This window comes from Achroia grisella, unplaced genomic scaffold, assembly GCF_030625045.1.
Source record: "Achroia grisella isolate CSIRO2021 unplaced genomic scaffold, CSIRO_AGI_Agris_v1 utg8885, whole genome shotgun sequence".
In the NCBI taxonomy this organism is placed as follows: Eukaryota; Metazoa; Arthropoda; class Insecta; order Lepidoptera; family Pyralidae; genus Achroia; species Achroia grisella.
Window position 1 is genome coordinate 1 of NW_026713055.1, and position 65546 is coordinate 65546.

Consider the following 65546-nt stretch of genomic DNA (forward strand, 5'->3'; position numbering starts at 1 on the left):
TACACTAGTGTACATCATATCTGTGAGTTGACCTATGGCTCTATTTACTATATTTAATACATATATATACATATATATATATATCATAAACAATAATTGTGACAGTTGTGCTCTGTATTTGACACCCACATAGCGTGTTTTTAGTTATAATATTTCGAAGAAAGTGACCAAATATTTGCTAGGTGTGTTTTTTTATATACTGTTTTAAACTTGACGCGGTCATTATTTATACGTCTAATTAGTAAAAATCACGGGATCTTACCACGTTTTATATTTATTTGCCGAGTTCCCGATATTTCGGTAGTGTTTCTACAGCCATGATCACGGGTAAACTGAAGAGCAGCGGGTAGATGGAAAATGAAATCTTTTTATGGGCAGACATATGCGTCTACCTTCACACGTCTTCGTTTGTTGCTACTACTGGAACTCGCTCGATATTCATCTCGGCAAACTGTACTCACAGTATCTTTACGTATATTTAATACACTTATCGGTCGCGTTTTTTGTTTTTGTCTAATTAAACCAATCACTGGATTCCAGGCATTAGGTCTCACAGTATGAAAGTATGGGAGAAAGTGATAGAGAAGCGATTGCGTGATGAGACTAGTATCACCCAAAACCAGTTTGGATTTATGCCAGGCCGAAGTACCACAGATGCCATATTTGCACTGCGCCAGCTGTGTGAAAAATACAGACGTGCTCACAAGAACTTGCACATGGTGTTTGTGGACCTGGAAAAGGCGTACGATAAAGTACCCAGACCGGTTTGTGGTGGGCCCTGAAAGATAGACGAGTGCCAGTGAAGTATGTGGAGTTGATTCGTGCTATGTACAGTCAACCTCGTACATACGTTCGGTCGGCCGCGGGAAATACCAGCGAGTTCAGTGTGGCTGTAGGCTTGCATCAGGGGTCGGCTTTAAGCCCGTACCTCTTTTTGTTGATAATGGATGCCTTGACGTCGGAGATACAAGAAGAGGCACCCTGGTGCATGCGATTTGCAGATGACATTGTGCTCGTTGGTGAGGAGGAGCTGAGATACAGAGTAGATTGGCGATATGGCAGCAAAAGCTGGAAAGTGGTGGCTTAAAGATAAGTAATTCCAAAACGGAATACATGTTTTGCGACTTTGGCGGTCTTTCTGGCTCTGCAGCCATATCACTAAATGGAGTTCCATTACCGATCTGCTCCGATTTCCGGTATTTAGGTTCACTCCTCCAAAGCAATGGCGAATTAGACCGAACCATAAAGCACAGGATTAACTCAGGTTGGATGAAGTGGCGGCAGGTTACGGCGACGACGTGCGACTCACGAGTTCCCCTTAAACTTAAGGGCGAAATTTACAAGACCATGATCCGGCCTGCTATTTTGTATGGATCAGAGTGCTGGCCCATAAAGGCGACGGATGAGAGACGACTGCATGCAACTGAAATGCGAATGTTGAGATGGATGTGTGGTGTGACGAGGATAGACAAGATAAAGAATGAATACATCAGAGGAAGTATGAAAGTGGCACCGGTGTCAGAGAAGTTAAAGAGTAATCGTTTATCGTGGTATGGGCATGTAATGCGTAGGAATGAAGATCATATCCTAAGGACGGTGTTACATATGAATGTGGATGGTTATAAGGGTAGAGGAAGACCGAAAAAGAGATGGATGGACTGTGTGAAAGATGATATGGTGAGAAAGGGAGTAAATAACGGAATGACTGCGAACAGAGATGAATGGAAGAGAAAAACATATTACGCCGACCCCAAATAAATGGGATAAGGAAGAAGCAGATGACTGGATTCCAGGCATTAGAGAGCCTATAGCTGTCTTCTCGATTGAAATTTTTTGTTTTTTTATTAATATCTTGAGGTCGAAGACCAGCTCGAGACTCTAGAGGTTATATTATTATTTATTTCAGGCCACTAGGCCCATGTTATACATACCTTATAGACTAACATACATATGAAATAATATTTTAAAACTAATCTTAGATATAAAATTCTCGTGTCACAGTTTTCGTTCCCATACTCCTCCGAAACGGCTTGACCGATTCTCATGAAATTTTGTGAGCGTATTGAGTAGGTCTGAGGATCGGCCAACATCTATTTTTCATCCCCCTAAATGTTAGAGAGGTAGTCCACCCCTAAATTTTTTATTTTTATTTTAAGGCAAAACGTTTTCCGGGACAGCTAATATAATATATATTAGTAATCTATACATATAAATAAAATTGGAGTGTCTGTTTGTAATATTGATATAACCGTTTTATACTACATGCATATGAATATAAATACGGTACATACACCAAAATAACATTTTTTACAATTTTTATCTGTCTGTCTGTTTGTTCCGGCTAATATCTGAAATAGCTGGACCGATTTTGACGATTTTTTTTGGCAGGTATCCGATGTATTAAGGAGTAACTTAGGCTATTTTTATTTTAGAAAAATAAAGTTAAATTCCACGCGGACGAAGTCGCGGAAACAGCTTGTTTTTAATAAAAACTGTTTATTTGATAGAAAAAACATATTTTTTGTGGTACTTGAAGGTGTTAAAGCCTGTTGTTTGTAATATTGAAATAACCGGTTTTTACTACGTGCATATGAATATAAATACCAAAATGACATTTTTGTACAATTTTTGCCTGTCTGTCTGTTTGTTCCGGCTAATCTCTGAAATGGCTGGACCGATTTTTACTTTTATTTTAGAAAAATAAAGTTATATTCTACGCGGACGAAGTCGCGGGAAGAGCTAGTGATAAATGAAAATAATAGAGCGATGCTTGAAGACGTTTATTATAGCAGAGCACAGTGACAGAAGTAATATAAAACAATTGTATATAAAGAACTCTCATATTTTAAACATGGATAAACGTATATAAAATCTGCCAGTGACTCTCATTGTAGGTCTAACAATATATTAATACTAGATTTTTTTTTTTATGATAATGGAATGGTGCACCCGCCTGCGCTAACGGTTTACGCTGGCGGGGCACCAGTGGAGGATGATAAGATGAGCATGAGGTCAGGTCAGTTAGCCCATCGTGACAAATTCACCAAGAATTTGTCACGTCATCTGTTATAATATCAATTTAGATAATAAACAAAGGTTGTTTATAGCAATGGGCATTAAATAATACAATAATACTAAGAGATATATACCAGTTGAGTTTCTTGCCAGTTATTCTTAATTAAAGCTAGCTAGCTGGACTGTAGGCATTGTGGCAAAACGTAATAATTACAACGTAAGTGGCCGGAAGTACCTATAATATATGAATAAAAAAGAAACTTTACGAATTAATTAAAACATATCATGTAATAAGCAATACACTTATACAGCCTTGTATTAATTATAAATAAAATTAAATAACTTTTATTATAATTATTTTAAAATATAAACGTGTTAGCAATAAGCTCTAAGGTTTTATTAAATTAATTTAATAAATAATTCAATTTCATTGTAAATAATTTCATAAAAAAAGGACTTATATTGATTCAATTATATGAACAACTTTTACCAGTCAACCAAAAACCTTACATTTCTTTAACAAAGAACCCTAAAAACTCAATTAAATAATACCAGTCCACTTATAAAGATCCAATTAAGTAATAAAAACAATATTGACCCTACATGACCATATTCGACAACCATGTCCGAGTTACGATTGCGTCCATCTTGAATCTTGGCTAGTGCTTCCCGCGCTGTCATTGACTGCGCATGCGTATTACAGTGATTGTGTTGATAAATAAAATAATAACATTACATTAATGTAAGTAATATTTGTTATTAGTTTTTCTATAAAATGTTGATTTATTGAATTGATATTGAAATATTGGGGTTAGTATTAGAGAAATTGTGTTAAGATATATTAAAAACTAGTTTAGAATTGCCGTTCATTTTAGATAAATGACTAGTTTTCTTGTTACCTACATAAGTCTTGATCTCGTTACGGTTTAAAGATTTTGATTTTTGTGATAACTTTCAAAGTATTATATGTTGCTTTATCTTAACATATATATATTATTAGGTGTGATTCGCAACTTGGTCGGCTTGAAATTTACCTCTTTTTTATTAGAATAAATAAACTAAAATTAACCCAATCTTCTAACATTAGCTAACTGCGAATGTAAGTCCCGACAAAATTATTCCAGTCGTCTCAGAGATCAGCAAGATTAACAGACATACGAACAAAAATATTAAATTATTTATTTGATATTAATACTATAGCATGAGATTTTTCCAGAACCCAAGAAGGGTTAATAGTGTCTAACATATTGTTATAAAAATTTTCTTATAACTTTTACGGCTTACCCGTTAACAGGTTCCGGCATGACGTCGACTCCAAGGATGTCCCACCTGTATAAAATAAATAGAATAGAAATCCTTCATTCAAATAAACTTATTTTAAGCACTTTTGAATAATCATGACAATGTTTTTAATCTACCGCGCATTCGGAAAACTGTCTCATCACAAGAAACTTGCGTGTTACTCTTTCAAATAATCCTTGTAACTTTACATTTTTAAGTCGAAACGTGTAAATTCAAATTAACAACTAGCATTAATTTATTAGGGACAAATATGCATACACAATAAGACGAAATCAGTCGTAATGATTAGAGCAGACCAGTCCCTACAAGCAGCACTCGCTCACGAGTATGACGTATGAGTCAACCATCACTGCGCTCGACCATATTTTAGTATAAAATAAATAAAATTGAAGAGTTTGTTTGTAATTTCAAATTAACAACTCTCAACTAAATGCATATAAAAGTATATACAGTACGTACAACAAACAAAACAAAATATCTACCTATTTGCTCTTGCTAATCTCTAAGGGTCGGCAACGCGCACGTGACACCCCTGGTGTTTCAGGCGCCCATAGGCTACGGTAACCAATTACCATCAGATGGGCCGTATGTATGTTTAGTACACCACAGCGACTAAAATAGGTAAGACCGATGGTCATTCCAGAGGAATAAAGTGCCATTACCCTGTAATTTCACTGCCATATGTCATACTTCAACCGAAAAACATCTTACAAAGGAAAATAGGTAAAAATGTGTATATATATTTTTTATATTAAGTATTTTTAAGGCCTTGGAAACACCCTTCCAGCCAAATAATTACATACATGATACACATATAGCTTATCTAATAATTACTACTGTTAGAGCGTCCTTATGGTATTTAGGATGAAGTCATATATAATCTGATAAGTTTCAGGTTTTTGTAGTAGATGACAATTTTTTTTTCGGATCACTCTAATGCTGTTGGCCGCAGCTGGCCTTCACAGCTTCACCGGGCGATAGGGAGCGAGTGCAGATGGCAGTCCAAACCAGTGGAAGGACTTATAGAGTGGCTGAAGGCCAACTCCCGCCTGACGGATACGACTTTAGTCTGAGGGCACCGCTAGGAGTTCGAACCTCGGCTCAGGTCGTCGTAACTTCGATCCCCGTTTGAATTGGACGGGGGATCGATGTGAAGTGTAGATGACAAGAGCCGGTTTACTTCATCTATATTATACTAGCTGTGCTGTTCGCGACTTAGGGGCTGTTCAAGTATTACGTAAGCAGATTTAAAACAATTATTTACCCCTCATCCCCCGTTGTCAGCAATAGTAAGCAAAGCTCTTACCCCTCCCCCCATGCTTACGTAAACATTTCTCAATTAATGTATTGTTTTTTTAACAAAGACAATGTGAGGGTTGCCATTCGTGTAAAAAAGTAAATTACGACCGATGACGTAATCATCATACAGACTCCCCCACCCCCCTGTCATCCAAAATAAGCAAAGAAAAGACCCCCCGCCCCCCTATAGTGCTTACGTAATACTTGAACGGCCCCTTAGTTCGCGAGGAATATTATTTAGGATTAGGTACCTTCCTAATATTATTTATTATTTGTTGTACATTTGGAATGTACAACAAATAATAATGACGTAATAACATGTAACTAAATTCGAAAGAATCCACTAATGACGACTTAAATAAACAAAACAATGACCCAAATAAAGAAAACATACTATATTAAAATACTATATAATGTTTTCGTACGCAGTAAATTAGAAAGTAACGCAATTATATGGAACCCACATGAGTCAAAATATATACTCATGGTGGAGAAGCTCCAAAAAAAGTTTATACGATATGTATATCAAAGGCAGTACGGTTATAGAGTCACATACCCTAATATATATCCTACTATGTTTTTGTTGGGGATGGTGGGATATGACACACTCGAAGTAAGACGGAAGATTGCATTAATGGAATATGTACTCAAAGTCATGAGAGGTGAAAATGTAACCAAGCTGTATTGACATCGGAGTCCATAAGAGCGCCCAATAATTACGTACAAGCACGAAGACGAAAATTGTTTGATGTTCCATAGAGAAGAACAGAGCTGGCCAAACAGGCTCCTATTTCTCTGGCATTGAGTCTAGTCAACGATGTAGTTAGTGGCTTTCCAGATGTAGACATATTTACTTGTAATTTGCTGGAGTTTCGTATGATGGCAGTAGATTATTTATGTAGTATGTAAAATCTTAATTTTAATTAGGTATTATTTTTCTTTTGTTTCCTTGTGTGTATGTATGTATGTAATTAGTATTTATAATTGTGTGTATTTGTATACAATCTTCCTAAGCGTGCATATTGGGAGACTGTAAAGCTTACTTAGTATGACGTAAATAAATAAATAAATAAATATCGTCTACCATCTCTATGAGACGGTAACGCATTTTCGTGACCGAAGTATCGTAATACCCAACGTTATATAGAAGTGTCACTTCAAAAATCAAAATGTGTATTTCAGACTACGCAATTCTAGTCTTGGAAAATTAATGAAGCATGATTGAGATCATTGTCTGGATACGATAACAATCTATATATGAACAGGACAAACAAACAAAGAGAATATAAATCCAATTAGAGCATTAGCTATGTGTACAAGGTCACTGAGATTTAGTCATCATTACTCATTGCCTACGAGTTAAGTCATTGAACGTTTAAATTTTACCTTCCTTATAAAAACACTTTTATATACTACTAGCTGTACCCGCGAAATCGTCCGCGTAAAATGACTGAGCAAATAATGACAAAATATTTAATAATCTGACCCAATGAATGCCAAATAAAAAAGTTTCAAGCTTCTAACTTTAAAAATGACTATACTTACATACAATCCTTCATCACCCCTTTCAACCCCTTTCAACCCCTTACAACCCCTTACAACCCCCTTACAACCCTTTTTCGTATTAAAAAGTAGCCTATGTGTCCTATCTCAGGGTCTAGACTATCTGTGTACCGAGTGATTCGACCGGCAGACCAGGCAGTCAACTCAACTTGTGTTTTTCATTACAGAATGAGGGTGTTACACATTGTAGCGCTTGCAGCGCTGACTGTAGCGGTCAACTACCGCACCACTGTGAAGCAGCAGACAGAGATCACACCACAGATTACATCTCTCACCGACAAGGTAATTCACTAGTTTTCATCATCATCTGCTTCTTCCTTATCCCATTTATTTTGTAGTCGGCGTAATATTTTTATATTTCGGACTACTCTAATGCTGTTGTCTGCAGCTGGCCTTTACTTGCTTGCCTGGATTTGCTTGCTTGCTCGATATGTTTGCTTTGACGACCTCGGTGGTCTAGCGGTCTAGCACACCTTTACGTCCGATGGTCGCGGGTTCGATTCCTCGCACGGCATATATTTGTATTCATGAGTATGATTGTTTGTATCGGTCTGGGTGTTTTCTATGTATAATATGTATGTATTTATGGAAAAAAATCTATAATATATATATATGTATCAGTTATCTAGTATCCATAACACAAGATTTAGCTAGCTTGACTTAGGTCTAGATGTCGCTGTGTGAATTGTCCTGAGATAATTTTTAATATTATAAGCTCTTGTCTTGAAGGTTTCAATATCGTGTCTCAGTTCAGGTTTATAATATTAGTAAGATATATATATATATATTGATTATAGCATATTATGTTTTCAGGATGCCAGAAGAAAAGCATCTGTACATCCTCTGTTTGCTAACGCTGGACGCCAGGCTGGAGTTGAGGTCTGGAGAATAAAGGTATGTAGACTGGTAGAAATTATAATTAATTTTGTTTACTCACAGTCAAATTATCATCCAAATTTGAATTTAAAAATGAATCTGTATTATTGTAAACATGTACAACATTTATTTGGAAAGAATACGAGCTGAGTTTCTTGTCAGTTCTCATCTCGATATCATTCCGAACTGACGGTAGATTTGTCATATCATAAGAGTCTGTAATAGACCTACATGAATATAGATATTTTGAATTTGAATTTACTTACTAACTGACATCGTCCGTGTGGAATTATGTTAGATTCCACTTCTTTTTTTACAATTTACTTTTTGTATTACATAAATAAAAATTCAAATATAAAGTGACCTAAGTTAATCCTTATCTACATATAGTAGTGAATGTACAGGGAATTAATAAGTAAAGCAAAATGTTATTTTGGTGTATGTACCGTATTTATATTCATATGCATGTAGTAAAAAACGGTTATTTCAATATTACAAACAGACACTCCAATTTTATTTATATGTATGTATAGATATAGAGAATTAGTGTAGACCTTACCTTTTTACTAAACTGGACAATAGGGAAAAACTTGAATTACAAAAAACTTGACATTCATAAGCGGCTAAAATGTCCTACATGTATTAATGATTTCTGTTTTGATTTGTTTTGTTTATCTAGGAGTATAAAATATATTTTACAAGGTAATCTCTAGGAGAAGAATGCCCAGAATTTGATAACCTTATGTTGTGTAGATAACGACAGATAAGTTATGATCTCGCGTAAACCAAACCTAACAAATCATTTTATTTTACACTAGCTGTACTCGCGACGTCGTCCGCGTGGAAGTTAATGTTATTTTTCTAAAATAAATATAGCCTAAGTTACTCCTTATGACATCAGCTACCTGCCAAAAAAAGTCCCATCAAATACGGTCCAGCTATTTCAGAGATTAGCCGGAACAAACAGACAGACAGACAGACAAAATTGTAAAGAATTGTAAAAAATGATGTTTTAGTATGTGTACCGTATTTATATTTATGTGCATGAAAAATGGTAATGAAAAAATGGTTATTTCAATATTACAAACAAACACTCCAATTTTATTTATATGTATAGATATAAATTGACAGAAATTGTATACATTATCTATATATAGTCGCAGATTCGATTCCTCGCACGGCACAAACATTTGTTTACACGAGTACGATTGTTTGAATTGGTATGGGTGTTTTCTATTTATATTATGTATTTATTTACAAAAGGTATTTATACTAGTTGTCTAGTACTCATAACACAAGCTCTGCTTACCGTGGGACTAGATGGCGCTGTGTTAATTGTCCAGGGATATCCTTATTATAACGGTGGCTCTATACATCCTAATTTGAATTTAAAAATGATTCTGTATTATTGTAAACATTCACAAGCTCATTTGAAAAAAATACAAGCTGAGTTTCTTGTCAGTTCTCATCTCGGAATCATTCCGAACTGACGGTACATTTGACATATCATAAGAGTCTGTAATAGACCTACATGAATAAAGATATTTTCATTCTATTTGACGGTCGAGATACTATGAACTAAAATGTAATAAATTTTATCAATTTTTTATTTCTTTGTACGAGGCTAAATATTTTTAAGTTGGCAACCCTGATAGATAAATTGTTGTTCCAGGATTTCAATCCGGAAGTGGTATCACAGAGAGACTACGGCAAGTTCTACAAGGGAGACTCTTACATCATACTCAAGGTATAATATAACTTTTTAAACGAGCATTTAAAATTTAAAATCCTATGACGCAGTTTATTAAGTACTAGTTGACCCGCGCAACTTCGTCTGCATTTCATTTGCAATATTAGTGTGGTGGTGGTGGGGACCTTTTGCAATATTTTTCATTACAGCTCCGCTCCTATTGGTCGTAGCATAATGTTATATAACTTAAAGCCTTTCTCGACAAATCGACTATTCAACATAAATAAAATTTTTCAATTCGAACCAGTGGTTACTGAGATTAGCGCGTACAAACAAACAAATAAACTCTTCAGCTTTATAATATTAGTATAGATTCAGGACGTCCCAGGATACTACAAAAAATAGGACATGTCCTGGGAAAGCGGCAGGAAAGCACCACTCTACATCTGTTTTTTTTTGTAATGAATGATAATGTACTGGTGCACCCGCCTGCGCTAACGGTTTACGCTGGCGGGGCACCAGTGGAGGATGATAAGATGAGCATGAGCTCGGGTCAGTTAGCACATCGTGATAAATTCACCAGGAATTTATTACGATGGTTTCCAGAGCCGCGTGGAGGTTAACCTAACATTGTATATTGCTGGCAATTGTGTTTCTATCCTCATCATTAACAATCCCTTTAGAATTAAATGAAGGCAAACCACAATGCCATGACTACCTCAAATATTATTATTTAATTCTTATTATATAAAAAAAACTTCTATTCAAAAGAGCATCACACAAGTTTCTTGCTCATTCTTCTTGTAATGAGTCTGTATTCCAAATGAGTGGTAGAATAAAAAATCTTGACTATTCAAAGTGCTTATATTAAGTTTATTTGAATAAAGATTATTTCTATTTCAAGAAATAGTCCTACCATTTTGTGTGCTATCCGGTTAGTACGTCATAGTGTCGCCGGCCATTGAAGGTTATTATATCCGGATTTATGTTATACGAGTTTTTGCCCGCGGTTTCGCTTGCGTTTATTTATCCCCTTAGGGGTGGAATTTATCAAAATCCTTTCTTAGGGGATGCCTACGTCATAGTAGCTTTATGCAAGCAAAGTCTCAGCCCGATCGATTTAAAATTGACAAAGTTTCATACAAAATATTAATTTATTTATTCCCCATATTTAATCCCCTTGGGGGTAAAATTAATCTAAATCCTTTCTTAGCGGCTGCCTGCGTCATAACATCTACCTGCATGTCAAATTTCAGCCCGATCCGTCCAGTGGTTTGGGCTGTGCGTTGATAGATCACTATGTCAGTCACCTGTGAGTTGTATATTTTTTTATATATAATATAATTAATTAAATATGGTTTTCTTCACCAGACAACAGCGGATAAGAAGAATAAGCTGTCCTGGGACATATACTACTGGATAGGCAGTGAGTCCACGCAAGACGAGTCGGGGGCCGCGGCTATATACAGCGTCGGCCTCGATGACAAGTTCAACGGTGCTGCTGTACAGCACAGGGAGACACAAGGATATGAAAGCCAGCAATTCACGGCCTTATTCCCATCTGGTAAGTGTCTATTTTGCTTGTAATATATATATATATTGGGGATTTATTTAAAAGTAAATGTAACTGGCAGCCTTCAAATATGTGTGTTGCCATGTCGAACAAAAAAAAAGATAGTTGAAAAAAAAATTCAAAACAACAGAAACATTAGCACATTTTATTTTTGTTTCATTTCATATAAATATAATTTTAAATTTTAAATGTATCAACCATCCCTCAAATCCTCGATCAGGTTTAAAAAGTGAGTTTATAGAAAATATGCAATGTACAACCTTATTCTGATCTGATAAGTGTCTATTTTGCTTGCAATGTTACTAATATTATAAACGCGAAAGTTTCTCTATTTAGATGGATGTCTGTTTGTTATTATTTCACGCAAAAACTACTCGACTGATTTTGATGTAACTTTACAGTAATATAGTTTATGCATCAGAATAAAACATAGGCAATAAATATTATGTAAATTGGGCGAAATAAAATGATAAGTGCCAAGTAAGTGTGATGCAGACAAAGCTGCGCGAATCAGCTAGTAAATAATATGTATATGTATATAATTAGTGTATTTATTGTATTACAAAATAGGTCAATTCAATTAATGTATGTATGTACCCGTAATTATGTGTATTTTTTTATTACCTATAATGTTATCTAATATATATAACTCAAAGGTGACTGACATAGTGATCTATCAACGCACAGCCCAAACCACTGGACGGATCGGGCTGAAATTTGGCATGCAGGTAGATGTTATGACGTAGGCACCCGCTAAGAAAGGATTTTGATTAATTCTACCCCAAGGGAATAAAATAGGGGATGAAAGTTTGTATGAAACTTTGTCAATTTTAAACCGATCGGGCTGAGACTTTGCACGCATAAAGCTACTATGACGTAGGCATCCCCTAAGAAAGGATTTTGATAAATTCCACCCCTCATAAATTAACGCGAGCGAAGCCGCGGACAAAAGCTAGTTTTATTATAATTCTTTTAGCAGCATTCAAGTATCTCTGCAGCTCAAAGGTGTACTTTGATGTGTGACTGGGAGAGAATGCTGTAGCATTTGGTCCACCTTTTGTACCAATTCTAGTGGTCACAATAAAGCAAAATAAAATATATCTAGGTACACCTTGCGTTTTTCTTTTTTCGGATTACTCTAATGCTGTCGGCCGCAGCTGGCCTTTACAGCTTCACCGGACGATAGGGACGAGTGCAGATGGCACTCCAAACCACAGGAAGGACTAGTATTTACAATTCTTGCTTCTCAATACATTTATGAAAATAGCATCTATACCAGAAGGAATATAGACAATTTCAAAAGAGTTAGTGATTGCACCAATAAAAGCTTACGTAACAATAACAAACTGATTTTACCTAAATGTCGTTTGGCTAAAGTTAGTAATTCGTTTTATGGCAATTGCGTAAGGTTTTACAATAAAATACCAGAGTCTGTTATAAATCTACCAGAAAAAAGATTTAAATGTCAAATAAAACAGTTCCTTTGCAAAAAAGCTTACTTTAAAATTGAAGAATTCGTTAACGATAATAATGTTTTTATAGAAAAACTTTAAATCCATAGCACTGACAATATTATCTGATTACACTAATAATGAGTGCGTAGCGACTTCTATGTTGATTATCGCATGCCTCTTACTTGTTATACTGTAATTATTTATATAAAAAAAACATCTATTAAAAAGAGCAACACACAAATTTCTTGCTCATTCTTCTTGTGATGAATCTGCATTCTGAATGAGTGGTAGAATAAAAATATGACTATCAAAATATGACTATAAAAGTGCTTGTAATGAGTTTATTTCTATTATTTCTATTTCTATTTCTATTATTCCTATTTCTATTAAGATGATGAAACCTAACATGGTAGTACCATGTGACTACTTAGTTTAGTTTTATTAAGACCGAAGGAAGGTTTAAAAGCTGCGTAATTAAAAACTGTGTTAATTGCTACAATTGCGTACATCATCCTATTACTGAAGTATTGTATTGTGATATTCAATTGTTAATTGCTACAACTTCTGCTCTGAGTCGCAATAAAAACAATTGACCACAACTGCCTGTAATTGTTCACTTTAATTAAACTAAAAACATTAAATTAATAGAATAGAATAGAATAGAATAGAACATCATTTATTCAAATAAACTTACATTGAAGCACTTTTGAATAGTCATTACATTTTTTTTAATCTACCGCTCGTTCGGAAAGCTGTCTCATCACAAGAAGAACGAGCAAGAAACTTGCGTGTTGCTCTTTAAATAATTTTATTATTACTTTACATTTTTAAGTTTAAGTGTGTGAATACAAACCACCAATTAGCACTAATTCTATTAAATACTCAAATAGAAAAAATATTGAATATATAACCAACTGGTTAAACAATTAATAAGAGGAAATCAGTCATAGTGATTAGAGCAGACCAGTCCCTACAAGCAGCACCCGTTCACGAGTATGACGGATGAGCCAGCCATCACTGCGCTCGACCATATTTTAGGGAGCCCAATGACCCGCCCACCACGCCGCCACAAGTCTGGACATTTTAGTGAGCATGACTACTCAAAACACTAGACTACGTCAAAGCTACTTACAATTGCTATCTGATAGTTATAGTTTTCACATTTTACATAAGAATGCATGCGGCAATCAATACAAAAACCGCTACGCTTTCATATTTCTAAAATCAATCAATTAAATCAAGAAAGCAATGAGAAAATTAAATTAAAATCTCCTTGAACTTGTATGTAATAGAGAATAGATTGCACGTCTCTGCAAAAAAACATATTATCAATATTATAAACTCGAGTTTGAGAGTACTGAGTATGGATGGATGTTTGTTAGTCTTTTACGCAAAAACTACTAAACGGATTTCAATGAAACCTTACAGTAATATAGCTTATACATCAAAGTAATATATAGGCTATAAATTTCACGCGCATGAAACCGCGGGCAAAGCTAGTAGTTCATGAAACAAAATTGTAAAAAAAAACGACTTATAAGACAATCAAAACAACTGTGCACATAAAATTACTTTAAGTTTTATGAATTTACTAACTGTGCACGCGATTTCACTCGCGAAATTTATAGCCTATGTGTTATTCTGATATATAAGCTATATTACTGGAAAGTAATCAAAATCCGTCCAGTAGTTTTTGCGTGAACGAGTAACAAACATTGATGGATCCATACTCACAAACTTTCACGTTTATAATATTAACTTGCTTTTGCCCGCGGCTTCGCTCGCGTTTATTTATCCCCTTAGGTGTGGAATTTATTAAAATCCTTTCTTAGGGGATGCGTCTACGTCATATTAGATTTACACATGCAAAGTATCAGCCCGACCGGTTTAAAATTGACAAAGTTTCATACAAACTTTCATCCTCTATTTTATCCCCTTGGGGGTAGAATTAATCAAAATCCTTTCTTAGCGGATGCCTACGTCATAACATCTACCTGCATGCCAAATTTCAGCCTGATCCGTCCAGTGGTTTGGGCTGTGCGTTGAGTATATCTAAATATATATAACTCAATGGTGACTGTTGAGTTATATATATTTAGATAACAAGCTTTTTTACATTAAGGCCTCCGGTGATAATGAGCATTGTAGCTTCGGCTGCAGCAATACACCGAGTTCTTTTAGCTATTAGCTAATAAAAAAAAAAAACTTGACGTTCACAAGCGGCTAAAATATCCTACATTAATAAATAATCTTTGAAATATTTAAAAGATGGCCTTTTTTCTTCCAATGGTCGCGGGTTCGATTCTTCGCACGCGAACATTTGCCTTCATGAATGTATTGAGTCCACATTACTAACAATTCACTTCCCCCTTTTCATCCAGGTGTACAATACCAGAATGGCGGATACCCTACAGCATTCCGTCACGTGACCACCAATGCTGGAGCCGAGAAGCGCCTCATCCAAGTCAAGGGCAGGAGAAACGTACGGGTTCGCCAAGTGAGTGTATTAGCTGATCAGATTATTACATAGCCCAAAAATCCAGAACTTTCCAGGCCCAAAACATATAATAATGGGATTGTCCATTTGACCCCACCGATCGATCCCCCGTCCAATTCAACCGGGGATCGAAATTACGACGGCCTGAGCCGAGGTTCGAACCCTAGTGGTGCCCTCAGACTAAAGTCGTATCTGTCGGGCAGGAGTTGGCCTTCAGCCGCTCCATAAGTCCTTATAACGTCTGGTGAAGCTGTAAAGGCCAGCTACGGCCAACAGCATTAGAGTAGTCCAAAAAAAAAAAAGTAAGACTTGAAAGGGGGGGCGAAAATAGTTTGGTAAAAATCACGAAAATATCACAAGGAGAAGGGGGAGTGTGGAGATATCACGTGTATCTACTTTTATGGCAATCAAAAACAACCTGCAACCCAGTGTAGACATTTTTATCATGGTCCTTAATCTATATATATATAAAAATGAATGCTGTTCGTTACTCTCACTGAACGGAACGGCTGAACCGCACGCATGTCCAATACACTGAACATTATATTTATTATATACACCTTCAGGTGGACCCGAGCATCTCGTCAATGAACAAAGGCGACTGCTTCATCCTGGATGTGGATCATGACGTTTATATATATGTGGGCCCCAACTCCAGGAATGTGGAGAAGCTGAAGGCGGTCTCTGTTGCTAACCAGATCAGAGATCAAGACCATGTGGGTCGAGCTCGGGTTGAAACCATAGGTATGTATTTTTGTTTTAGTGTACTCCGATCGATCCCCCGTCTAATTCAAATGGGATCGAAATTATGACGGCCTGAGCCGAGGTTCGAACCCCTAACGGTGCCCTCAGACCGAAGTCTTATCCGTCAGGCGGGAGTTGTCCTTCAGCCGCTCCAGACGTCCTTCCTTTGGTTTGGAGTGCCATCTGCACTCGCCCCCTATCGTCAGTTGAAGCTGTAAAGGCCAGCTGCGGCCAACAGCAGAGTAGTCCGAAAATAAAATGTAGTTTTAACATACCAGCTGACCCGCTATACTAAAGTACGTGTAGTTTTTGCGTGAAAGAATATTCCATCCAAAAATTGGATGTCTTTTTGATGTATCGTATGATACGATACATCAAAAAGACATCCATCCATCCATACTCACAAACTTTCGCGTTTATTATATTAGTAAGATGTATCATAACAATAATAATCTCAGGACAATTCACACAGCGCCATCTAGATCCAAGTTAAGCTAGCTAAAGCTCGTGTTATGGGCATTAGACAACTGATATAAACACATAGATTTGTTTCATAAATACATACATATTATACATAGAAAACATCCTGACCGACACAAATAATCATACTCATGAATACAAATGTTTGTGTCAAGGAATCGACCCCGCGACCATCGGAATTGAGGTGGTATGTTACACCACTAGACCACCGAGGCTATCAAATAATAAACGAAAGTTTATCTATAACTAAGATCCCCTTTTCAGACCAATACTCCAGCGACGTGGATGTTCAGAAGTTCTTCACTGCTCTTGGCTCCGGTGCTAAGGACAGCGTGCCTGACGCCACCGCCGGTGGTGATGACCAGGTAATCATCACCTAGTTGGATTGTTCTTGATTTATTTTATTGGGGGAGTTTGGGCTATCGTCAGGTGCTAAGACCTGTAGCACTGCGACTTATGTAGATCTATTGTGCTCGCCCTTTCTCAGAATTCGCTACCTAGACCCGTCAGGGACAAGAATTGAAGGATATTCTTAGCTGCGATGGTTTTTATTTCCTCAGGATAGAGTGTAAATTTTCCAAAGGAGATATTTCGTTTATGCATGAGAGGGCTACAACCACATACGATGTGTAGTGGCGTTTCCTCTTCTGCTCGGAAAAATCTACAGATGTTTAGCTAAGGCCTAATTTCGCCATGTGGTTATTCAAAAAACAACATTGGCGGTGATCTACCAAGATATTTTAGATCAAAACTAACAATATATTGATGGAAGATAGTCGAAATATTATTCAATAATGTTGAATATTTTTTGGTTTTTTAATAATCGAGTTAAATATTATGTTTATGGGGCCGAAAACCTGGCCGTTTTTTTTTCGGACTTTCTAATGCTGTTGGTCGCAGCTAGCCTTTACAACTTCACCGGACGATAGCGGGCGAGTGCAGATGGCACTCCAAACCACAGGAAGGACTTATGGAGTGGCTGAAGGACAACTCCCGCTTGACGGATACGACTTTATTGTGATATCGCTAGGGGTTCGAACCTCGGCTCAGACCGACGTAATTTCTATCCCCGTTTGTATTGAACGGGGGATCGGAGATCTACATCTGTAACATTTCTACTTCCAGAGCTCCTTTAGTCATCGCTAGGGGTTCGAACCTCGGCTCAGGCCATCATAATTTCGATCCCCGTTTGAATTGGAAGGGGGATCAATCATAGATCTACATCTGTATTATTTTTACTTCCAGAGCTTCGAGAGGAACGAAGAACAGAATGTAATTTTAACTGAAGTGTCCGACAGCAGCGGGAAATTGGTAGCGACACCCGTGTCGAGACCATTCCGACAGGAACAACTCAAAAAGCAGGTAACTGTAACTGTAAAATTGACACACCTGTACATATAAATATATATAGGCTGTATCAATCAGCTGGTATATATACATATCTATAGGGAGTACCAATCAGCTGATATATATACATATCTGTAGGGTGTACCAATCAGCTGGTATATATACATGTCTATAGGGTGTACCAATCAGCTGGTATATATACATGTCTATAGGGTGTACCAATCAGCTGATTTATATACATATCTATAGGGCGTACCAATCAGCTGATATATATATACATATCTATAGGGAGTACCAATCAGCTGATATATATACATATCTATAGGGTGTACCAATCAGCTGGTTGTTAGCACATAAATCCTCTTTTGGAATAAAAGCCATAAAATAATTGTAATTAAATCTAAATAAAAACTTCTTTTCTTTCTGTCAACACGGTCTATCATTTATTATTAATATTATTGATTTTAAATGCATTATAAATAGATCACAGTTAGAAACACAAATAAAATTGGTGCCAAAATCCATATAATAAAATGATTAATCTATCAGTGCAAGGATCAACAGTTGACCTCAAGAGACTTCGTTTGTTGTAAGGCAACCATTACCCGGTTGGAAACGTTTCTCTCATCAGGGGTTGACACAGAATCAAATAATGACATCTCCGTATGGGTATTTTAGAGGATGCTTATAAAAAATATACCGCTATTAATACGGACATCATGTAACACGATCCTGATGATGATGAGGATGAAGTTCGTATGGAGGAACGGTATTTTGAATTATGTGCTGCATTAAATCATCACACCAAATCTATTCCATCAACAATTTCATCATCAATATCAAAGTTGCCGCCTATAGAAATTAAAGTTTTTGATGGTAAAGAACTTTCCGAGTATATACCTTTCATCGAGATCTTCACTGCTGTCATCCACAAAGACCATAATCTCCGTGACATACAAAAGTTAATATATCTGAAGAAATATCTACGCATCGAGCCACTCTCTACAATTGAAATTACCTCTTTGCAACGATTCATACCAAAATGCGCTGCTCCTTTTGAAGAATATGTATAATAATCCGTTCTTATTAGTAAGTAATCATATAAATAGTTTGTTACATATAAATCCATTTCATAGAGGTACCGCATGTAATTACAGAAATATAATTGTTAAGGTTAAACAAAAGTAGATAGATAGATAGATAGAATATACTTTATTTGCAACGTACAGTAAAGAAGAAGCACAAACAATATAACAAAAGACACATGTATCGTTACAAAAGTAGCAGGTTTAAAAAATTTAAACGAGCCCACAGAATACTGGGACTTATTACTAGTTAATATTATTTGTAGAAAAATTGATCCGTTTACAGTCAAATTCTATCACTGCGACAGAGACCACACTGTCGAAACCCACAATATCGGATATTTTGTTGTTTTTAGATAAAAGAGCCATGGCTCTCGAATCATGTGGATTAGAACCACCTGAAAATAAATATGTAAATAATTATGTACAGTCATCAGAAAAAAAAAAATTAACATTATTTGCAAGTTATGTTCTCAAAGTCATACGCTTTATAACTGTCCTAAGTTCATAAACGTGTTGATTTTGTAAATAATAATAATATTTGTAAAATATGTTTATTTTCACATGGTGGTAAGTGTAAATAATATATTCTTTATTGCACTTTTAAATACAGTGGTAAACTTAAACATATACAAAGTGAGCAAACGTGGACTTATCTCTAAGAGAGATCTCTACCAGTCAACCCAACAATGTGGCAACAATAGCTAGTGGTGAGTAGGTAACACCTGTGCAATTAACACTATTATGTTGAAATGTCCAAAAGTTGAGAAAAATAAAACATTTAAAATTCAATAAATATGAGAATGCAATAGTCAAGGTTTATTGGAGGCGAAAAAAGAAAGTTTTAACGAATCCTTCCCCGAGCATATACATATGTAGTGAGACTGTTTTCAAAGAGTCAGTTAGTTCGATAAAAAAGTGTTTTGATATAAAATTGTCATTAATAACAAACATTGATAGTATTAATTCTGCAGATTCGTTTGTTTTAGCTTTGCAACGTTTGTGTCACTTAGAAAAGATATTCAGTAGTAATACATTATATTATAACCTGTTTTGTGATTTAATAAATAAATATTTAAATTTAGATTCCGAAAAAGTTGTGAACCATTGTACGAATAAATAAACTACCCTATCATGGAGTTTTACGTTTAAATATGATTACAAATAAACTACTTGCTGCATTTTATGGAAGTAGAAGAAAAAACTATTCTTCTCACAGCATTAATTATATCCAATGGTTCACCACTAGCTCTCACTAGCTGTTGGGTAAGATAATCAGAAATGTATACATCAAAAGTTGTACTTTTACCGACCAGGATTTAAGTTGTTATTAATATTAAGATTTATTATTCATATTAAGCTAATTATTGTATTTTAATAATTATAATGTTCTTGTATATTTTGCCCTCGCCAATATGTTAGCACATGAAACCTCTTTTTGTATAAAAGCCATAAAATAATTGTAATTAAAAATAAAATAAAAACTTCTTTTCTTCCTGTCAACACGGTCTATCATTTATTATTAATTTTACTGATTTTAATGCATTATAAATACAGTTAGAAACACTAACACTGGTATATATACATATCTATAGGGTGTACCAATCAGCTGGTATATATATGCATATCTATAGGGTGTACCAATCAGCTGGTATATATGCATATCTATAGGTGTACCAATCAGCTGGTATATATGCATATCTATAGGGTGTACCAATCAGCTGATATATATACATATCTATAGGGTGTATCAATCAGCTGGTATATATACATATCTATAGGGTGTATCAATTTCTTAGTGAATTCGTCCGAGCGGAATGTAACTTTTTTTAATAAAAGCTTAGCAATAAGGCCGCCTTTTGAACTTGTATATTTTATACCCTTCGGTGGAGTGATAGACTTGTCTTTGCGGGTGAAAATCACAAAGTTATTATTATATTATTTCTTTCTAAGGACGTGTACATATTGGACACCATCAGCGGGGGCGTGTACGTGTGGGTCGGGAAACAATCCTCAGAGAGGGTAAGTTATATTTACTTACTCTATAATTTTTTAGATACGATTTATTTTTAATAATAATACTTATAATAACCGCCTATACTAATGATCTACTACATTACATTAGTAATACTATAAGTTAAAATATTAGGACGATCTGCAATATTCTTTTTTTTTTTGGTTCGTTTATCGTTTATCGGAAAGGCAAAGGGAACTGTGCCCATACAGCCATGTATGCAGATTTTGATATTCCTAATTTTCTTAGTTTATTTTATTTTTTGAATTTTTGATAATACCATGTTGATGTTTTTAAATACTTAGTATATTGTATATGCCTTGATTTGTTCATTAATGTAGTTGTACAGTGCAAAAAATGTTCTTGAGTCTCCTAATAATTCCTGAAGTGATCGCGGGACATGTCCCACAAGCAATTTCCCGGACAGAACTCGCTTCAAAAAAAATCCTAAGACATCGGAACATACACTCCCCAAGCCCCAAAACTTTCCTACACAACGAGCGACTACCCATACCCATCCGGACGACTCACCACAGTAAAGACCACACCCCGCGCTCCCGCCACATTTTTACTTCACTACACTTTTTTTTTTTTCACTACACAAGTGTCAACATACAGACAACGGCTAAGTCACAAAGTCTAAACATACTGACAACGGCTGTATGTTTAGACTATTTGCCTTTTCTATATAAATAAAAATAAAAAATAAAAAAAATGTGGCGGGAGCGCGGGGTGTCTTTACTGTGGTGGGTACTCTCACAATCGTTTTGGTATTTTAGTTCTATTTACGTTTTTCAGATATGTTCTACTATAACATAATTTCTCTTTTCCCTACCAATATTCAATTTTCGCGCCAAAATTGACATTTCTTTTTTTTTTTTTTGCAGGAAAAAACTGAAGCTTTGACAAAGGCCCAACAGGTTATAACATCAAAGAGCTATCCGTCTTGGGTATGTTTCCATATATAATTATTTTTGTTTTTTACTGCTTATCCGATCGCTGGTTCGATTCCTCGCACGAGACAAACATTTGTATTCATGAGTATGATTATTTGTATCGGTCTGGGTGTTTTCTATATATAATATATATGTATTTACGAAAAAAATATATCTATGTATTTGTATCAGCTGTCTAGTACCCATAACACAAGCTCTGCTTAACGTGGAACTAGATGGCATTGTGTAAATTGTCCAGGGTTATTTATTTATTTATTTCTGTTGTCTAGTAACCATAACACAAGCTCTGCTTACCGTGGGACTAGATGGCGCTGTGTTAATTGTCCAGGGGTATTAATTTATTTATATCAGTTGTCTAGTACCCATAACACAAGCTCTGCTTACCGTGGGACTAGATGGCGCTGTGTTAATTGTCCAGGGTTATTTATTTATTTATATCAGTTGTCTAGTACCCATAACACAAGCTCTGCTTACCGTGGGACTAGATCATCATCTGCTTCTTCCTTATCCCATTTATTTGGGGTCGGCGTAATATGTTTTTCGCTTCCATTCATCCCTGTTCGCAGTCATCGCGTTATTTACTTCCTTTCTTACCATATCATCTTTCACACAGTCCATCCATCTCTTTTTTGGCCTTCCTCTGCCCTTATAACCATCCACATTCATTTGTAACATCTTTCTTAAAATATTATCTTCGTTCCTACGCATTACATGTCCATACCATGATAGACGATTACTCTTCAACCTCTCTGACACCGGTGCCACTTTCATACTTCCTCTAATGTATTCATTCTTTATCTTATCCATTCTTGTCACACCACACATCCACCTCAACATTCTCATTTCAGTTGCATGCAGTCGTCTTTCATCCGTCGCCTTTACGGGCCAGCACTCTGATCCATACAAGACAGCAGGCCGGATCATGGTCTTGTAAATTTTCCCCTTAAGCTTAAGGGGAACACGCGAGTCACACGTCGTTGCCGTAACCTGCCGCCACTTCATCCATCCTGCGTTAATTCTATGCTTTATGGCCCTGTCTAATTCACCATTGCTTTGGAGGAGAGAACCTAGATACCGGAAATCGGAGCAAATCGGTAATGGAGCACCATTTAGTGATATGGCTGCAGAGCCGGAAAGACCGCCAAAATCACAAAACATGTATTCCGTTTTGGAAACACTAATTTTTAAGCCCCCACTTTCCAGCTTTTGCTGCCACATCGCCAATCTACTCTGTATCCCAGCCCCCTCCTCACCAACGAGCACAATGTCATCTGCAAATAGTATGCACCAGGGTGCCTCTTCTTGTATCTCCGACGTCAAGGCATCCATTATCAACAAAAAGAGGTACGGGCTTAAAGCCGATCCCTGATGCAAGCCTACAGCCACACTGAACTCGCTGGTGTTTCCAGCGGCCGACCGCACATATGTACGAGGTTGACTGTACATAGCACGAATTAACTCCACATACTTCACTGGCACTCCTCTATCTTTCAAGGCCCACCACAAAACCGGTCGGGGTACTTTATCGTACGCCTTTTCCAGGTCGACAAACACCATGTGCAAGTTCTTGTGAGCACGTCTGTATTTTTCACACAGCTGACGCAGTGAAAATATGGCATCTGTGGTACTTCGGCCTGGCATAAATCCAAACTGGTTTTGGGTGATATCCGTCTCTTCAATCGCAATCGCTTCTCTATCACTTTCTCCCATACTTTCATACTGTGCGACATTAGCTTTATTCCCCGATAATTATTGCAATCCTGTACATCACCCTTATTCTTAAAAATGGGCACTAGTGAGCTATTGCACCATTCCTCAGGGATCGCCACTTCTTGCAATAATTTATTAAAGAATAAAGCCAGCCACCTGCAGCCATCATCTCCTAATAATTTCCATACTTCTACTGGTATACCATCTGGCCCGACTGCTTTCCCATTCTTCATACTTTTCACTGCTTTTCTTACTTCATCCATACTAATCTCATTCACTACACCAATGTTTACTGAGACATCTTTGAGAGCATCATCCCACACATTTTCTTCATTCATAAGTTTATTGAAATATCCCTTCCAACGTGCTTTTATGTCATCATCTTTCAACAAAATTTGTCCTGTATCATCTTTTATACATTTTACATGCTTCATATCTTTCGCTCTTTCTTCTCTCATTTTGGTTATCCGGTATAGTTCTTTTTGGCCACTAGGGTCATCAAGTGACCTATATATTTTATCTAGGGCTCTTGTTCTGGCTATTGCAACTACTTTTTTTGCTTCCTTTTTAAATTTTTTATACATTATCATTCTCTGTAGGTACCTTTTGCCCATCTTTGTAAGGATTCTTCTTTTCTTTTAATATTTTTTGTACTTCTTCACTCCACCACCATGTATCCTTATCTATTATACACTTTCCCTTACTTTCTCCAAAGACCTGCTTTGCTACCATTCTTATACAATGTGCTATTTCATCCCAACATTCATTTACTGTTTTTCCTTTCATGTCTTTCATACTAATCATTTTATCTACAACTTCTTTCTTGAATCTGCTTGCATACTCGTTTTTTTCTATCATTCGCCATTTAGTTCTAGGTGGGGGGCATTTCCTATTTTTATTTATCTGTACTTTAATTTTTATTTCTATTAGTAATAGTCTGTGTTGTGTAACTAGATCTTCCCCCGGCAGCACTTTACAGTCTTTCACAGTCCATACCGTGGGACTAGATGGCGCTGTGTTAATTGTCCAGGGTTATTTATTTATTTATATCAGTTGTCTAGTACCCATAACACAAGCTCTGCTTACTGTGGGACTAGATGGCGCTGTGTTAATTGTCCAGGGTTATTTATTTATTTATATCAGTTGTCTAGTACCCATAACACAAGCTCTGCTTACCGTGGGACTAGATGGCGCTGTGTTAATTGTCCAGGGTTATTTATTTATTTATATCAGTTGTCTAGTAACCATAACACAAGCTCTGCTTACCGTGGGACTAGATGGCGCTGTGTTAATTGTCCAGGGTTTTTTATTTATTTATATCAGTTGTCTAGTACCCATAACACAAGCTCTGCTTACCGTGGGACTAGATGGCGCTGTGTTAATTGTCGAGGGTTATTTATTTATTTATATCAGTTGTCTAGTACCCATAACACAAGCTCTGCTTACCGTGGGACTAGATGGCGCTGTGTTAATTGTCCAGGGATATTTATTTATTTATATCAGTTGTCTAGTACCCATAACACAATTTCTGCTTACCGTGGGACTAGATGGCGCTGTGTTAATTGTTCAGGGTTATTTATTTATTTATATCAGTTGTCTAGTACCCATAACACAAACTCTGCTTAGCTTGGGACTAGATAGCGCTGTGTTAATTGTCCAGGGTTATTTATTTATTTATATCAGTTGTCTAGTACCCATAACACAAGCTCTGTTTACTGTGGGACTAGATGGCGCTGTGTTAATTGTCCAGGGTTATTTATTTATTTAGATCAGTTGTCTAGTACCCATAACACAAGCTCTGCTTACCGTGGGACTAGATGGCGCTGTGTTAATTGTCGAGGGTTATTTATTTATTTATATCAGTTGTCTAGTACCCATAACACAAGCTCTGCTTACCGTGGGACTAGATGGCGCTGTGTTAATTGTCCAGGGATATTTATTTATTTATATCAGTTGTCTAGTACCCATAACACAAGCTCTGCTTACCGTGGGACTAGATGGCGCTGTGTTAATTGTCCAGGGTTATTTATTTATTTATATCAGTTGTCTAGTACCCATAACACTAGCTCTGCTTACAGTGGGACTAGATGGCGCTGTGTTAATTGTCCAGGGTTATTATTATTTATTTAATGTAATTAGAATGTCAAATAATCTCAATACCAATTTAGTGGTAAATGGTAAACGGTTTTTTTTTCATTTACGAGAAAGGAATAATGCACCCGCCTGTGCTAACGGTACCTACATATACGCTGGCGGGGCACCAGTGGAGGATGATAAGATGAGCATGAGGTCAGGGCAGTTATGTCGTGGCAAAACCACTAAGAACTTATCAAGATGGTTTCCCTATAGTATAACCATATATATAAATAATATAAGTAGATTTTTTTAATTGTTCTACGTGTGTATGTATGTATGTGTATATGTATATATGTAATATACATATATATGTAAAATGTAGCTTGGTAAATGTGTAAATGTAATAATGGTTGTCAAGAAATGTTTTTCTTTCTTTCTTTCCTATAGGAAGCCCTCATTACTAATGATCTACATCATTACTGATGAGGCCTTACAAACCCATTGCTAGCACCGTACCATGTCAAGTCGATCTCCACGCGGATCCCCCTGGAAACTGTCGTGATAAATTCTTAGTGAATTTATCACGATGGGTTAACTGACTTGACTGCTCATCTTATCCTCCACTGGTGCCCCGCCAGCGTATACCGTTAGCGCAGGCGGGTGCACCATTCCATTATCATCCAGTCAGACATGGCATATTGTTAGGAGTGGGTGTACTACTCCCATTACTAATAATCCCTCCTCTATATGTACATATATATATATATATTAAATTTTGCAGGTGAAAGTAACCCGTATACCTCAGGGAACAGAGCCAGCTATATTCAAACAGTACTTCACCACGTGGAGAGATGTCAACATGTCGCATTCTAGAGTCATCTAGTCATGTTTGACTTACTGGTTAAAAATATTGTAAGTAATTTCAACACTATTAACAAAATAACAATAATCTCAGGAGATTATAAAAAAATCACGCTTATATTTGAGAAATACTGGAATATTCTACAGTGGAGAGGAATAAAATATAATATATAATTCTAATTCAAAAATCATTTATTCATGTAGGACATTTTAGCCGGTTATTAACGTCAAGTTTTTACGTTATAATTTTTTTCCCTACCGTCCAGTTCAATATTCTACATATATATATTTATAATTATATTATATATATCACTAATAATCTACATATTTCCTAATATATCACAATAAATTCAAATTCAAAATTCATTTATTCATGTAGGACATTTTAGCCGCTTATGAACGTCAAATTTTTACATTATAATTTAATATTAAGTCATCATCATCATCATCATCATCATCATCATCATCATCATCATCATCATCATCATCATCATCATCATCATCTGCTTCTTCCTTATCCCATTTATTTGGGGTCGGCGTAATATGTTTTTCTCTTCCATTCATCTCTGTTCGCAGTCATTCCGTTATTTACTCCATTTCTTACTATATCATCTTTCACACAGTCCATCCATCTCTTTTTCGGTCTTACTCTACCCTTATAACCATCCACATTCATATGTAGAATTTAATATTAAGTATTAACTAATAATATATATGCTAGCTGATCCCACATGTGTTGTTTTGTCATATACATTAATCGCCGTTAAAAAATAGGGGTTGATGGTAGAAGGGTGAAAATCTAGGGTACTGGATTTTTTTATAATTAAAAAAAAAACAATAAATAAAAAAAAATATTAAAAATTACATCACCTTATCAGATAAGGCTATGAAAAGTAGATAGTAGCCTATTCTTAGACTGAATATTCATAAAAATCGGTGAAACCGACTGATTAGGTTGTTAATAGCGCTTTGTAATTTGTACTAGAATTTTATATATTACTAGCTGTCCCGGCAAACGTAGTTTTGACTTAAAATAAAAAAAAATTAAGGGTGGACTACCCCTAACATTTAGGGGGGGATGAAAATAAATATTGGCCGATTCTCAGATCTACTCAATACGCTCACAAAATTTCGTGACAATCGGTCAAGCCGTTTCGGAGGAGTATGGGAGCGAAAACTGTGACACGAGAATTTTATATATAAGATATATACTTCGTCACGTGGAGAGACGTCAACGTGTCGCATTCTAGAGTCATCTAAACCTTACATGAAACCTCAAAACGATCAACAAAACATAAAAATATGCAAAATTATGTTATTACTAGCTTTGCCCGCGGCTTCGGTCACGTTAATTTATCCCCTTGGGGTGGGATTTATCAAAATTCTTTCTTAGGAGATGCTTACATCATAACATCTACCTGCATGCCAAATTTCAGCCCGATCCGTCCAGTGGTTTGGGCTGTGCGTTGATAGATCACTATGTCAGTCACCTTTGAGTTATATATATTTAGATAATTGAATTAAAAACAAATATATGTGTAATAAAATATTTAAGTATTAACTAAAATAAAAATTAATTAAATATAAAATTGTACTTTAAGACTTTAGATTTAAAGTTTAATATATTTTTTTCTTTATTACAGGTATCAAAATTGTATGCAGGAACAGTTTATTAACAGATATAAAGTAATAATTTAATACATATATTACATCTATAGGCTACGGTAACCATTTACCATCAGATGGGCCGTATGCTTGTTTGCCACCATAGTAGTATAAAAACATCATATTTATGAATATTAACCGACCACAAAATTAAAAATAAATTAGTTTACTAACGAGTATACTTAAAACTAATTTACTAAAAATCCAATGAGTAATTCATAGTGTAACTTAATTTAGTTGCAATATTTTAGTTTATTTTATCTTCGACTATTGTATCTAAACTTGATTTATTCTCACTTTTTTATAATATAATTTGTTGTTTTTTTAATAATAAATAAATTTATTTTATAATGAATGTTGTTAATAATTATATTTCAATGTGTTTTTTATAAAATAAATTCTAGATAAAGTTGCTTTAAATAAAACATTTTTACGATGCTCTGTTTCTTTATTTACTATTAATGCCAGCGATTGCACTCGCATGAAATTTATAGCCTGTCTTATTCAGATGTATAAGCTATATTACTGTAAAGTTACATCAAAATCCGTTCAGTAGTTTTTGCGTAAGAGTAACAAACATCCATACTCACATACTTTCGCGTTTATAATATTAGTAACATATTTACCAGAGGTACACCGTACAAACTCGTCCGCGTGTGTACCTCAGTCCCACATATTTCAGCCTCCAAACAGCTTACAGTCTTAAATTCGAAAACCATGTCCTAGATTGTGTGGGGAATTGCTTCTACAGACTAAAGATATTATACAAAATTCGAAATTATCTTTCAACTGATCTACGTGTTCGACTGTGCGATTCTCTGATATTGTCCAAGCTGAGTTACGGTTTAGCTGTTTTCGGTTCATGTACACTAGCTAGATCACGGCGGCTTATCCAACGTGTACAAAATGCATGCGCCCGTTTTTGCTTCCGTATACCACCGCGTAGTCATGTCTCTCCTTATCTCAATAATGCTAAACTACTAAATTATGTCTTCACGTTACAACCTTTATTTTGCGACTTTGTTGTTTGATGTCATTGAATCCAAAATGCCTGATTACCTTTATAGAAAACTTGTGTGGTCTGGCAATCAGCATGCTTTTAAAACCAGGGCTTCGTTGTATCGACTAGTGACTCCAGCACATCGGACTACTGCCTTCAGAGGCAGTTTCAGATATATGGCCTCCAAGTGTTGGAATAACTTACCTCCTCCTATTCGTAATATAAAAACTAAAGTGAATTTTAAAAACCTTTTAAAAAAACACTTATTGTCTGAACAACTGACTTTAAATAGGAGGTCCTTTATCTGAGGAGTCTTTTTTTTCAACGACCGAAGTCGGTAAGCATGGTCAGGAACAATAATGTCTGACTCACGGCGCGTTTAGCCAGCGACCTTGTATATGCAACAACTATTATTTATGTACGTAGTATGTATCTATAGGTTAACAATATATGTATACATAACACACCACTTCATTTTTAATCTATTTGTATATTGTATAATGTTTTGTAATAGTATAATTTTTTAAGAGCTCGAAGTGTAATATATAAACATTCACGTATATATGTATGTAAGTATGTATTTAATTATAGGAGCCAACAGAATATCAGCGCTGCAGACTTATCTGTAGCTTCATGCTGAGTTGGTTGCCTCTTCATCATTGCGACACATAAAGCCACCTCCATTTTTATTTTATTTTGTAATATTATATTTCTGTATTATTTAATCTGTAAACTTTATTTCTATTTATAAAATGTATCTCATGTATGCTATGTGTTTGTAATGGTTGAATAAAGAACTTATCTATCTATCTATCTATCTATCTATCTTACAAAGCAAGCTAAACATAATTGAGTAATGAATAATATTTTCTATTTTTTTTCCATATTATTTATTCGATATCTATTATAATATTATTATCTACCGAGATAGACAATACAAACTCGTCTGCGTGTGTATCTCAGTGTCACCTATTTCAGCCGATAAACAGCTTGCTTTGTAAGCTGTTTATGTTGTAGGGTGCAGATTAGGCAGTGAAATTACAGGATAAGAGGCGTGACATCTGACAGACTTGACATCTTAAATTAACATTCAATCGTAATCCATCTTTACCTAAAAAAAACCCTCCTTATTCTCAGAAGAGAACAATTCACACAGCGCCATCTAGACGCAAGTTAAGTTAGCTAAAGCTTGTGTTATAGAAATAGAAATAATCTTTATTCAAATAAACTCATTACAAGCACTTTTGAATAGTCATATTTTGATTCTACCACTCATTCAGAATGCAGATTCATCACAAGAAGAATGAGCAAGAAACTTGTGTGTTGCTCTTTTTAATAGATGTTTTTTATATAAATAATTACAGTATAACAAGTAAAAGGCATGCGATAATCAACATAGAAATCGCTACGCACTCATTATTAGTGTAATCAGATAATATTGTCAGTGCTATGGATTTAAAGTTTTTCTATAAAAACATTATTATCGTTAACGAATTCTTCAATTTTAAAGTAAGCTTTTTTGCAAAGGAACTGTTTTATTTGACTTTTAAATCTTTTTTCTGGCAGATTTATAGCAGACTCTGGTATTTTATTGTAAAACCTTACGCAATTGCCATAAAATTATGGGCACTAGATAACTGATACAAATATATAGATTTTTTTTTTGTAAATACATACATATACATAGAAAACACCCAGACGGATACAAACAATCATACTCTTAAATACAAATATTTGTACCGTGCAGAGAATCGAACCCGCGACCATCGGATATAATCGTTATTTGAAATTGCAACTAACTATTACTATCACAGATACATACATATTATACATAGAAAACACCCAGACCGATACAAACAAACATACTCATGAATACAAATGTTTGTATTGTGCGAGGATTCGAACCCGCGACCATCGGAAGTAAATCGGTGTGCTAAAACCACTAGACCATTAAGACCGTAATGTGTAGAAATTCAACACCAACAACAACTAGCCCAAAATCATAGTCTAAATAATGTAAATCTTTTAAACTACGCAACTGATTTTAATGCAGTTTTTAGCAATAAATAGTGATTCAAGAGGAAGATTTATAATACATGTACACCCGTGCGAAACCTGGGTGGATAACTAGTTAAATATATAAATACTAGTGTAACATAAAGTCTGTAGTACTAATCAGGGCAGTTACAACATCAACTCTGACTACCTCGTTTTGTATAGCAGTTGTGAAGGTAATCTACCTATACATATACATAAAATTGGAGTGTCTGTTTGTAATATTGAAATAACCGTTTTTTACTACATGCATATGAATATAAATACGGTACATGCACCAAAATAACATTTTTTACAATTTTTGTCTGACTGTCTGTTCAGGCTAATCCCTGAAATGGCTGGACCGATTTTGGCGGGACTTTTTTTGGCAGGTATCTGATGTAATAAGGAGTAACTTAGGCTACATTTATTTTAGAAAATTAAAGTTAAATTACACGCGGACGAAGTCGCGGGTACAGCTAGTATAAAATATATTCAAGGAAAATGTCACACAAGTATATATATATATGTAAATTAATTACAGGAATATGTACTTTTTATATTTGAATGTACACTGACGCACCGGTTGTAGGAAATATTACTAATTAATACACTTTAGACCAGAGGTTCCCAAACATTTTTGTGTCGTAGACGCCTTGCAATATTTTCTGTTTCGGGTAGACCCCCCTATTCTAACCTGGTATTGATTTATAGAATAGAATAGAATAGAATAGAATAGAAAATCATTTATTCAAATAAACTTACATTGAAGCACTTTTGAATAGTCATAACATTTTTTTTTTTTTAATCTACCGCTCATTCGGAATGCTGTCTCATCACAAGAAGAACAAGCAAGAAACTTGTGTGTTGCTCTTTTAAATAATTTATTCTTACTTACAATTTAAGTTTAAGTGTGTGAATACAAACCACCGATTAGCACTAATTCAATTAAATACTCAAAAAGAAAAAAATATTGAATACATAACCAACTGGTTAAACAATTAATAAGAGGAAATCAGTCATAGTGATTAGAGCAGACCAGTCCCTACAAGCAGCACCCGTTCACGAGTATGACGGATGAGCCAGCCATCACTGCGCTCGACCATATTTTAGGGAGCCCAATGACCCGGCCCACCACGCCGCCACAAGTCTGGACATTTTAGTGAGCATAACTACTCAAAACACCAGACCACGTCATAGCTACTCACAATTGCCATCTGATGGTTATAATATTCACATTTCACATAAGAATGCATGCGGCAATTAATACAAAACCCGCTACGCTTTCATATTTCTAAAATAATTGAATCAAGAAAGCAATGAGATAAACAAATTATAACATTGTATGCTAATAAACTAATTATTTACTTGAATATAATATAAATTTCTAACTGCGGTAAAGTTTAGTTTTAAAAACATAAAGTAAAACCAACAAGATGATCGATGTCGTAGATCCCTTGGAGTTTGTCATAGACACCTTTTTTTTTTAACGTGTGGAAAAATCTTCAACAAGACCGTCACCCCGCCGGAGGGATGGCGAGGTGGTGTGTGGGACTCGTACCCACTAAAAACCACACGGTGTACCTCGAGGTGCCGCGGGCCGAAGTCCGGGGATCGCACTTGGCACTCAACCCAGACTTCGGCGGCTTGGCCTGTCCTGTAGATGTTGTAGGACAGGCCCCCTCTCTCTGGTTAGGGTGCTATGGCTTGCACCCTACCTTCTCGTGGCGGCGCGTGGGTACACCCGCGCGCCTCCAGGGGCTTGGTTGTGGGGTGGTGCCGCCCTCAAGGCACCCTGGGACGGAGTTGGGCTCGTCCCAACGTCTGCGCCTGGTCCTCCGGCGGGACGAGACATCTAGACACCTAGAGGTCGATATAGACCACTTTGCGAATCACTGGTCGAGACTGATATAACCATATTACGTGGTTTACAAGAACTCAGTAGTGTTGTGCTGCTACCTACGTGAGCAAAGTTAGCGATATTTCTTCGAGATGTTCTAATGCCTCCACAGAGGGCCTACAGCTTCGCGCGCCTAAATTAGGAACGATTGGGGAAAAGAAATTGTTTTGTGGACTAATAACCCCATTACTAGCAATGTACATGTCAGGTCGACCTCCACGCGGTCCCCCTGGAAACCATCCTGATAAATTCCTGGTGAACTTGTGACGATGTGCTAACTGACTGTTCAACATGATCCGTTATCGCAGGCGGGTGCATCATTCCATTATCATCCACTTAAAAAAGAAACCATCCCTTTCGACCTCTTGTTCATCTTATCATCCTCCACTGGTGCCTCGCCGGCGTAAACTGCTAGCGTAGGCGGGTGCACCATTCCATTATCATCTATAAAAAAAAACGGACCTTGAGGAAACTTCAGACTACCGCTTAAGCATCAAAATAACGTAAATTTCATGCAGGTGAAATCGCGGACAGAGCTAGTCATTTATATTTGTACTGTATATTATTCTCAGGTAGGACATTTGGAGTGCTCTGTTGCACGCGCCACGGTCAAACTACTCAATTCAGAGTTGCAAAACTTGTTCTTCCGCTGTTAACCGTTACTTTTGCAGAAATAAAGGAACAAAATCGCGTAATCATATCTTTTTTATTTATGAACTGTCTACTCGCCCCGGCTCCGCCCGAGTGTACAAATGTATTATACATATAAACCTCTAGAATCACTCTATCTAATAAAACAAAACGCTTCAAAATCCGTTGCGTAGTTTTAAAGATTTAAGCATATATATAGACGGACAGCGACAGTGACTTTGTTGTATACTATGTAATGATATGGAATATTGCACCCGCCTGCACTAAGGGTATACACTGGCAAGTAATTAGTGGGCGATAATAGAACGATCACGAAGATAGGTAAGTTAGCGCATGGTGGTGACTGTAAGACTCGGTGGTCTAGCGATTTAGCACACCGCTTTACTTCCGATGGTTGCGCAATTCATTCCTCAGGGATGCAGGGATGGTAATACATCGAAATGAGGCTTTATTTGAGGTACGAGGAATCAAACACTACACCTAATAACAGTTTATCCCCCAGACTAGATCTTAGTCTGTGTGCTTGTTCCCACTTTTTCGAAGCATATAATATCAACAAACTGTAAAAATTAATATGGACAAACTAGTTTTACCTAAGCGCCGTTTGACGAAAGTTAGTAATTCGTTTTATGGAAATTGCGTAAAATTTTATAAAAAACTTCCAGTCTTTACTCAATTTGCAAGGAAAAAGGTTTGAAATTTCTTATAAAATATTTCTTTGTAACAAAGCTTATTATAAAATTGAAGAATTTATAAATGATAACAATGTTTTTTGGAAAATATCTAACTTAAAATTCATAGCGCTATATGATTGAACAAGGATTGAGAGCGTAGCGGTTTCTATGTTGCTTGTCTCATGCCTAGTCCTTGTTACTGTAAATCTAATTAAAACAATATTTATTTAAAAGAGCAACACACAAGTTTATTGCTCATTCTTTTTGTGATGAATCTGCGTTCCGAATGAGCGGTAGGTAGTAGCGTGATATCATATAAAAACATGAGCAAGGTGTGCGAGTAATAGAAATGGCGTGGATGTACGGGCGCCGCACATCAATGATATGGACTGAGCTCAGGCCCTCCTTGCACACTGGGCCCGTGCCCAGGGCCTCGCGATGGATTGGGGCCCCCAAGTCTAGTCTGGTCTCTACTCCATTACCCAACGATAACCGATATCCACTCTCGCCTGAAAATCAATCTTAACAAATGCTTACTGACTTATGATCAATTTTTTTATAAATGTCTAGCAAGAAATTGAACGACACAATCACATAACGAAATTTTTAAAATTATATCTGCCTGGTTTGTTTTGAAGGTAGGGCATCCCCATATACATATCTAAAGAGTCAAGTTCAAAAATGACTTTGTCTATTCTAACAAAATAGTGTTTTATAATTATGGTCATAGGGCCTCATTATCCTAATGTGCCCAAGGCCTCTAATAGGTGAAAGACGACGCTGACTGTGCTTAAACATAAATTGATAACGTGTATAACGCCAGCTACACAACTGATCAGCAACAGCAAGAAGAACTGAGGTGTTTTGGGAACTGGAACGATTTTATCAATCGTTTTAATCTTCAACTTGTGGGGAAAGGGGATTGTAATGAGGCCTCATAGCCTCATTACTAGCAATGTACCATGTCAGGTTGTCTTCCACGCGGTTCCCCCTGGAAATCATCACGATAAATTCCTGGTGAACTTGTGAACAAGGGCTATTTGACCTGACCTCATCTTATCATCATCTGGTGCTTCTTCCTTATCCCATTTATTTGTGGTCGTCGTAATATGTTTTTCGCTTCCATTCATCCCTGTTCACAGTCATCTCGTTATTTACTTCCTTTCTTACCATATCATCTTTAACACAGCCCATCCATCTCTTTTTCGGCCTTCCTCTGCCCTTATAACCATCCACATTCATATGTAACACCTTTCTTAACATATTATCCTCGTTCCTACACATTACATGTCCATACCTGACCTCATCTTATCATTCTCCACAAGTGCCCCGTTAGCGCAGGCGGGAGCACCATTCCATTATCATCCATAAAAATAATCTTATTAATTTAAATGGGGAAAATTGCTTTCAGATACGTTAAATAAACTCGTATATCTAGGTACCACTGCACATATCGCTTCGCATATCCTTGATAGCGCATTATCGCTTACGTAGGACACCAACAGACTGCGGTCAGAAAATCTATATACATAATTTTAATAACCTGTTTTGTATGTCGTTTGCTTTCAACATGAATGGATGTCTGTTTGTCCTTTTATTGACTTCCTCAACTACATTTGCTATTAATAATGATAAAATTAATACCGTATTCAGTTGGAAACAAATTAGTTATGATTTTAAAGGAGTTTTATGTGAGTATTAATTTATTTTTATATTCTTCTTCCTTATACCACAGATAACATAATATTACATACTTATACTATTATTTAATATTATAAACGCAAAAACTACTGAACTGATTTTGACGAATCTTTACAGTAATATAGTTATAACTTATACATTAGCATAATAGTTCACGCGGATAGAACCGTGGGCACAGTTAGTAAACATATATATGAATCTATTACAGACTATATAGGTCTATTACAGACTCTTATGATATGGCAAATCTACCGTCAGTTCGGAATGATTTTCAATCTGAGAAGTACTGAAAACAAACTCTTTATTCTTTTTAAATTACAGATAAATTTTTAAATTCATATTACGTATAATAGAGAAGCCACCAATATATGCTATTGAAATTTTGTCAAAAATTGTGTAATCAGTGATCGTTTAAAAACAACACGCTCTTTCACAAGATAAAGATATTTAGTACAAAACAATCCTGTGCCAGCCTCTTCAGATTTCCTTGGACTGGTCTGCTCTAAACACTACGACTGATTTAATCTTATTTGACCCAAATAAATTAGTGCTAGTTGGTAGTTTGTACATTTCGACTTAAAAATGTGAAGTTACAACGATCCTTTAAAAGAGCAACACACAAGTTTCTTGCTCGTTCTTATGATGACAGGTTTCCGAACGAGTAGATTATAAAAATAAGTGTGTATACTATTGCAATAGTAGAAAGGAAATGTTGTAATCTGTGGCCGTAACTTACATTTTCTTTCTAACAGATCTAAACGACACGGAGTATGAAAGAAGCAACTCCAGCATATATTTCGTGCAAGAGTTGCATGACTCTGAGAAGTTCTTTCTGCAGTACAACAATGTACCCATCGGCTTTGAAGTTTATGGAGACAGAGTCTTCGTTACTGTACCCAAGAGACGATATGGTATTTTAAAACTTTCTTTGTAGAGGGTCTGGATAGCCGTCAGCACTTCAAATAGTCGTGAATTTTCTTTCTCACTTATTGTCACAGTTATTGAAGTTAATGACAATGGAATGTACACTGGCACCAGTGGAGGATGATAGGATGAACATGAGGTCAGGTCTGTTAGCACATCGTGACAAAAACACCAAGAATTTATCACGACGGTTTTCAAGTTGAACTGAGTGGATGTCAACCTGACATGGTACATTGTTACAATAAGATCATCAATCCCCTTTCCCCCCGATACACACATTTGTAATCCTGATATGATTGTATTTAAGTATTTATATCTGTTATCTAGTGTCCATAACAGAAGCTCTGCTTGGGACTAGATGGCGCTATGTGAATTGCTCAGGGATATTATTATATTTTAAAAATTATGTCGTAGCAGAAGCAGTTACGTAGGTTTTTAGATATAGTTATGTTAATTACTCTGACGTCACTTGCGTTATTCTCGACCAACATGGTCGAGAATAAAACAATTGTTTAACTCGTAGGTTATTATAATGAAACAAACTTAATGTAAGCACGTTTGAATAGTTACTGTATTTGTGATTCTACCACTCATTCGGAACGCAGATTCATCACAAGAAGAATGAGCAAGAAACTTGTGTGTTGCTCTTAATTAACTATTATTATTATTTCTAAGCAGACATGACTTACAAAGTCATGTAAGACTGTTGTAAGTCATGGCTGTACCTACAATTCCCGAATCATGCCAGCGCCGATATATACGCATATATTTAAATATACACTAATTCTAAACATATATATGTATGTATTTCTATATGTAAATACATACATAATATATAGAAAACACCCAGACTGATATAAATAATGAATACTAATGTATGCAATTGAGAGGAATCGAACTCGCGACCAACGGAAATAAAGCGTCAAAAAACCTCTTTCTTATGATTTAAAATGAAATTAATTTCCAGGAATACCATCAACTTTGAATTACGTAGAACTAGGGGGACCATCTTCGCCCATCCTGAAGCCGTACCCCAGTCCAAGATGGAGCGAGATCCTCGTCTCCACCTACCGTCCAAGAGTTGACGCCTGTGGTAGATTGTGGGTAGTTGATACTGGCCTTCTAGAAGTACCAGGTATGATTATTTCGTAGTTTTATACCGAAGCACTCCAGGATTACGTGAGCTTTTGTTTAAGGGACAGTGGCCAGTTATTATATTATATATATAATATAATATATAATAATAATAGGGCGATATATCTATATATATATTTAAATGTTTAAGTGTGTAACTTTATTGTTTTATATAACCAATTTAAATATAACTTTAATATTAAAGATAAATTCATGAGGTATCTGTTATTGGCTTTACTAACTAAGTAATACTATATATTATCTGTAAATTGTATAAGCTGTTGATTACCTAAAATAAATAAATAAATATAATATTACAAATACACTTCTGCAGCACTCGAAATTGAAAATACTAAGCTTTATTGGAACCGAGATATCATCACCGATAGAACAATAACATGTAATAGACCTGATATAACACTTACCTTTAAGCAAGAAAATACAACTCACCTTTTAGACATATCTATACCAAACACCGAAAACCTAAAACAGAAACATAACGTAAAGATTCAAAAATACTTACCTCTTTCGAAGAAATAAAAGATATGTGGCACCAAAAGAATGCCGATACAATTCCGATTATATTATCTTCTACTGGCGTTGTCCCAAATTCTCTACACAACTCATTCAATAAACTGCACCTTAATAAAACATTCTTCATTGAACTCCAGAAATCTACAGTATTATATTAAGAGAGCAACACACAAGTTTCTTGCTTATTCTTCTTGTGATGAATCTGCATTCCGAATAAGCGGTAGAATAAAAAAAACTTGATTGTTCAAAATGTTTATATTAAGTTTTTTTGAATAAAGATTATTTCTATTTCTTCTATTTCCCTATGCTTCCTGTATTTCTTCTAATAATATAATAATATCTAATAATGTAATAATATTATTATTAATATTATAAACGCGAAAGTTTGTGAGTATGGATGGATTTTTGTTACTCTTTCACACAAAAACTACTGAACGGATTTTAATGATGTTTACAGTAATTTAGCTAATACATAAGAATAACATATACTGTTAGGGAATTTACTCTCTGCTACCAAAATGTTAGGGATAGTACTATGTATATATATAGGGAAGCGTCTGTCACGTACCTGTATGGTTCTGCGGATTTCTTGGTCTTCAGGATCTCGAAGATATCTTCGCTAGCTTTCCAGTTTCACAATAGGTTAGTAGGTTTAACACAGTTCTAATTTATTTTAATTCACAACAAAGGCGCGCGCGTCAAGGCCGCTGTACGGTCAGTTCAGTACTAGGTAAGGGAGGGGAAGTGAAAGCGCGGGAACAGAAAACTAACGGACTCTAATATAATAATCTGTGCTTACGATGATACAGGGTAGATTTTGAACATATACTATTCAATAAAGATTATTTCTATTTCTATTTCAATTAGATACATGCTCTATAGTTAGAAATGTTTTAAATAGTCCAAATCCTAACATTCCTACTGAATAAATTAAATTAAAATATGAGAACAAATAACTTTGTAAAAAAAAAAACCCGTCCTTGTTTCTACAAAACTAGATATAGTTGAGAAATAATATACATACATAATAATGATATTAATTCTCCATTGCGCATACCTAAGCATAGGACCTATTTTTGGGAGAGCCCGTCACGACCATGAACAAGTGTGTGTGATAGCTTACATCTCAATTTATAGTCGCAATATTATTCTAATCAAGAACCTCAGTTACAGCAAGGCGTATATATAACAATAATATATATTTTGCAGTTGGTAGAAAACAGTTGAAGCGTCCGGCTGTCATCGTGTTTGATTTGAAGACCAACAAACAAATTCTGAGGTACAATTTGAAGGAAACTGACTTAGTCAATGAAAGAACCACTGGAGGTAAGAAAGCATTTTAACGACTCAAGTTTCTTAAGGACTATATATATATATTATATCTTATTTTTAGTTTGAAGAGAAACTACGGTGGCTTATGGTAAAAGACATATTTAAAACTAGCTGTACTCGCGACTTCGTTCGCGTGGAATGGTACTTTAATTTTCTAACATAACATATAAAACGAATTACTGACTTTAGCCAAACGACATTTAGGTAAAATCAGTTTGTTATTGTTACGTAAGCTTTTATTGGTGCAATCACTAAATCTTTTGAAACTGTCTATATTCATTCTGGCATATATGATATTTTCATAAATGTATTGAGAAGCAACGGTGAGGATATTTGATTCCTTAAAACACTCTCGCTATGACTCCCTGGAACCCATACCATAAATGGAGCGATTGGCCCTCTTTTGTAAACTTCTTTAGTTAGGGTAAGTTATTATAATTTTATTAATGTAAGTCTTTTTTTAAGTACCCCGCCCTAATAGGCATCTGGAGGGACGGGGATTGTTAGTAATGTGGATTGATAACCCCATTGCTAGCAATGTACCATGTCAGGTCGACCTCCACGCGGTCCCCCTGGAAACCATCGTGTTAAATTCCTGGTGAATTTGTCACGATGGGCTAACTGACCTGACCTCATGGTCATCTTATCATCCTCCACTGGTGCCCCGCCAGCGTAAACCGTTAGCGCAGGCGGGTGCACCATTCCATTATCATCCACAAAAAAAAATAGGCTTCATCTTATCTTGGCTTATCCAGCCACTCGGGGGTTGTTGCCCCCGGAGTTGATGCCGGGGCAAAGAGCCCCAACCTTCACCTCTACCCCAAGGGGTAAAGATTGGGGCCTCGTTTCTGGTCACACTCTCAATCTCTTCCGGGTTGAAGCTTCTTAGGGCTAGAATAAATTAAAAACAACTTAACCTAAGGCCATACTTGATGTACAATTTTTATTTTTATACTTTTTTTTAATTTTCGTTTTCTTTTTGATAACCAGTGTGTGTGTTATAGACAACAGTTGCCGTTTACCATCAAATCGGCCGTCAGTTTTTCTGTCATTCAAATAAAAAACACGTTGTTTCCAGGACTGACTTCAATCACAGTGGATGTAGACCCAAAGTCATGTGAAGACGCATATGCCTACATCAACGATTTAGCTACGAGCGGTGTTATAGTGTTCTCCATGAAAGAAAGAGACAGCTGGAGGATAAATCATAGCAGTTTTGTTCACGACAGCAATGCTTTGAATTTCAGTGTGGCAGGTAATTTAATTACTACATATCTAAATATATATAACTCAAAGGTGACTGACATAGTGATCTATCAACGCACAGCCCAAACCACTGGACAGATCGGGCTGAAATTTAGCATGCAGGTAGATGTTATGACGTAGGCATCCGCTAAGAAAGGATTTTGATTAATTCTACCCCCAAGGGGATAAAATAGGGGATGAAAGTTTGTATGAAACTTTGTCAATTTTAAACCGATCGAGCTGAGATTTTGCATGCATATTATGACGTAGGCATCCCTTGAGAAAGAATTTTAATAAATTCCACCCCTAAGCGGATAAATTATGCGAGCGAAGCCGTGGGCAAAAGCTAGTTTTAATAATAATATCCGGGGACAATTAACACAGCGCCATCTAGTCCCAAGCTGAGCAGAGCTTGTGTTATGGGTACTAGACAACTGATATGAATATTAAACACATATTTTGTAAATACATAATTTCCTTACTAATCCTTACTAATATCACAGATAGGATAATATTACAAATGCGAAAGAAAATTAGTCTATCTGACTGTCTGTCTCGCTTTCACGCCAAAACTACTTAACCGATAAAATTTGGTATAGAGATGGTCTAGACACTGGCTACTTATTAATGCGAAAATAGGGTTGTAAGGGGACATAAAAGGTTGTACGGAAGTATCGTCATCTTTTAAGTCCGTGCGGAATTTAACTTTATTTTTCTAAAATAAAAGTAGCCTAAGTTAGTCCTTATTATATCAGCTACCTGCCAAAAATATCCCGTCAAAATCGGTCCAGCCATTTCAGAGATTAGCCGGATCAAACAGCCAGCCAGACAGACAGACAAAAATTGTAAAAAATGTTATTTTGGTGTATGTACCGTATTTATATTCATATGCATGTAGTAAAAACTATTATTTCAATATTACAAACAGACACTCCAATTTTATTTATATGTATAGATAAAAAAAAAGGTTCGACTGGGGAAATGAAAGGTTATAAGGAAGGATCGTCATTTATAAGCGAGAAGCTTGAAAACTTAATTTTTAGGTTGTTGATTAAGGATAAATATGACAATCGAATTTTGTAATAAAATTAACCTTAAGAGGGTAAAATAGGGGATGAAAGTTTGCATGTAAATTATAATAATAATGGAATGATGCATCCGTCTATGCTAACGGTTTACGTCGAGGCACCAGTGGAGGATGATAGGCTGAACAAGAAGTTAGGCCAGTTAACCCATCGTGACGATTTCACTCTGAATTAACCACGATGGTTTCCAGGAGTTTTGCCGTGGAGGTTAACCCACTCCGATCGAACCCCCGTCAAATTCAAACGGGGATCGAAATTACGACGCCCTACGTCGAGTTCGAACCCCTAGCGATGCCCTCAGACTGGCATCGCATCCGTTAGGCGAGAGTTGGCCTTCAGCCGCTCCATAATTCATTTCTTTAGTTTGAAGTGCCATCTGCACTCGCCCCCTACCGTCCAATGAAGCTGTAAAGGCCAGCGGCGGCCAACAGCATTAGAGTAGCCTGGAAAAAGGTTGACCTAACATTGTAAATGTTAGCTATGAGGGTACTATTCCCCATTATTGACAATTCCCGCACTAAATCCATTGTTTTTTATTACAGGTAATGTTATCAATTGGAAGGACGGTATATTCAGTATAGCACTATCTGAACAGCATAAGAATGGCACAAGAACAGCTTATTACCATCCTCTAGTGTCTACTCAAGAGTTTTCTATAAACACCCAACATTTGAAGAATAGAAGTGGTGATATTGATGGGAAAGTTATAGTAAGTAAAGTTCTGGTAAATATAGAAACACGTTGTTTCCAGGACTGACCTCAATCACAGTGGATGTAGACCCAAAGTCATGTGAAGACGCATATGCCTACATCAACGATTTAGCTACGAAAGGTGTTATAGTGTCCTCCATGAAAGAAAGAGACAGCTTTTTTTTGGACTTATCTAATGCTGTTGGTTGCAGCTGGCCTTTACAGCTTCACCGGACGTTAGGGGGCGAGTGCAGATGGCATTATAAACCTGCGGAAGGACTTACGGAGCGGCTGAAGGCCGACTCCTGCCTGACGAATACGACTTTAGTCTAAGGGTACCACTAGGGGTTCGAACCTCGGCTCCGTCGTAATTTCGATCCCCGTTTGAATTGGACGGGGGATCGATCGGAGAGAAAAGAGACAGCTGGAGGATAAATCATAGCAGTTTTGTTCATGACAATAACGCTTTGAATTTCAGTGTGGCAGGTAATTTAATTACCACATAGACTATAATAATATCCGAGAACAATTCACACAGCGCCATCTAGTGCCAAGCTGAGCAGAGCTTGTGTTATGGGTACTGGACAACTGATATGAATATTAAACACATATTTTTTAAATACATCATTTCCTTACTAATATCACAGGTAGGATAATATTACATATACATATAGCACTATCTGAACAGCATACGAATGGCATAAGAACCGTTTATTACCATCCTCTAGTGTCTACTCAAGAGTTGTCTATAAGTGGTGGTATTGATGGGAAAGTTATGGTAAGTTATCAACATGGACGTAGCCAGGGTAGAGTATGGTGGAGCGCTTGAAGCCTGGCTCTGACCTGTAAGGTACCTAACCAAACCTAATAAAAATAAATTACTAAATACGATATTTCACAATCATAAGAAAGTTCATACTCGACAGTCGACCCAAAAAATAACAGTATGTTAAACAACTAGACTACCGAGATATATACATATATCTGTATAATTATTTATGAGTATATAATCTGCGATTGGTCTCAATTTTTTTCAGACCCTCGGCAATAGAGGACCTCTAACACAGAGTGGGTCTCACGACTACCATTATGGCTCCAGAACATTTGCTGTACGCCAATGTCGCACAAGATGCCATTCTGTGTTGGAATGTAGACACCGAAATGAAACCTGAAAATGTGGCCATCGTAGCACAGGACCAGGAAAACTTGTATATATATCTGGTAAACAATCTATACATATACATAAAATTGGAGTATCTGTTTGTAATATTGAAATGACAGTTTTTTACTACATGCATATGAATATAAATATGGTACATACACCAAAATAACATTTTTTTCAAATTTTTGTATGTCCATCTGTTTTGTTCCGGCTAACGCTCTGAAATGGCTGAACCGATTTTGACGGGACTTTTATTGGTAGATAGCTGTTGTAATAAGGATTAACTTAGGCTACTTGTATTTTAGAAAATATTTTTTATATTAGAAACATAAAGTTGAATTCCACGCGGACGAAGTCGAGGTACAGCTAGTTAATAATAAAATGTTATTTAGTACTAGATATACCCGCGACTTCGTCGCGTAAATTGTCGATACTTCCATATAACCTTTCATGCCCTTTTCAACGCCTTACAAACCTTTTTTCGGATTAAACCTCAGGTTCTAGACTATTTGTGTACCAAATTTCATTTAAATCGGTTCAGTAGTTTTGGCGTGAAAGCGAGACAGACAGACAGAGTTACTTTCGCATTTATAATATTAGTAAGTATAATAAGATCAATATTTTTATGTACATATTGTCAGTCTGTCTGTCGCCTGTCTTTCGGTTGAGACGATGTGTATTACATCGTCTCAACCGACAACAAAATAGAATAGAATAGAAAATCATTTATTCAAATAAACTTACATTGAAGCACTTTTGAATAGTCATTACATTTTTTTATCTATCGCTCATTCGGAAAGCTGTCTCATCACAAGAAGAACGATCAAGAAACTTGCGTGTTGCTCTTTTAAATAATTTTATTATTACTTTACATTTTTAAGTTTAAGTGTGTGATTACAACATCATATATATACATCAACATCGTATATAACCCGCAGCAGATGACAATGTTTATCTGATTGTCTTGACAAATGATTACATTTTTTTTTCAGACCTCAAAGTATCCGGCGATGATGTATGGGTCCTAGTGAATCAAATACCTACATTTGTATATTCCAAACTGAATCCTAGCGTAGAAAACTATTTCATACACAGGTAAATCCTCTAACGGGACTGGGGATAGCCCTGTCCCATTCAAATGAGGATCGGGATGGCCCTGTCCCAATTAAATGGGGATCAAATTGCATCGTCCTGCTTTAGAGACTATTTTTAATTTATTTTCATACTAACTCTGCCCGTGGTTTCACCCATTTCAATATATAAATTTCAATAAAAAATATAGCCTGTCTGTTGCATAAGCTATATTACTGTAAAGTTTCATCAAAATCCGTTTATTAGTTTTTGCGTGAAAGAATATCAAACATCCATACTCACAAACTTTCGCGTTTTTAATTCCAAAACTTAAAATTAATATTCAAAAACTACTGAACGGATTTTGATTAAACTTTACAATAACATAGTTTCTACACCAGAACAACACATAGGCTATAATTTATTAAGATATTACGTAAATTGGGCGATATATAGTGCTAAATGTCAAGCAAGTGTGATGCAGGCGATGTTGAGCGGGTCATTTAATAAATAAATAAAAATAAATATTTGTATGTGCTTCTTAAAGTTTTCCCGCCAAAAATCCATTGACATACAAATTAAATATAGGTTAAATAGAAAAATGATAGAATTCTTAATAATAATAATACTTTATTTGCCAAATGTAGGTAAACAATAAGGTGTTATAAATATGTTGTTGAGATCCGTACATTAACCTCGTAAGAGGTGTGCAAAATTTCAAATTGTAGGTACAATTAATGTTTAAGGAAATAAAATTACTGTACTACGTCATCATACCGATAGTCATTAATCAATTGTCTTTAAGTGAATGTATCAGTCAGGAAATCACCAACCGTGTAGTAAGTTTTACCAATCAGTATATTTCTAAGAGCAGTTTTAAATTGATGGATATTACCAATAGATTTTAATGCCCTTGGAAGATTATTATATATTCTAGGTCCCATTCCTAAAATACTATTACACGACATAGCAGTTTTAGCCAAAATGTACATTTTTGTATTGTCTTGTAGTCAAGCGTTTAAACTTTTTAAATTTATTTAAATTATTTTTCCTCTAAAGTTTTAAATTTACACAGAGTTATTATATATCATTTTAAAAGTATTTAGATAATGATTAAGCCGGCGTGGTTAATTTAATTGACTTATATAAAAGGAGACAATTCTAGGTTCTAATTTTGAAAAATGACATTTTTCTATTTAACCGACGATATTTTAATAGTGAAAAAGTAATGTTTTTTTTTTAATTTCATTTCAGGGCAAAGTTACAAGATTTAATAAAGGGTACAGTGTGTGAAAGAAAGTGATAAAAACTATTGTACAAGATCGTTAGAAGGGAAGATAAATTATATTCACTATAATAACAATAATAATGTACTTAGACAACTCACACAGCGCCATCTAGTCCCAAGTTAAGCAGAGCTTGTTATATTTTAACTTTCGTGTTTAATATACATTATTTATATTATTAACCGGGTCTTAACACGATTTGTTGTACTAGCCGTGGTCACGAGCTGACTAGAGTACCAGCGATGTCAATGTACATAGGTGACTGCAGTTTTTTCATCTACCGTCACTAGATTGTTCAACGAAAGCAGAGCTTGTGTTATGGGTACTATGCTACTGATATAATATACATGTTAAACACCTAGACTATAAACATACAAACAATCATACTCATGAATACAAATGTTTAAAATACAAATTGAACCCGCGACCATCGGATGTAAAGCGGTGTACTAAACCACTGAGCCAACAAGGCATATACATACATATATTATTATTGTATTTATAAAATTTTTCTTACTAACTGTAATGTGCAAATAAATGCATATTAATTATTAATCTTAAAAAAATACATAGTTTTTTTTTATTAAAATTATAAATTCAAGACATTTTGTTTTTTTTAATCCCCAACGAAAGTAGTTTTAACGTCAATATATCACTGTGTGGTGTGATATTTACCAAAACGGAAATGCCGATTATGATGCGGCAGTTTTAAAACTGATATAACCGAAATTTCACCTCCTAAGATCATTATAAATCACAGTTAAGAACCAAGTTATAATTTATAAAATAGTGTATTTGAAGACTTGATAAAATTATTGACATTCCTGAACATTGTATCCTAGATGCCACTCTAAAGGAAGGACTTATGGAGCGGCTGAAGGCCAACTCCCGTCTGACTGGTATGACTAGTCTGAGGGCACCGCTAGGGGTTCGAACCTCGGCTGAAGCCGTCGTAATTTCGATCCCCGTCTGAATTGAACTGAGGAGATCATATGTTAATATATACAACACTCGCAAAGCTATAGTTCATACAAGTAAAGGCAGAGCAACCCACTAGTGTTATACCAGTAATTCCCAAAGTGGTGTATATCGACCCTGAGGGGTCTATAACAAACTGCAAGGGGTCTACGACAACGGTCATCTTATTGTTTTTACTTTATATTTTTAACACTAAACTTTACTACAGTTAGGAATTTACAAAAAATCTATACTAGGTAAGAATAGAGGGTCTATCCAAAACTGATAAATATGGCAAGGGATCTACGACATAAAAGTTTGGTAACCTCTGGTTATTTAAGTATTTATTAGTTACAAATGTAAGTTCACTCCGTGCAAACTAGATAGCGCCACAGGTAAATGTAAATGGCGCTATCAAGATGTTTTTGATTTTAATGACCTCTCCCCTAGGAGTAATATCTGACATACGCGACAATGTCGCCCGAGGCACGTTCTCATTGACCCCGACGACCCCACAACGGCAGGTAAACTCCCCACGGGCCCACCCGTTAAACCCCGACAACACTTTTACACACACACACACACACACACACGACACCGTCCTCGCCGGCGAAGACGACGACCTCAAACACACAATATCGCGCATTCAACCGGGCGCCCCTCCGATCGATCCCAACCACCAACAACAGCATTAGAGTAGTCCGAAAAAAAAATTACCTCTCTATAGTATCTTTTTTTAATAAATTCCTATCATCCCTATTGAATAGTAGTTTCAATTAGAACCCTCAAAAGCAGCTTTTTGACCACACGGTACCTCTTTGTTCATTGGTTTATACAAACAGAAGTAATTAAAACGTTTATTTCCATTGCGATAAATGTATTTATAAACGATAGTTCATATAAATATGTAACAACAACAATTTATGTTATGCAAACACATTTATTCGAGTCAATATCTGTGTACACTATACGTGAATTTTTTTCTGTCAATCTAGAGAAGATTACTATGAAAAGGAAAAGTGAATATGATGCTTATAAGTTCTTTGTTGCGCAATCTAAAGAACAATTATTTTTAGATGAGAAACTGTGGCCTAAAGGCATAATTTTTCGACGCTTCGTGCATTTTGAAACAAAAAGTTCGACTGGGAATACTCATAATTCCCATAACGGCACTATATATCAAAATAATAGATAGTACAACCTACAAATTTGCTAGCTTCAATTGCTCTGTAAACTGTCTGATATAGTTGCTCTACAAGAGACATGGTTACTGCCCAGTGATTTGTTATATTTAAGCAGCATTGATGATGAGTTTACCTCCACTGGGACGTCGGCAGTGGATACGACGGCGGGGATGCTACGCGGGCGACCACACGGTGGAGTCGCGATTCTCTGGCGGCACAGTGTATTTCCCCATGTCGTAATAGTGCCATGTGATAACCCGCGTATAAGTGCGATAAAACTATTGTTAAGTGAGCGGTCAGTCTTAGTGATAAGTTTGTATATGCCTATAGCCCAAGAGCCCACGACTCCCAGACATACGTCATTTTAGTAAACGTGAAAGTTCTTGTATGTGTGTCCCCAACACAGGTAAGAACGATCCCCAAACATGAAACCTGGATCGTGGTTCCTTTGGCAGGTACCAGGTAACAAAGGTGTAAAAAAAATCATATCAAATTCGTTATTTTAAGAAACTCCATATTTTCATATATTGTTCGTAGCATTATTACAACTTACGCTGCTCATTGCCAGACACTTAGTGTGGTTCCAACCCCCCGCCGGACCCCCCTAAACTATACTATTTTAGAAATAAACTTACGTCATTTTAATAAAGCTGAAATTTATATATATTATTGAGAGTTCTCTCAAACTGAGTTTCCTAAATTGCCAGACAGTTTTCTTGGTTCCTTATCCTACCAGACTCATTGAAACCGTATATTGGGTAACAACGGTGTATACAATTTCATATCAAATTCGTTATTTTAAGAAACTCCATATTTTCATATATTGTTCGTAGCATTATTATAACTTGCTCTGCTCATTGCCAGACCCTTAGTGTGGTTCCAACCCCCCGCCGGACCCCCCTAAACTATACTATTTTATAAATAAACTTACGTCATTTTAATAAAGCTGATATTTTTATGAGAACTCTCAATAATAATTGAGAGTTCTCTCAAACTGAGTTTCCTAAATGTTTTGTGATGAACAAGAATGGACTTGTATAGATGTAGATATGTTAAAAAATGTATCTAACTGTTTTACTTTTGTGAGTGAGGCTCACGGGTCACAGAGATGGTTAGATCACTGTGTAGTATCTAAAGCGGCCGTGGCCTCTGTATGTAATATATACATAGGGTATGACATACTGTGGTCTGACCACTTTCCGTTAATTGTAGAATGTAATTTAGATGTTCTCTCACCTAAAATACATGAAATAAAATCCGTACCTAATAATGTAGTATGGGGTGAAAGAAGCACAGGTCAAATAGACTCGTATTATAATAACTGTCACACTCAATTATAAACTTTCGATTATCCACCAGAGTTCTATAACTGTGCCGATCGAACATGTAATATTTTACAACATAAACAAACAATAGATAACTTGTATAACGATATAGCAAATGTAGTAAGACGAGCGGCTGTGGCTTGTAAAAGCCCTAAATATGTTAGGCGTTAAAGGGGGTTACAGTAGGTTGGAACAAACACGTTGGCGACCCCCCTAGATGTGCTGTCTGTGCATCACAGGGCCGGCCGGCAGACCACTGGGTGGGGGCAAAAAATTGCACCCCGCCCAAGAGGAAGGGGTGGAGGCGGCCAGCCACTCAGGCATCAGGCCGGAGCAGCGGACCACAGGAGGGGATGGACACCAGCTCCCCTCCTAGCGATCAAGGAGGCATGGGCGGCCCAAGTCGCCCCTAGATCGCTACCGGGCCGGGGTGACGACCGCGGGGGCGGTCCCACCCCTCTACACTAGGCCCGAAGAAGTCGCGCGCATGTCCCCACGCGCCTTCCCCAGGGAAGACGGGGGAAGTGGTGGATTCCAATAGGGAACCCGCGGGGGGAGATAGATGTCAGATCGACCTCCACGCGGTTCCCCCTGGAAACCATCGTGATACATTCCCGGTGAATTTGTCGCGTTGGGCTAACTGATCTGACTTCATGCTCATCCTATCATGCTCCACTGGTGCCCCGCCAGCGTAAACCGATAGCGCAGGCGGGTGCACCATTCCATTATCATCCTTTAAAAAAAAAAAAATAGGGAACCCGCAGAGATGGGGCCCGCTGTAGAGTGGGCCACCGCCGTCGGAGTTGCGGTCGACTATAATTTGATCCCGCGACTCCGGCACATGGCGTTGGATGAGGGACATCTTGGAGTTTTTAGTGAGTAGGAGTCTCACAGTACCCGCGGGCGTCATTATGGTAAACCAAATAGCGGCATATTTGACAATGATATGTGTGAGGCCAGAAAACATTTTAAGAAACGTCTTAGGTGGTGTCAGAACCATCAAGAGCAAATAAAAATGGATATTCTGGCATCTCATCATTCAACAAATGACTTCCGTTCATTCTGGAAAGCCACGAAGAAGCTAAATTCAAAGTCGACCATTCCCGTGTGTGTTGACGGTGTTAGCAATGCCGGGGATATAGCTAATCTTTTTAGGGATCACTTCACGATTAAATCGTCATTGGGGCCCTCGCATGCTATGCTTAGTGTTGAGTCTGGCCAAGAGGTGAAAATTAGATGTAATGCTAAAGAAATAGACCTGATCATAAAATCCATGACTAGAGGTAAGTCAGTCTGTATTGAGCATTTACAGCATGCGGGTCCCCACCTCTCGCGACTGTTGGCTATGCTCTTTAATTGTATCAGTCACTCATATATACCAGAAGAGATTATTAATACATTGGTGAAACCTATAATTCAGAGTAAATCTGTTGATGTATCAAATAAAAATAACTATAGACCCATCTCATTAACCACAGTTGTCTCGAAGGTATTTGACGGCATGCTTAACTCAAGGTTGACTCAACATATAAAAATACATGACAATCAATTTGACTTTCAAAAGGGATTGTCAACTGAAAACACGACACTGCGTGTCGTGTGTGAAGCATGCCGTCCAATATTATACTAATCGGAAAACGCCAGTCCATCCATGCTTTCTAGACCTGTCAAGAGCAGTACCACTAGACCACCTCGGTGGTCTAGTGGTTTAGCACACCGTCCTACCTCCGATGGTCGCAGGTTCGATTCCTCGCACGGCACAAACATTTGTATTCATGAGTATAATTGTTTGTGTCGGTCTGGGTGTTTTCTATGTATAATATGTATGTATTTACGAAAAAAAAAATCTATGTATTTGTATTAGTTGTCTAGTACCCATAACACAAGCTTTAGCTAGCTTAACTTGGGACTAGATGGCGCTGTGTGAATTGTCCTGAGATTATTATTATTACTTGATCTGGTTTCTTATGATATTTTGTGGAAAAAGCTTGAGGAAATTAATTTTCCACCAGATCTCATAAATATCCACAAATACTGGTATGCTAATCAGGCCAACAGCGTCCGATGGGCGGGTACCATGTCACAGTCATACAGATTGGAGTGTGGCGTGAGGCAAGGGGGGTTGTCGTCGCCGATACTTTTCAATCTGTATATTAATGAACTGATAGTTGCATTGGGTAGCACTCATGTCGGCTGTCATATAGACGGTGTAAATGTAAATAATATAAGTTATGCGGACGACATGGTGCTTCTGAGTGCGTCAGTATGTGGACTTAGAAGACTCATGGCTATCTGTGAGTCATATGCGCGTCGGCACGGTCTGGTTTATAATGCAATAAAAAGTAAAGTCGTGGTCTTCGAGGCCAGAGGCAATAATACAGATGTTTTTCCCGAAGTCAAACTCAATGGCATAAAGCTGGAATGGGTATAATTTCAAATACTTGGGACATCTATTGAACTCTGACCTCAAGTATAAAGACGATATTGAACGGGAAAAGAGGGCGCTGGCGGTGAGGGCGAATATGATAGCGCATAGGTTTGCGAGGCGTTTTAGGGATGTCAAAATCACTCTGTTTAGATCGTTTTGTACATCCTTTTATACCTGCAATCTGTGGGCTGCATACGCCCAAAAGTCCTTGAAAACAGCGGACTTCACGTTCAGTACAATAATGCATTCAGGGTGTTAATTGTAGAGGGCAGTCGCGATTCTGAAGTGCATCAGGGATGTTCGCGGAGTACCGTGTGGATTGTTTTTATGGTACAATGCGGAAAAGATGCGCATCCCTGGTGCGGGGGGTACGTGCCAGTACCAACAGCATCCTGAGCATGATTGCGGGCAGGCTGGACTGTGCGTATGTTAATCACTGCTGTGCTATTTCCAATGGAATGGTACAGCGGTGATTTTTATATTAATTTTTATATTTATATGTGAATGTATTTTAATTTAATTTTTAATTTTTTCTGTACGTACTAACATTAATTATAAGAAATCTGTAATACTAACAAAGTGGGCAATTCAGCATCAAATAAATACATTGTTATTATTTGTTAGTAATGAGTATTAATAACTCCATTGCTAGCAATATACCTCTATATAGGTTGACCTCCACGCGGTTCCCCCTGGAAACCATTGTGATAAATTCTTGGTGAATTTGTCACAAAGTACTAACTGACCTGACCTCATGCTCATCTTATCATCTTCCACTGGTGCCCTTCCAGCGTATACCGTTATCACAGGCGGTTGCACCATTCCATTATTATCCATAAACAAAAAAATTGAGACAAAACGGTCTATAACTCAGTGGGTGCAGTGAGTCCATCCTCTCTGCTGTTCTGATTCAAATTCAAATTCAAATTCAAAATATCTTAGTTCATGTAGGTCTATTACAGACTCTTATGATATGTCAAATCTACCGTCGTTCGGAATTATTTAGAGATGAGAAGAACGGGTAAGAAACTCAGCTCGTATTTTTTTTTAATGTTGTACATATTTACAATAATACTATTTCATTTAAATTAAAAATTGGGAGAATAGAGTGACCACCAGCATAATCTATATAAAAAAATCAAAAAAATCAAAAAATCTAATCAGTGTTCGCAACCTGAACAGACCAGTCCCCACAAGCAGCACCCGTACACGAGTATGACGGATGAGCCAGCCATCATTGCACTCAACCATATTAGAGGGAGCACATCGACCCGGCCCACCACGCCGCCACAAGTTTGAACTTTATAGCGAGCATGACTGTTTCAAGTTACTCCACTACGTCATTTATATTATTTACAGCATAAACTGTACCAATCACAGTTTTAGATATAGCCTTTATCAGTAAATTAATACAATATGACATCGACGACGACGACAGCACTTAAGTTATAAACTACCACTAACAAAGTAAACATAATAATTAGGTCCAGTACAATGGGGTTGACATGTTATGTAATAAAAATCCCAAAATCAATTTATATAAAACTAGCCGGCCCGGCAAACGTTGTTTTGCCTTAAAATAAAAAAAAAAAATTGGGGTGGACTACCCCTAACATTTAGGGGGATGAAATATATATGTTGGCCGATTCTCAGACCTACTCAATACGCTCACAAAATTTCATGAGAATCGGTCAAGCCGTTTCGGAGGAGTATGGGAACGAAAACTGTGACACGAGAATTTTATATATAAGATAAAATAAAAAACATTACATACTTATACACTTGCTTTTTAAGAAAAAAAAAAAAAAAATTACATGTATATACTTGACTTCTTTACATAGCACATTTAAAAAATATTGTTTACAATAATACAGATAGATTTTTAAATTCAAATTTGGGAGAATAGAGTGACCACCAGCATATGATATTGCAAAAGCAAAAAGTCAGTAATCAGTGTTCGTAACCTGAACAGACCAGCTCCGACATGCAGCACCCGTTCACGAGTATGACGGATATAAAAAATCAATATAGATATTTTTTTATACTTCACTTTTTTTACTACATTAAAAATATGGCACAGGAACAACAATTTGAAAACTGTAATATAAAACAGCTATTATAAATTCTATTTAAACGATAAATCGGTCAGTAGGTATCGATTAAGACGACTTGTATACATAAGGCCAATAAACAAGTTAATGTCAAGAGACGAACCATTAGTTCATAACTTAACCTTACGTCAGGACGTGTGTTATAAGTTTATATATATATTTAATAATTTTCCATTACTCGTTGTTTTCTATTCACTTATTGAATATTTATATTTATTATAATACATAGTAAATGCAATGTTTTTAATTTTCTGACCATAGACAAATATATTCTTTTTATAAAAAATAAAAATAAAAAAGGTATTTGTATAATAATTTAATATCTGCTGATTTGGCATGTCTAATACCAAACTGTATTAAGTCTGAAATTATAAATTTTGGAATATCGACTTTAAAATGTGGACTATTAAAGTTGATTTCGGAAAATTTTCATTTTGAATTGAACGTACCAAATATCTACCTGCATTTTAAATAAAGAAAAGTGAAAATAACTAAAGTGCTCGTAATAAAAGAGTGTTAAAGTGCAAAACACAAGATTTTTTCTTTTTTTATGTGGCTTGGCAGTTCTGTGGATAGTTTTTTAAAATAAAAAATGAGGCAAAGGCAATATTTGTTTTTTCAAATCTACGCAACGATAGTGGTTTTGTCGTCAGCCCAAAATATAAGACAAAAACTTGGTAAATTCGACGAAGTGTTTGCATGGAAGCAACTCACTTACGACATTGATGGGAGTGTATGTGAGTATTTTTTTTATTATTATCTAATTCAAACATTATATAACAATAAAGACATTTATTGAACACTAGCTTTGGCCGCGGTTTCACCCGTATTACATTTATGGCTTATATGATGTTCTGATGTATAAGCTATTAAGTTTATTATTGGGATAAACTTGAACATGACTCTTTAGTATATGGGGATGCCCTACCTTCAAAACAAACCAGGCAGATATAGTTTTAAAAATTTGTTATGTTATTTGGTATGAGGGAATCAAGTTCTTACGTCTAGCAATAATTATAAAAAAAAACATAAAAACGAACAAAATGACCATAGTCTGTAAGCATTTGTTAAGACTGATTTTCTGGCGAGAGTAGAGTAGCTACCGGTTATAGTTTGGTAATGGAGTAGGGACTAAACTAGACTAGGGGGCCCCAGATAATCGCGGGCCCTGGGCACGAGCCCAGTCTGGGGAAGAGGGCCCTGACTATACCATATCTAAATGAGGACGGATTTTGATGTTTCCTTTTGTGATCGAAATTGACAAATATCTCCGTTATAAATGTTATTAAACAGGTTTTTATGAGACATAACATCATTTCGATTGTTCCATTAATGATCATAGACAATTATTTTCTCATTTGTCATGAGTCAGCAGCACAGACAAAAACTAAACGTTTAATGTATACTAGCTACTTACTCTGGCTTCGCTCGGGTGTATATGTATTATATATATAAACCGTCCTTTTGAATCACTCTATTTATTAAAAGAAACCGCTTCAAAATCTGTTGCGTAGTTTTAAAGATTTAAGCATACATAGGGACCGACAGACAGCGACAGCGACTTTGTTTTTTATCACAGCGCCATCTAGTCCTAAGCTGAGCAGAGCTTGTGTTATGGGTACTAGACAACTGATATAAATACATGGATACATATCTTTTTTAAATACATACATATCAGACTTATCTATTCAAATGTTTGCATCGTACGAGGAATCGAACCCACGACTATCGGAAGTAAAACGTTGTGCTAAACCACTAGACTCCGAGGCCATCACAAATGTTTAAAGTTTATTATCTATTTTTTATCATTATCTATTATCTATTTAGACTTGTATACAAAAAATATAAATTAGGAAAATTTTTGGCGGTAAACAAACCTTATTTATATGAATATCGACTCTGATAAGTAGATTTAAAGATGAAATTGCTTTGAACATACTAATTGTTATTGTAAAACTTCATTTGTACTTTGCTTTGGCAGAAATATATACTAGCTGACCCGCGCACCTTCCACTGCATTTCATTTCCTCATCTTTTGCAATATTTTTTATTACAGCTCCGTTCCTATTGGTCGTAGCGTCATGTTATATAGCGTAAAGCCTTCCTCGACAAATGGTCTGTCCCACACAAGAATATTTTGTTTAATTCGAACCAGTAGTTCTTTAGATTAGCGCGTTCAAACAAACAAATTCTTCAACTTCATAATATTAATATAGATATAGAATAATAAAAAAAATATTTACGGTAAATACTCTAGTTGATGATTATATGTTAGTATTTATTTATCTTTGTGTTCATAATTAAGAATTGTATATATCTAAGTAAATTTAATTAGTACAGGTCAACAAGTTATACTACATTTTTTGTGTCACAGTAGTGTTTAGGGAATGAGCACTGCTTATCCTGAAATATAGGATTTTTCCTATTTAGGAAGCAGAGTCTCACCTTATATCATAAGGATCAATGTAACACTGTATTGTACAATAAATAAATAAATATATGCATTTATTAACTATAACTTTTCTTCCAATATTGTTACCATCATTACACGTCTACCAGACGCAAATCTAATTACTTCTCTCCATCCTAAGGTGCCTGGAAGAGACCGCTTTTTAGCGATAAGGCCGCCCATTGTTACCTCTTTGTCTTGTTTATTGTATTATATTTTTTTTTATCATTTTATACATAATTGTATATGGAATTGTATTTTCTGTGAGAGGAACTATAAAGAGTTTCATTCATTCATTCATTCATTTATTAGTTAATTAGCTGACGGCCTCGGTGGTCTAGCGGTTCAGCATATCGCCTTATTTCTAATGGTCGCAGATTCGATTCCTTGCATTATGCAAACAATATAATCATGAGAATGATTGTTGGAATTCGGGCTGGGTTTTCTATGCATATTATGTATGTATTTACAAAAAAATATACATTTATTTATATATGTAACACCGTCCTTAGGATATGATCTTCATTCCTACGCATTACATGCCCATACCACGATAGACGATTACTCTTTACCCTCTTTTATTATATGGTACTTAAATCTATATGTATACAATTTACATTTAAAACAAGAATATAAAGTCTCGACTTAAAATAGACTTACGTGTGACCTTGGTCTAAGAATAAAATAAATGAATATTGACTACAGTTATGCTCAAATTGTTATGGTAAATAAAATCTGATTTAAAAGCGGAGTTACGTCACTTTGAATATTAGAATATTTGAGTGTTAGATTACGCAAGCAATATTTTAGTATTGTTAGAGTTTGAAAATAATAATTTAATATCAATCATATTATTAAACCTTTGTAATATTGAAATAAACGTTTTTACTACATGCATATGAATATAAATACGGTACGTACACCAAAATAACATTTTATGCCATTTTTATTTGTCTGCCTGTCTTGTTCCGGCTATTCTCTGAAATGGCTGGACCGATTTTGACGGGACTTTTATTGGCAGGTAGCTGAAGTAATAAGGAGTAACTTAGGCTACGTTTATTTTAGAAAAATAAAGTTAAATTCCGGACGAAGTCGCAGGTACAGCTAGTTATATATATACATCTGAATTGCTCTATTCAAGTGTGTACTTAATATAATGTAGGGGAGAGGGTGGCAAGATGGGGTACTTAAGCTTTCAAGGTCAATAGCATAAAAAATACCGTAGTGAAACAAATATATTTATTTTATAATTAACAACTAATTAATATAATTCTAATATTTGGTGTCATTAGTAGGTTTAAGTAACACGTTTAAGAGAAAAAATAAAAAATAAAAAAGAAGTGTTTTGCCCCGTCTTGCCCCATGGTGCTGGTAAGATGGGGTACCCCTAAGGTAAGATGGGGTGATGAGAATGATCATAGAGAAAGATGATTATTCGAGCTGGCAAAACTCGCAGACATGTATGGCTTTGTCATCATCATCATCTATTCCTGCGCAACTATTATGAGCCCATCTGCCACATAATGAGCATGATATCCACCCTTCAATGGAAACGGAATATATTTCCTCGCAATACATACACGGTGTGTTCCCCTCTTCTTGACTTTCATCTTCATATGATGAAACTCCTCGTCGTATTGCTCTTTTGGGTGATGGGCTGTTCTTCTTTAATTTTTTTTATTTTGAGTTTTTATAGTAGTTTTCTTCTGTTGTTTTAATTCATCTTTTCTCTTTTTTATCTCTATTTTCTCTATTTTTTTCTGTTCAGCAACTTTTTTTTTGCGAGCGATTACTTCTAATTCTTGTTTGTAAGGAGACGACGTGATAATTTCTGTTTTTCCACGCTTTTTAACAACACGAGAGGACTTTTTAGTAAGCGGAAGTGGATATAGTTCTTTTGGAGAAGTCAAAACAAAGCTACTGTCGTTTTTATTGCATGTGAGCACATTAGCTGATTGTGATGTCTCTGGTTCCTGACAAATAGGGTTTTTAGCTGGTTCTGGTGTGTGCGTCTGTTGGTTGGATTGATTTTGTTCTGCTTGTGATGTTTCCGGTTGATCTTTAGTTTGATACGGTGCTGATTCCTGATTGATTATCCTAGGACTCCAGTAGGAACATCCTGGCAAAGAGTCATAAACAACGTCTCTGATAAAAGTCGCAGCATTATCTTTTTGTGCAGTGTAGCTGCATAGCTGCATAGTGTTTGAAGTTTGGATAGTATTGACATCGCTTATATCTCGTATCGTATTTAACTGGATCTCGGTTGTCAGAGAAGGCGCAAAATCTGTTTCGGAAAACACATTTGGATTATAGGGCCAAATCCCACATTTACGAAATCCATTTACTGCTGTAGACATAGTGGCTGCTTGAACATAAGCATTTGTAAATATTTCAGCGACTTGGCGGATAGTAACGACTTGTCCAGGGTTAGAACGCAGCCAGGCTGTAACGGCTTGTTCATAATAAACGCTCACTGGTCGCATGAATGCAACATCCGCTACTTGTAGACGGTGTGTCGTGTGTGGAGGAAAACACAAGATTATAACACCATGAGCTCTGGCTTCATTGATTAGGTCAATATTTTGTGTGTGGGTGCTGTGCCCATCCAGTAAAAGAAGCACAGGTCTCTCTTTAGATGCCCCACTAAAAATTACAAATCTCTTAAACCATTGGAGGAACAGCTCGGAAGTAATCCAGCCCGAATCACTACATGTGCCCCAAGCACCAGCTTGCGAATTTACCATTAGCTCTGGATTCATCCTTTTTCTTGGAAAGATAAGCATAGGAGGCATGTAGTTTCCAGCTGCACTGAAGCATATCTCGACCGTAATCGTCTGTCCTCGTTCTGCTGAAACTATGGCCCCAACCTGTTTCCGTCCTCTTTTAGCGATTATCTTTGAATTTGTCTTTGGAACAACAGAAACCCCCGTTTCGTCACAGTTATATATACGGTCAGGAGTTAGTTGGTGCTCATCGTAGACGTTGCCGAGGAAATTGAAGAATTTTTTGACTGCGACTTTATTAAAACCAGATGCTCTGGCAGCAGAAGTATTTTCAGGCTTTCGAATTGATAGGTCTGGGTGTCGATTTAAGAAGCTACGTATCCATTCTTTACCAGCTTCTTCTTTCACAGCGTTGAATGGATTAGGCTTATTATTTTTAATTGCTAACTGGTATGCTAATGCCTTTAGATCTTTAATCGTAAGTCCATATAACCTTTCTTCCATTTCTAATAAATAGTCACAAAGCTCAATCTCTTCATACATAGAAAAAACAGGCAGCCTAGGACCCAAGGGTACTTTAATTGGTATGAGTAAGTTTTCATTAGATGTTTCATTCGTAAGGCGAGTAGCCTTAACTTTTCTCTCTAATGTCGTCTGTGGTACATTAAATTGTTTAGCTGCTTTATAATAACCCATTTTTTTATTCAATACCGCTTGAACAGCTTCCCGCATAGATTCTTCGGACCACGACCCTCTGTTAGTCGTGCGTTTGTAGTCACGAACCATTCTAAAAAGGCAAATTATAATAAACACACAAAAAACATACTCATTTTTACGGAAAACAAACCAGAGCAAAATTATTCACGAGGGGGCAAGATGGGGTACCAGTTACCCCATCTTACCTGCAGAGCCCTTTTATATAAAAATAAAAACAAAAGCAAAACAGCCAACAATCTTTAGGAAACATAATGCATACCTTATTATAGGTTAGTTTAAACGTCAGTCACAGCAACACCTCACCAGCTAACGTTATTTAATAAACCACAGTCACGTGTCAAGCCAGAAGAAAATATGATAAGCAACATGCAGTAAAATACTTATTTTGAATTTTTTTCGACACTGTGCACTTGTGAACCACTAATCACCGGGCGACTATTAACGGTCATGGCGGCGCGTCGCACGATGAATGAACGAGTGTGATTGGTCAATTAGAAAAGTGAATTTCGCTGGGTACCCCGTCTTACCCACTACCCCGTCTTACCTCCCTCTCCCCTATATACTGGAAAATGTGAGTCTTAAACCAGTCCAGTTCTCCCATACCATATAAAACTTTTTATAAGAGCATTCTCTGAGACTTTCTCTGCTACAAAAGTTGATCAATCATATAACGAGAACAATGAAGATAATAATAATATCTCAGGACAATTCACACAGCGACTCTAGTCCCAAGCTAAGCAATTTGTGTTATGGGTACTAAGTAACTGATATAAATAGGTACATAGATACTTTTTTTGTAAATACATAGAAAACACCCAGATTGATACAAACAGTCATACCCATAGTAATAATTAATGAAAATAATAGATTATGCTTGTAGAGACGTTTATTATAGCAAAGCACAGTGATAGAAGTGTTATAAAACAAATTGTAAATAAAGAACATCATATTTTGAATATGGATAAAAGAATATAAAAACTGCCAAAGATTCTCATTGTAGATCTAACAATACAAATGTTTGTATCGTGCGAGGATTTGAACCCGCGACCATCGGAAGTAAAGCGGTGTGCTAAAACACTTACCATCGATGAGCCGCAAGATCATTTGTCCTCTATACTATATTGGGGTTAAAAATGGAATTTGGCATCTATAGAACTTTGATTGAATCCGGCAATAGAAGTAATACCTACAGTCCTACGCTCACGACTAATAATATGAAATTACGTGTTTCAATAAACCAGGAAATAATTACAAGATTGCAAAATTACAATGAGTTGTAATCACGATTTTGTAGCTTAGTTAATACTTAACTAGTAACAACAGAGGTGTTTTATTCCAGTAAGTTTGTGTTATTGTTAGGTGTGTATGATAACGATCAGGGATGTTAGGGAACTCCGTAACCTAATAGGATATCCGATATAAAAAAATATTCGTAACCGTAACCGAATCCGAAATAAAAGTTTCGGACAATATCGCATAGGGGACAAGCCTAATTGAGACGCGTTATGTAACCATTTTATAGCTATTTGTATTTTACTTTGAAATTCCTTAAAAAATTAATACCTGAAACTAACGGATAATCCGAAATAATTTCATATCTGCATCCGTATCCGTATCCTGTATAATAATCATTCCTATATCCGAAACCTATCCGTATCCGAAATTTCATATCTATCACATCCCTGATATCGATGATCGGAACAGCTGATTGGGGCTCTAGTGTTGTGCAAATTAACATGATTCTAAATTAGTTTTGGATGTACTCATGATAGTAAATACATTTTAAGTGTAGTTATACTTCAAAGAACCATCTGAGGTGCTTTATAACCATGGGCACGCTTCATGCTTTTTGTATTGATATTATTACACACACACACACACACACACACACACACACACAAACACACACACACACAAAACACGCACAAACGCACGCTCATATACCTACCCAGCCTACACGCAAACTTTACCTTTATTTTAGTTATTATTATTCTTTGTAAAGTACCGATATAACATTGGTTAACTTTGTACGTCGTTGAACTGGAGCCTGTTTTAAGTTAATGTTTTTGTAATTAAGGATTTCTGATTCCTGCGACACAAGCCTTGAGCTTAGTGCAAGGATTGCTGTTAATTGTCTTGTCTACAACCATTGATATAATGTGTACAAATAAATAAATAAATATACCCTTTCCGTGTGGAATGAGTAGTCATGCTCACTAAAATGTCCATACATGTGGCGGCGTGGTGGGCCGGGTCATTGGGCTCCCTAAAATGTGGTCGAGCGCAGTGATGGCTGGCTCATCCCTCACTCCTAATCGTGAACGGGTGCTGCTTGTGGGGACTGGTCTGCTCTTATCACTACGACTGATTTAATCTTATTGTGTATTTATACTTTACCCTAATAAAGTAAGTGCTGGTTGGTAGTTTGTATTCACACGTTTCGACTTGTAAATGTAAACTTACAAGGATTATTTAAAAGAGCAACACACAAGTTTTTTGCTAACAGCCTGAGCCAAGGAACAAACCTCTAGCGGTGCCCTCAGACTAAAGTCGTATCCGTCAGGAAGGAGTTGGCCTTCAGCCGCTCCATAAGTCCTCCCGCGGGTTTGGAGTACCATCTGCACTCGCCTCCTAACGTCCGGTGAAGCTGTAAAGGCCAGCTGCGGCCAACAGCATTAGAGTAGTCAGAAAGAATCGTATTCCTGACACATTGAAGATTAATAACATAATATTATTTAAAAAAAACAATACTAAAATGGTTAAAGAATAAAGAATTTTATACAATATAAAAGATTTTCTTGACAATATATAATTGTTTAATATTTTCTCTTTGTAAATTATTTGTGTATAATTTTTAAGTAATAATTCTTTTTCATGACATTAAATAAAATAAAATAGGGGTTGAGCGTTTGTATGGAAATTCGTAATTATTGATGCTAAATCTATGAAACTTTTTTTTTGACCCTTTGGTATAGGTAATTAAATATTTTTTTCTTTATTAGGTCAAGGTATATAATATGTATACGCAAAAGACACCTGGACTTCAAACAATCATATTCATGAATACAAATGTTTGTACCATGCGAGGAATCGAACCCGCGACCATCGGAAGTAAAGCGGTGTGCTAAACTGCTAGACCACTGAGGTTGTCTATATTTTTTAGAATACGTAACATATATATAGTTTTACGTTTTGTTATATCATTTACGACTTACCCTGTTAACAGGTTCCGGCATGACGTAGACTTCAGGGATGTCCCACCTGTATAAAACAATAGAATAGAATAGAAAATCATTTATGGAAATAAACTTCATTTAAGCACTATTGAATAGTGATAATCATCCTTCTTTAAAACCGCTCATTTGGAAAGCTGTCTCATCACAAGAAGATCGAGCAAGAATCTTGTGTTGCTCTTTTAAGTTCACGTATGTATTCACGCATTTCGACTTACGAAACGTGTGAATACAAACTACCAACTAGCACTAATTTAATGTCATAAATACATAATAAGATTAAATCAGTCGTAGTGATAAGAGCAGACCAGTCCCGAGAGCTGGTAGCTATTTTACCCAGAGGGTAAGTATGACCATTCAAAGAGGCAATGCTGTATCTTGGCTTCGCTGCGTCAATGATTATACAATAATTGTTTTTTATTGTGAATGTTTTTGTATGCAATTATTAATTATAGTATGAAAAAGAATGTAGTAGCTTTGGTAAGGAACTGACTCCTGGTATACAGCTCACGCTAGTTTGGGAGTCAGGACTGCATCAAACGCAAAGTTAGATGCAGTCCTGACAAAGATTTAAATAAATAAATAAATGTATTCAAATTACTAATTAAGTTCGTTTCCACTTTCTTTTACCTTATTTTTTAAATTAATATATATATTATTTAAAAGAGCAACACACTAGTATCTTGCTCGTTTTTTCTAATAAATAACCCTAAATAAATAACCCTGGACAATTAACACAGCGCCATCTAGTCCCACGGTAAGCAGTGCTTATGTTATGGGTACTAGACAACTGATATAAATACTTTTTTTTTTTAATTTCATATAAATGTTTTTTTTTAATAAATACATACTAGGGGGGAAGGGGATTGTTAGTAATGTGGACTAATGACCCCATTGCTAGCAATGTATCATGTCAGGTCGACCTCCACGCGGTTCCCCCTGGAAACCATCGTGATAAATTCCCGGTGAATTTGTCTCGTTGGGCTAACTGATCTGACTTCATGTTCATCCTATCATCCTCCACTGGTGCCCCGCCAGCGTAAACCGTTACCGCAAGCGGGAGCACCTTCCATTATCAAGCCTCAAAAAAAAAATACATACTTAGAAACACCCAGAAAAGGGCAAGGTCACTATTCCACGCGGTAGAAGTAGTAGGTAGGTAAGTACGCGGGCACAGCTGGTACATAATAGGTATACGCAAAAGACACCCAGACCAATACAAACAATCATACTCACAAATACAAATGTCTGTACTGTGCGAGAATCGAACCCGCGACCATTGGAAGTAAAGCAGTGTGCTAAACCACTAGACCAGCGAGGCCGTCAATATATATATAAAATTCTGATTATTTGTTCATCAGATTATTGTAAAAAGTGACATTATATTTTTCCTTGATTTAATAAAATATTTTATTTGTTCAGTTAATAGAATACCTATATATACTTAGTGGATTTTAATTGTAAAGTATCCTTCATATGTATGCACTCATCCTATCTACCTGCTGTCCTGGAACCCCTAATCTTCATCCACAACCATCCGATCATCCGATCCACTACAAAAATATTTCTTCTATAGTTTTTAAACCACTTCTTATCATCATCTGCTTCTTCCTTATCCCATTTATTTGAGGTCGGCGTAATATTTTTTTTTTCCATTCATATCTGTTCGCAGTCATTCCGTTATTTACTCCCTTTCTCACCTTTTAACCACTTTTTATATGCTCACAATATCATGTTGACAGTTGTCATTTTCGAGTTAACTGTCAGCATATATGAATAGATCAGAGGA

The 65546-nt window shown here is 36.2% G+C and overlaps 2 protein-coding genes and 1 pseudogene across 3 annotated transcripts; all 3 read left to right on the plus strand.

The window, feature by feature from the left end:
- Window positions 1–103: 103 nt before the first annotated feature.
- LOC131853150 (gelsolin-like) lies at window positions 104–26590 on the plus strand. Of its 2 annotated transcripts, none has more exons than XM_059203970.1 (12): window positions 104–182; window positions 7347–7461; window positions 7993–8073; window positions 9728–9802; window positions 11117–11309; window positions 15154–15269; window positions 15836–16013; window positions 16758–16858; window positions 17739–17855; window positions 20879–20947; window positions 21827–21889; window positions 26463–26590. In XM_059203970.1, exons 2-12 carry the CDS (start codon window positions 7348–7350, stop codon window positions 26562–26564), a joined length of 1209 nt encoding a protein of 402 aa, XP_059059953.1. In that variant the 5' UTR covers window positions 104–182; window position 7347; the 3' UTR covers window positions 26565–26590. The 2 variants fall into 2 exon arrangements, with proteins under 2 accessions (XP_059059953.1, XP_059059954.1); XM_059203971.1 differs by lacking the exon at window positions 104–182 and adding an exon at window positions 3684–3757.
- Window positions 26591–32943: 6353 nt separating this feature from the next.
- On the plus strand, window positions 32944–46822 carry LOC131853147 (L-dopachrome tautomerase yellow-f2-like; annotated as a pseudogene).
- A 1184-nt stretch (window positions 46823–48006) lies between these two features.
- Window positions 48007–50472, plus strand: LOC131853148 (uncharacterized). The gene is made up of 4 exons (XM_059203969.1): window positions 48007–48111; window positions 48804–49100; window positions 49785–49922; window positions 50314–50472. The coding sequence occupies exons 1-4, from the start codon at window positions 48007–48009 to the stop codon at window positions 50470–50472; spliced, it is 699 nt and encodes a 232-aa protein (XP_059059952.1).
- The last annotated feature ends 15074 nt before the right edge of the window (window positions 50473–65546 follow it).

Coding starts and splice junctions, on each gene's coding strand:
- LOC131853150 (XM_059203970.1), top strand. CDS start 7,348: ATGAGGGTGTTACACATTGTAGCGCTTGCAGCGCTGACTGTAGCGGTC. Junction 16,014..16,757: donor AGCTCGGGTTGAAACCATAG/GTATGTATTTTT, acceptor TCCCCTTTTCAG/ACCAATACTCCAGCGACGTG. Junction 20,948..21,826: donor GGAAACAATCCTCAGAGAGG/GTAAGTTATATT, acceptor TTTTTTTTGCAG/GAAAAAACTGAAGCTTTGAC.
- LOC131853148 (XM_059203969.1), top strand. CDS start 48,007: ATGTTTTTGATTTTAATGACCTCTCCCCTAGGAGTAATATCTGACATA. Junction 49,101..49,784: donor TAAGTTTGTATATGCCTATA/GCCCAAGAGCCC, acceptor TCCTAAATGTTT/TGTGATGAACAAGAATGGAC. Junction 49,923..50,313: donor CTAAAGCGGCCGTGGCCTCT/GTATGTAATATA, acceptor CGACCCCCCTAG/ATGTGCTGTCTGTGCATCAC.